At 48.0% G+C, this 72,089-nt stretch overlaps 1 protein-coding gene across 1 annotated transcript; it reads right to left on the bottom strand.

Annotated features, from left to right (window-relative positions):
- Positions 1-25,934: 25,934 nt before the first annotated feature.
- On the bottom strand, positions 25,935-56,575 carry LOC119385381 (glycogenin-2-like). Its single transcript, XM_037652830.1, has 3 exons — positions 56,269-56,575; positions 32,709-32,853; positions 25,935-26,024 (listed from the first exon to the last, which is right to left on the bottom strand). The coding sequence occupies exons 1-3, from the start codon at positions 56,523-56,525 to the stop codon at positions 25,935-25,937; spliced, it is 492 nt and encodes a 163-aa protein (XP_037508758.1). The 5' UTR covers positions 56,526-56,575.
- Between the last annotated feature and the right edge of the window lie 15,514 nt (positions 56,576-72,089).

The following is a 72,089-nucleotide window of genomic DNA, read 5'->3' as shown; positions in this document are numbered from 1 at the left end:
CAATAGTAGAAAGCTAGCTTGGTGAAGTTAGTTTTTAAGTGTGGCTCGGTAGGTGGGCTCTAGCAAGTTTGTAATTAATATATCACTCGCGTTAAATGATCAAGTGAAAATGCTAGCACTAATTTGTTATAACGTGCAAAGGTGCAGATTTACTTTAGCTCCGGTCGCCATCGTGTACACCTGCTAGATACACGTAGCCTCCCACGAAAACTTGCTTGTAAAGCATGTTTATGTTTCCGGGTGATTTAAAAAAAAATCCCATAAGCATAGTCCGGCATTTATTTCATACTTCATCGTCAATAGGTTCCAACGAATGGTCGACATAGATAAATAATGATAGGTGATCGGGGATTATTTATTTACTTTGCATTTTAAAGTCAAGTATACATTTCAGAAAGCTTGTGCTGCACAGTGCTTCTTGAAGCGGAAAGAAGCCTTCACTTTTGTACTTCGTTTCTGCTCTTCGGAAGGACTTCAGATTTTAGAGTTAGTTTTACGGAGAGTTTGCTCTATTTAACACTCAAGCAATTGAAATATATGATGTTTGAAAGTTAAATCGCGAGGGGGGAGGTTGCTGACCGGGCTAGTTGGTGAAGATCCATTATAGCTTACAGCACAGTCTGACACGTGGACATGGACAAGGGAGGACACTTGCAAGTTGTGTCCCCCCAGCCTGAACACAAGGGGGGTCCTGACCCCTCCTCCCCCCTCCCCCCAATGATTTACGCCACTGACTGCAATTACCTTTCCGGTGTGCACTCACGCTTAGCAGAGCATTTTCTAGGCTCTTGAGGGCTTGGCCTGTCATTTGATGCAAAAAATCGACAACTGAAAATTTTCGTGTCAGTACCCCTTTAATGCGAAAGAAACGCGTTCCAGTTAGAATTCGAACATTGGAACGTGTCGTTACATTAACGTTACATTTGGTCTTTTTCAAAATTTATATATAGTATCGGACAAATCCTGAGCTGAGATAAAGTGAGCAACTTAAAGCTGACATCAGACTACGCATATTACACGAATTAGAATATTGCCGCAGCAGGTTATATGGAGATAAAAATTATCTAAAGAAACGATCCTAGACGAATTTTTTTGGAAGAGCGCCGGATATACTTCAGACATGACTAACTTCAACATTGGTGCTTGCCGACTACAAGCTCAACACATGTGGAAATTTTCACGTTGGTCTTCAAATGAACAGTCACGATACTGCGCTGCAGATGTTCAAGTACAGATTCCCTCACGCGCACCAATATCATTGAATTTCGTGCACAAGTAACCGCATTAAATTGAACAATAAATAGGAGTTTAATGAATACTGATTCAATATTGCAGTATCAGTGTGAAATATGTCCAGTATAAAAAATTCACAGACGATTACGATACTGCGAGCGCAGCTTCGTGTTGCGGCAACGTGAACTCTTTCAAGATTTGGCGATCCGCAGTTGTAGCAATGTAACCTCCATTACATATTGCCACAGAAACTGCCAGCGCTCGAGTGCTACGTACACCACCCTGCATTGCAGGCTCCACTACACGCATCACGTGCAACGCTGAAGAAGCTAGCGGGACTTCTTGCAGTAGATAAGTTCACATGAAGTAGTTCACCACCCAGTACAGAATTTTCTTGTTTTTATGACGAGTAATCGAAGATGTTTTATGGTTTACAAACAAACAAACGCCGTTATACGTCTGTTACTATGCGTATGGATCGCTGAGCGTCTATTTCTTTTCTTTTGTGTAGCGTTAGCTACACTGGCCTAGCCGAGCCAGTTTCACATGGCTCCTCAAGAACCGTGCTGCGCATGCGCGAGGATCAGTGATGTCACACAGCTGGCGCATCAGAGCCGGCACCTCCCACGCACTCCGCCGCTGCCGCGCGCGACTCGCTGCCGCCGGTCTGCGCTTTCCAGAGGAGTGACGTCGTAGCCGAGTAGACGTACTGGCGCCGGCGCGCGCGCAGCTATTCGCCTTCGCTGTGCAGTCGCCGTCTGACACTGCGCTGGAGCCGCTTGATAGCGCCTCTGACTGGCGTTTGCCAGCGTGGTTTAGCCATGGAGAAGGACAGCGCAAATGCTGCTCAACGTAGCAGAAGAGCGGAGAAGCTTAACTCATCGGATCCCGAAGTACAGTTGAAACCCGCAATAACGAAATCGGCGGGGAAAGCACAAAAATTTCATTCTTGCGGGAATTTCGTTGGCGCGAGAATGCGGCAGAAAAGGCATGGAATTTACAAAAAACACATTTTTATTACCAAACGTGAGTAAGTTTGCTTTGGCGGGCTATACATTGCAGCAATTTCATACCTCTCGATCGGGAATCTCGTTTGCCACGGCAGAACGTTCGCCCCATGCACTGGTCAGTGACGGCGGCACTGCGCTGTCACCAGTACCGTCATCAAGTGCGCCTACAGGCGAACCTTCTTACGGCTCCGCTGGATCAGCGCGGATCAGCACAGAATCGTGGACAGCGAGCTGCACGCAACGTCGAATTCTTCGGCGATGTCCATTTTTTTTTCTTGCCCTTTTCCACCTCACTGAAGATTGCAGCCTTATCTTTCAGCATGATGAACTTCCGATTTTCGTAGGAGGCGGCATCTTCGCAGGCAGCGAAATCGGACGAAGCAATCGCAACACACAGTTCACATAGCACTAAGCGACCAAGCAAACGCTGCACAAATGGCTCCACACACGCGACCGTGTGCGCGCAAAGCCGACAAAGCCAAGCACAGAGCCAAGCCAACGAACAAAACTCCATGAGGAATGCGGATTTGGCTACGTAGTCCGCGATTACGAGCAGGAGTTTCGGCAAGCCATCATCATCATCATTGTCGCCAGCTTTATGTTGTTTTTTAGGGGCGAAGCTCCTTATAGCGGCACCCGTTCGTCCCGTAGTAGTGTGTAACCAGTCTTAAAAACGGAGGGGACGTGCACACATGAAGGCTCCCTAAAGACAATGCGCTGCGACAGTACGTGATATGTATCGCCCTCTCCTCTCCTACGCTTCCCCCTCTTTCTCCTCTCCTACGGTGCCCCCCCCCCTATCTTGCCTCGCGGCGCAGCGGCGCCGACGCAGGCAGCGTCGCGAGGCAGCGTCGCGGCAGCGTCTTGATTGAAAAAACCGACCGCTCGCGCTGCACAACCGTTCACTGACCACCCCGTATATATAGGCACTGGATTTTGACCTCCAAGGTAGTGCGTGTGTGCGATTTCTCCTGTGCGTGATTAAACAATGAAAATTCACAGCGTACATGTAAAATTAAAGTGAGCTGCAAGTCGTCATAACTCTCATCGAACCTTTAGTATAAACGCGCCCGATCTCACGTCGGTGATGATGTACTGGGCAGAATTCACGGAAGATTCACGGTTTACCGATGAACCTCCGCAGCTTCGCCCACTCATCATCATTCACTCCGTGGATATGCTGTGATTTTTTTTAAACAATGATGGCGGCTGCTTCTCAAGTGCGCTGTAGCGATAGTTGTGCACAATTTAAGTGTAGCATGAATGCATTTCAGCAGTTTTCGAATGTAGTTAATGTTGCGAGAGTAGATTATTCGCGCACTCGAGTTTCAAAAATTTCGTTAATGAGGGACTGCGGTATGAATATCTTTGGTAGTCGCGAGTTACGAAATGCATTGACTCCTATGGGCGTTCGCCCGTGCTCCGAAAAATATTTCGTTGCGGTGAGAATTTCGTTCCCTCGGGATTTCGTTATCGCGAGTTTCGACTGTAGTTGCCTGGCAAAATAAATATACATGTGTCACATAATATGTATGCCATGTGTGTGTCATTGGAGCAGCAGTAAACATGATAAGCAAGCTAATCCTAGACAATCAGGAAAGCTAAGAACAATCAGCTGAACCTTTGCTAACGCTACGTTATCCTGGCATAGCCGAGCTAAGCCACTGCAACATTTTTTTTTGGGGTATTTCATTTGCAACCTTTAGCGGCGCGTCACTCTGAGCGTTGCTCGGAGTCTCCTGCTCGTCGTCTTCATTTCCCAAGCCTCGCAGGTCAACCCACTTTCTCGTGCTCGTGCGCGAGGCATGCGTTGCACTTTCACAAGAAGCGCGAGCAGGAACGCGGCATAGGCACGCGTCACTGACCAGAGGGCGCGATGGAGCTCTTATCGAACGCCTAAGTGTTGAGGGCACCAGCCGCCAGGGATACCAAGAAAATGAACGCTCGCTGGACACATCAACGCGCTCAAGTGTCTCCCTTTTGGGCGCCTCTTTCAACGAACGCTTCCTACGTGCGTTCGTAATCACCTCCTTCAATGCAGCACAAACGCGTTTAGAACGCGCTCTTTGCAGGCTCTACCAAGGCAGCACAAACGCTACAAACGCGTTTCAAACGCACTGCATTGAGGCGGTGGCAAGTCACGTTCAAGTCAAGGACCGTTCCTCAACATGGAGGATGCGGAGTATAGACACTCGATTTTGCTGCGTCTACTCGCTAGGCTATGTTTTCTGGCGCTACCATCGTATCTCGGAAACTGCATTGCCGGGTGCCTATTGCAGACGCTAACACAGCGGCTCGTTGCGCTCCCCGTTCGCTCTTCTTCGTGCTCGTTCGCTCTATCGGTTACACCGCTGACGGCAACGGCAACGCCGCTCAATGCTGGAACGGGCGTCTAAGGGCTGCGCTCTAAAAAGCGGGGCATAACTTGCACTAATGGCGCAAGGCGAAAGACACAGCAGAGCTGGTCGGCACCTAGCTGGTCCTGGCGTTTCGAGGTTATGCCGCGGTTTTGAATCGTAGATCTGCATGGGGCTGTTCCACGTCTCTTTCAGAACTTCTTTAAGAACGTGCCACCCACTGCAACTTAAAGAAGTTTAAAAGGTTCTTAAAGAAGTTAAAGAGGACAAATGCTACCCAGGATAAAAGGAAAACGGAAAAGATTGTGGTCATGCCGTGCGTGCATTCTGTGTCGCACAATTGGAAGAAGATTGGTCGCAAGCACGGGGTTGACGTCGTGCTCACAGCCCCCTGCAAACTAGCCAAGCTGTGCTCCATGGTTAAAAACCATGGGAAGGGAAAAGTGAACCAGAAAGGTTGCACAAAAAAACGTGCCATGCACTTTGTTCCCTGTACCGATGAGGTCGTGTACAGAGTTCCGTTGAGCTGCGACATCGGCCAGACGGGCCGATGTCTAAATGACAGACTCGGAGAACATGAATCGTCATTGAAGGTTCTCGCAGGTGGCACGCACCCGTCTCTGCACTGCAGAGATTGCGGGTGCAATCCGCAGTTTACGAGCACTAATGTTCATAGCAAATCAAAACGCAGGCTGGCCACCGAGATCACGGAAGCTGTACAGCCAAACTCAACCACGTGCATGAGTGTTCCCTCGGTAGCGCTGAATGATAAAGAAATAGGCTTTCTAAATAGTTATAGGGCGGCAGTTCGGATAAGTAACTTTCCTGTTGGCCTTGTATTTCTTGTGGTAAGGTGGATGCACATGCGCGATTCCGTGCTCTCGTGCGAAAAAAATGTCCAATAAACTGCAACTTTAAGTTCAGCGTCTGTCCTGTCAAGTTCTTTCCTTCTATTCCTGCTGTTTTCCACTCATACAATTTACAATATTGTTACGGGTACGGTTGAATTATGTTTATGTACAGGGCGAGGTTGATGGTCAGGTAATGATAGCGTCGGTAGGCTCGACCAGTTCATGTCCTCCTCTTCTTCTTCTCGCTCGGCTCATACCCGTTTCATTCCCCGGTTCCCAGACGAAGCCCGCTGGGCGAGTCCGAATCACTTAGAATGTGTAGAGTGAAACCGCTTAAGGCGGGCAACATGTACCAGTTGGGTCCGGCTTGACCGACGGCCAGCTGACGTCAAGCGCGCCACGACGTACCTCAAATCGCTCAAGCGATCAACGATGACGAATGGGCCCGTGTACTGGGGTAAAAACTTTTCGCATAAGTCACGTTTACGTTGCGGGGTCCACAACCACACGAAGTCTCCTTTACGGTACGAGACAGCCTGATGGTGGCTGTCATAGCGTTCTTTGGATCGCTGCTGCGATGCCACAGTACGAAGGCGAGCAATCCGCCGGGCTTCTTAGGCAAGACACAGCGTTCTGGCGACAGAGTAGTCGCTATGAAAGTCAAACGGTAGTATCGTGTCGATGCAGCTTAGCGGTGGACGTGCGTAAAGGAGGTAAAATGGACTGTAAACGGTCGTCTCATGCTTTGCAGTATTGTAAGCATAAGTGATGAAGGGGAGAACATCATCCCAGTTTTTGTGGTCGGAAGAGACGTACATGGCTAACATGTTAGTCAGAGTTCTGTTCCTACGCTCTACAAGCCCATTCGTCTGAGGGTGATAAGGCGATGAATGGCGGAACTGCGAATTGCACAGACGAACCAGCTCTTCTACGGCGTCCGCGACGAACTGACGACCACGATCACTAATGATCACACGGGGAGGACCACGTCGAAGAATAATAAATCGAAGCAAAAACATTGCAACGCACGCAGCTGTCGAAGATGGTATGGCCGCCGTTTCTGCGTAGCGGGTCAGATGGTCGACACATACTATCACCCATCGATTGTCGTTAGATGATCGTGGAAATGGGCCTAAAAGATCAATACCCACTTGTTCAAATGGTAGACGAGGCGTTGACAGTGGTTGGAGAAGACCTGGCGAAGTAGGGATGGTCGATTAAAATTTTTAATCGATTAATCGTTAATCGTTAATCGCTTTAGCCTTTCATCGATTAATTGCTTTCGGTGGAATCTTTTAATCGATTAATCGATTAATCGACATTTTTAATGGGTGCTTTAAAACCGATATCTCTTTGTTTGAGAGGCATCGTTCGTGTCTAATATGGGCCCAAATCTTTTCATTAGACGCGCTGACGATGCAAAATTCCCACTTTCGAAAGTGTCGACGACGGGCCCCTTGTGTGCAGTGTGCGATAATTTACACTTTCGCACACTGGACACAAGGGCCCGTCGTCGTTGGTTGATGTCGCGGAATCAAGCATCTGTGGCTATCATCCCTGGACTATTCGGCAGCAGGTCGCATTTTCTCGAAGCCTGCCTACTCGAGGTCATCGAAACCGGAGGCGCGTTCGGGGACCACACTGGTTGGAAAGTCGCTGTTGAAACATGCAGTGTGACGGAGGGTGAGGAAATCCCGAGAAAGGTAAAAGAGAGACGAAGAGAAATTAAAAAGACGCTCGCTCTAGTAAGCAAGTCATCTTTTCTCGGTTTGTCGGTTAGATATTGTGGAAGCCCTACATAATACTATAATTGCGGACTGACGCGATCTTTTTCTTGAGGTACCTATGCAGAGATTACACAGAAATATACTGGCCTCAAACAGACCATCCGTACAGGCAACTGCGGGAAATAGAAGGAAAGAAGATGACATTTAGGGGCTCGCTTTTCTTTGTTAGGCACAATATTAATTAGAACTAAGAGACAATATTGCCAAGAAAAAGTATAGGGGGTGTTATTTGTAATAATTGGGATATAAATCTGAAGAAAGTGAAGTGGAGGGAAAGATAACGTGTCGCCGGAAGGGACCGAATCTGCGACTTTCGAATTACTTCTAGGGGCTCGTTTTTCTTTGTTAGACACAGTATTAATTAGAACTAACAGACAATAATGCGAAAGGAAGTATAGGGGAGGTTAGGGGTGTATGACAAAGAAAAACGAGCCCCTAAAAGTCACCTTCTTTCCTTCATTCATAGCGAGGGTCTCGTTCTGGCAGACTCGGTGCCTTCAGGTAGTATGCGAGGGATTATTGGTCAGCTGCCAGCTCGTAAAAAAAGGTCACTTGCTACGTGACGCCAAAAGGCAGAAAAAGAGTGTTCCACATTCGCCGCCATGGCTGTGATCGGCGCTGACTAACACTCCTAGGTTTAAATGCACATGTGTACCCTATGAAGTGGATGGGGTATGACCGCCGCCGTAGCTCAGTGGTAGAGCATCGGACGCGTTATTCGAAGGTCGCAAGTTCGGTCCCTGCCGGCGGCAAGTTATCTTTTCGTCCACTTTACTTCCTTCACATTGATATCCCAATTATTACAAATAACATCCTCTATACTTTCCTTGGCATTATTGTCTGTTAGTTCTAATAAATATTGCGGGAAATAGAGTGACATGAGTTTCTGCCTCCCGGCTAGAAAAAACAGCAGCTGCGCCAGTATACTCCGCAGGTTTCGCCTGATCTTTGCCGTAACACGGTGCCACTCACACCTTTTCAATTGTGCGTACATCCTGAACTGTGAGCGCTATCTAGTGTACCAGACATTAAAACATAAATTGCGCGACTGTCCTTTTTTGTCACATCAGAAGACGGGGGCCTCTAGCTGAAAGCTGTATTTCTCCCTAAATATGCGACCATAAAGTATTACTAAGTGCTACAAGGTCACTTCTTCAATAGTAATGCACTGGATGCTAGACGTTCGGTAAACCAACGCGTAAAGTTGCGGATTACATAAATGGTCTATAAGGGCCTTTTCACAATTCGCGAGTGCGCATTCCTGCACTACATTTTCTCTCAACTAATGGCAGCAACTTTCGTGCTTCAAGAGAAGACGAGGTCGTAGTTGCACGTGCTGGCGTTTGTCTATTATGCGTGTTCATGTCAAGAGAGCCGAGTCGACACTTTCCGCATCCCAGCGCAAGCAAACCACGCTTGAACACTCTGTTTGAAGAAGTGACTAGCTGCCATTAATTGGGCTAACTGCATCGTAGGAAAGTTAGCTCAACAATTATGAACATGGTATATATACCCTATAAGACGGACAGTTGGGCTAGTTGGTATACAGCAGATAAAAGATGGTTACTAGCGTCGTTGTCCTCTTTACGCTAGCAAACGTATCTTATTATGTATATACGGATTACCTAATCATCTCCCCATCATCGTACTTCATCACTCTTTTTGCCCCGTTGCGTTTCCCCCGGTGCAGAGTAACAGGCAGGCGCGTACTAGCTCAGGCCACCCTCTCTGCCTTATAACACATTTTCTCTCTCTGTTTCATTGGTAAACAATATTTTATTTGCTAAAGAGTGTAACAGAACGGCACTAAGAACCAGTGAGTAAATAAGCAGCGCACATTACAATGCCGCACTCACACAAGAAACGAGTAAAATCTGAGGGTTGAATAAAATACAAAGAAAGTTGCGATTGACACTACAGGTGACGAAAACTACTCGTTTACCAAATGTAAGCAGACATGCGTTTATGCGGCAACACGATGAAACAGCGCGGAAAAAAAAAAACACGAACAAAATAAGCTACAAGACGATGCGCTGGCACGTATGAAATTTACAGAAAAGAATAAACTTCTCTTTTGAAAGTTGGCGAATCCACATGCTGCTTACTTTCTCAACAGTCCCCTTTTGTTTTGTTTCATGGGGCTGCTGCTCCGAGCGACATGCTTTTTTCTACTGAGCGAAGAAATGTCAGTTGCCCGAGATGCTCGGGCGACAACCGACACCTCCTTTGGGTCGCCACACATCCAGCATGCGAAAAAAGGCGCTCGGATGCTACTGACGTTGCAGGAATTGGCAAATACTCCATTGCAACGTCAAACACATGATCTAGGCCAGTTCGCATGCTGTGCCAAGTCTCAAGTGGGTTCGGATTGGTGCGGCGATAGACTACAGGGTTACTATAGCATGTCTTGAACTGAGAAGGCATTTAGTTCATCGGATCGTACTACAATGCAACGCAATTTCGTAGAAGTGCGCGATCGACGGCATCCCAAATAGAACCAGAAAAAGTAGTTGTATTCGGCTTTGCAACTTCCTGCGTCTAAGGATAGCGTTCAGGGTCTGCGTCTCAGGATAGCGCGCCTCGCAGTCATGCGCTCCGGCCGGGGCGAGGTTGGGGGCGGGAGTGGGGGATGCCGTAATCGATTAATCGAATAGTTTTAATCGATTAATTCGATTAATCGAAAGGCAGAAATCGATTATGATTAATCGATTAATTGTCGACATTTAATCGATTAATCGATTAATCGTTCATCGATTTTACCATCCCTATGGCGGAGAAGTCGAAGGGCGCTTGTAGCGTTGACACTGTTCGCAACTTGTGACATAGTGCTTGACGGTGTCTCGCATTCTGGGCCAATAAAAGCGCTCCTGTATCCGGTTCAAAGTTCTGATGAACCCGAAGTGACCAGCGGTCGCATCGTCGTGCATGGCTCTCAGTATTTCCAATCGCAGACTCTGTGGCACGACTAGAAGGAAGCGTGCGCCTTTAGCCGAATAATTCGTCTTGTAAAGCAAGCCGTCACGGACACAAAAGCGACCGGTGGCTCCAGGACGCGTTGCAGCGGCGAATAGTGGTTCCAAACCAATATCATTTTTTGTTCCGTCTTGAAAGTCGTCGAGTCTTGGAATGTGGCAGAAATGGGGGCAAAGCAGTCATCAAAAATGTCTTTGTCACACTCGGTCGTCGTCAGAGGAAGGCGGGAGAGAGAGTCTGCATCGGCGTGGTGACGTCCAGACTTGTACGAGATGACGAAGTCGTACTCCTGTAGTCGAAGAGCCCAGCGTGCAAGTCGTCCACTTGGGTCACGGAGATTCGCCAGCCAGCATAAAGCGTGGTGGTCGGTGACGATTGTGAACGGGCGTCCGTAGATATAAGGTCGAAATTTGTGTACCGTGAAAACAGCTGCCAAGCATTCTTGTTCTGTCACGGTATAGTTGCGCTCAGCCTTACTGAAAGAGCGGCTAGCATAAGCCACGACGTGTTCAGACCCTTGACGACGCTGCACTAGTACGGCACCGATGCCGATGCCACTAGCATCGGCGTGCACTTCTGTCGGCGAAGACACATCGAAGTGACGCAATATAGGCCCCGACGTTAGCAGAAACTTTAGCTGGCGGAACGCCTCGTCCCAAGCCGAAGTCCACTTGAAAGGCACGTCTTTTTGGAGAAGACATGTTAGGGGATGCACCACGTCTGCGAACCTTGGAACGAATCGACGAAAATACGAGCATAAGCCCAAGAAGCTCCTCAGCTCCCGCACGGACTAGGTGGTTCGAAAGAGCTGACGGCCTCGATCTTTCGTGGGTCTGGCCTCACACCGTTTTTGTCCACGAGATGCCCAAGTACTAACGTCTCCGTTTCACCGAAACGACATTTCTTTGAGTTTAGGATCAAGCCGGCCTTTTCTACGCAATCCAAAACGAGACTGAGGCGTCTGTTATGCTCGTTCAGTGTGCTGCCAAAAATCACCACATCATCAAGGTAGCACAAACAAATTTCCCATTTAAGTCCACAAGGTATAGCGTCCATAAATCGTTAGAACGTTGCTGGCGCATTACAAAGGCCGAACGGCATAACATTAAATTCATAAAGGCCGTCGGGCGTCACGAAGGCCGTTTTCTCCTTGTCGTTTGGGTGCATGGGTATCTGCCAATACCATGTTCGCAAATCCAGCGACGAAAAGTAGGCAGCGGAATGTAGGCAGTCGATGACATCATCAATTCTAAGAAGCGGATACACATCCTTTTTGGTGACCGAGTTTAGTTTTCTGTAATCAACACAGAACCGCCACGATCCATCCTTCTTCTTTACTAAGATCACTGGTGCTGCCCACGGACTAGATGACTCTTTCACGACGCCCTTTCGTAACATGTCAGTCACCTGTTCTGCTATAACTGTCCTTTCTGTCGAAGACACGCGGTACGGCTTTTGACGAATCGGGTGTGCAGATCCGGTGTCAATTCTGTGGTGAGCACGAGAACGTGGTAGTGAAGCCTCCGTGTCCCCTTGTGTGAAATCGAAGACAGAAAGATGTGTCAGAAGGACTCGTGCAAGAGCGTGGCGTTCATGTGAGGGCAGCGACTTGCTGATCATCCTAAGACCTGTTCTTCGGAACTGCTTCGTTGGGGGTCGCTTCTTTGAGACTGCTCCTCCTCGCTTAAAACTGTGATATAGCTGTAAGTAATTTAGTCACATTTAGCGAGCTTCACATCGCGCGGGAGAATAGCAGGCACCGAAGAACAATTGAAAGACCGCAAATTTGAGGCGCCATTCACAAGTGTCACGAGAGAACGCGGCACAAGTACATCTTTATTCACGCAACCCGTCGCAAGTGGTTGGGTTTGAGCGTCGAACGATGAAAGGTCGGACGCAGGAACATTAACAGGAACACGTGATAGAGACCACGGCGCTATAAGCGAATCGTTCGATACGACAAAATAGTTTTCCTCTGGTAAGGATGTATCGGCAAGAGTAGAGAGAAGCGCGCCATTCAATGTAATTTCGCCTGTGCCACAGTTAACGGAAGCACCACAGTCCTGAAGAAAGTCGATCCCGAGAATCACATCATGAGTGCACCGTGGTAGAACAAGAAATTCCGTCACGAGATCTTCTTCGCCGAATAAAACACTTGCAACACAAATACCAAGGGGAACAAGACACTCTCCGCTGACACCACGAAATGTCACACCACCATTCCACGGGAACATAACTTTCCGACCAAGCCTTTCTTTGAAAGTCACGCTCATGACGGAAACCACAGCACCAGTATCGACTAACGCAGTGACGGGTACACTATCAATTAACACACACACTTTGTTCTTGACCATCACAATAGGAAGAGGAGTAGTTCGCAGAGACGGAGACTGGCCGGCGACCTTACCTCCATCGGCCGTGCCGGCTAGTTTCCCGACGATGGTGGTGACGTAGAACGTCGCCGTGGTGACGGTGAACGGCGTTGGCGTCTGGTCGGTGGCGTCAGGCTACGGTCGGAAGCTGGCGAGTCACTCTTTCTGTTGTAATGACAGAAGGTATTCCTGGGTGGCGAGACTGTGGTGTTTACTTCCCTAAGTTCTGTCGGCCAATGATCGTCATAAATTCCTTGTTCAAGGTGAGGCCAAGTCGGTGGTGGGCCGTATCTTGCCTGGCGTCGCCGGCGACAAAAACGAGAGATGTGACCTACGGCACCACAGCTGTAGCAGACAGGCGATGGGCGACCGACGTTGTAGGCTTCGGGATAAGCTCTCGGACGCTGCGTGTAGAAAACACGGTCTTCTGAGTGCCGATTCGTGGTAGTATCCCTACGAGTGCGTTGGTCGTGCGTCATGTCATTGGGCAAGGAACTTCGGTGCTGTCGCACCTGGTCGACTCGAAAGTCTGCGCCGCCTGACATGGCCGACAATGCGGATACAGCCGATGCAGGTTCGTGGTGTTGGTTAGAAGCGCAACCAGGCTGTTCGACATCCGCGGATTTGGTGTGTCGTTCCAGTTCTTCGCGGACAATTTGCCTCACAATTGCTGCAAAGTCAAATTGAAAACTGTAGCTGTCCTCAATGCTTGCTACAGTCGCCACATTTGCTAACCTGCCGAACTTGGACGTGATGCGGCGTAGCTTCAATGTCTCAAATGTGCGGCAATGCTTCATGACATCAGCTACCGAGGCGAGACTCTCTTTGGCAATCAAGTAGTTGTATACATCCTCGGCAATACCTTTGAGAAGGTGCCCAACTTTGTCCTCTTCGGACATTCGAGGATTCAACGTCTTACACAACTTCAGGATCGCCTCTATGTACGTGGTACAGGTCTCACCTGGCACTTGAGCACGCTGAAGCAATGCCTGCTCCGCCCGCTTCCTCTTCGTGGTAGAATCTCCGAAGCACTCTGTGATTTCAGTAGCGAAGCGCTCCCAGGTTGTTAATGATTCTTCGTGCTTCTCAAACCACACCAGCGCAGTGTCTGTCAAGAAGAGAACGACATGCTCCAGCTGAGCCGTGGGGTTCCAGCCGTTGCACTTGCTTACACGCTTATGGTGGGTAAGCCATTCCTCCACGTCCTCACCGGGTTTTCCAGAGAAAGGGCGTGGCTCCATCTGACGCATCCAGCCGGCGCTTGTCCGCGCCGGAGGAGTCGGAGATGACTGTTGGTCACCGTTGTCGGACATCGGTAGTGTTCCCGGTAGTGTCGGAGGTAGTCGAGCGAGGCGTCGGCTTCGGCGTAGACCTAGCGGCAGCGGCTCCGTCGTCTCGATCGAAGTACCCCGCACCTCCACCACAAAACTGTTACGGGTACGGTTGAATTATGTTTATTTACAGGGCGAGGTTGATGGTCAGGTAATGATGGCGTCGGTAGGCTCGACCAGTTCACGTCCTCCTCCTCTTCTTCTCGCTCTGCTCATACCCGTTTCAGTATGTTGCACCAACTGGCCCAGCATACCACTTATTGAGCATTTTCATTCTTCGTGCAGAGGTGAACGCACTTGTCTAGAACACTCGAACGGCGCGCTGCGGACTGCACTCACATTTGCATGCATGACCGCTTTGGGTGAATGCTCGAGCGTGGGCTATCTCGAACTGCTCGTGCTGGAGCGAGCTGTTACAGCATTTTAGACAAGTGTGTACTCTGTACTACAGCCACATTGCTCATTTTCCTCGCCGTCTTATATTTTTCTTTCACGCAGCCTGTCTGATTGCTGACGCAACGTGTAACAAAGAAAGAACCCTAAGCAACGAGAATATATCCACGACCTTGTTTCCTGAAGCTGAAGCAGAACGGGCAACAGTTTGATAACGAATACACTTGGTAGCAGGAATTGGAGAGCTGTACTATGAAGCCCCCTCTCTATGAGATGTTTTCACCGAACTACTGTTGTGTAATAAAGGTTCTTCGTGTTGAGCACTACTTCGCCTTATTTGGATGACCATATGTATTCAGCCGGTTAACCAGCTGGAAACCAGTTTATTTCAACTGGCTGGCCAGTTGAGCACCAGTTAGCCTCAACTGGATGGCCATAAGTGACCAACTGGTTAACCATTTGGGAACCGTTAGCTTCAATTGGATGACCACATCTATTCAATTGGTTAACCAATCGAACACCACCTACCTTCAACTGGCTGACCAGTTCTCTTCAACCGGTTACCCATTTGGGCACCAGCTAGCTTCAATTGGATGACCACATCTATTTAATCGGTTAACCAATTAAACACCACCTAGTTTCAATTGGGCGACCATTTGCTGATTAACTGGATACCAGTTCACGTTAGCCGGTTACCCATTTTTGGTACCAATTAGCTTCAATTGAATGACCATGCGGGTTCAAGAGGTTGACCAATTGGACCTCATCTATATCAATTGGTCAACCAATTACCACTAGCTCTACCCAAATGGCTTACCAATTAGATATGAACTGGTTTACTATTTGAATGTAATTGGTACGTCCCAACGGATGCCGAAAATCCAACTGGTGAAAACCAGTTGTGTGCCAATCGGTATTTTTCCAATTGGACCACTTCAATTGTTTAACTGGGGAGTGTAGTTGTTTGGCATACTGTTACACTTCAATAAAACAAATTGCTGTTTATACGAAGTAGCCTTGCCTTGCCAGGTTCCGCGCCATCAATCTTTTGTAATAGTTTTTGCTAGAATAGGCTTGTAGTTGTCAGCAGCCTATCGACATCATTATCTTCATTTCAAAATATACGGCGGCAGAGGCGGCGCAACGGCAGGTAACGGTTCGCGGTGCATTCGGGTGGGTCTCTCGTTGTTTCGTTTCGCTGTAAGTGTTTCCAGTCACTGCCGGTCGACACACTCGCTTTCGTTCTTTGTTTTGATTCGTTAAAATGCCTTCGCGAAGTGTCACACGGAGGCGACGAGCTGCAATATTCAGTTTGTCAACATGTCATACTCTGTCGACGAGAAAAAAAATGCAGTGGCTTAGCTCGGCTATGCCAGGATATACGTAGCGTTAGCAAAGGTTCAGCTGATTATTCTTAGCTTTCCAGATTGTCTAGGATTATTAGCCTTCATCTGTTCATTCTTCGTACGCTGAACCGCTGATTGCCCGGCAACTACTTCGGGATCCGATGAGATAAGCTTCTCGGCTCTTCTATGCCGTCGAGCAGAATTTGCGCTCTCCTTCTCCATGGCGTTACCCACCTGCAATCGCCAGTCAGAGGCGCTATCAAGCGGCTCCAGCGCAGTGTCAGACGGCGACTGCACAGCGAAGGCGAATAGCCGCGCGCGCCGGCGCCACTGTGTCTACGACGTCACTCCTCTCGAATGCGGCGCAGACCAGCAGGGGCGAGCCGCGCGCGGCGGTGGCGGAGGTCTGCGCGCGCGCCGGCGCCACCGTGTCTGCCGCGCCTACGACGCCACTCCTCCCGAACGCGCAGAACAGCAGCGGCGAGCCGCGCGCGGCGGTGTCGGAGAGCGCGTGAGACGCCAGCTCCGGTGACCAAGCTGTGTGACATCACTGATCCTCGCGCATGCGCAGCGCGGCTCATGACCCTCCACGCGAAATCAGCTCCGGCTAGGCAAGTGTAGCTAACGCTACAAAAGTGCGTTCCTCGCAGCGTGGCTTCCTCGCAGCGTGGGAGTGAGTTGCCGAGTTTATCGTTTGGTAACACAAACCAGGCCGCTGCAATAAAAAAGGCAACTCCATCACTAACGCCTCGCGTGTATCTTTGTAACTAGCCCGTATATCGGTGCAAGAAAACATACGAGTTATAGTTTGCCGCAGTCGCATTTGAGAAGCAAGGTTTAGAGGCCTCATTTCTCCTGTTGTAAGCTTAGGCTATTTTTACTACACATTTGGCGCAACAGAAGCTTCACATAAGTATAACTGTATTTTCACTTTAGTCTGATAAAGAAACCATCACTATAATCAGAACTATTCTTGTTTTTTTTTCTGCCATAGCCTGCTGGCCTGACAAGGAAACAGCTGTGTGCAATGGGCAAGACACCTAGCTGTTACATGACACGCCTTGTAAAGAAGCTAGCCCGAGTGATACAACATGCATTATAAGGTACGTTTACGTATATGTATAGGAAACTGCTGTTTACTTGTTACCTATGTTTATATGTTTACTTTTGCGCAATTTCACATTCATTGATTACGCTTATCAATATTTGGTGATGTCATTACTTCTTTTTCCAGGACTGTCATACAGCGACAGGAGGCCTAGCCCCGAATGTCCACTCTGCAAGTGCGGTGAAACATGTGAACGTCTGCTGCAACAGGTCATCTTGAACCTCACGCTTGCAGTGCTGCATTAGTGAATAGCTTACCAGGCATCTCGTTGAGGGGTGCTTTAGCATTAGCTGTCTACTGTATAATGCAATCTACATTGTAATAGCGTTGAAATTGAACACTAGCTCCGTGCATTAGTTACATTACCTGCCACTGCTAAGCTCAACGACGCAGGGTATAATTCCCAGCCATGGTGGTCACATTTCAATGGAGGCGAAATGCAAGGACACTCGTGTGCTTAGATTTGCGTCTGAAGTTCAGGGAAAGACGAAAGCTTAAAGCTTAAAGAGACGAAAAAATTGTGAACACGAGGTGTCGCCGGAGCAAATGTTTTGAGACGCAGTATTGTCTTCTTCAAGGCTACAACGGCGTTTGTTTTATCTCCAGGCAGTCAGAGTCAATTTAAAATTGCCCACTACTGCACGACTCATAATCATATCATGGCTTCCATGTGAATCATTAGAAATTATAAATTTAAAGGCAAACATATTCCACAGAAATTTGTCTGGCTGGGTAACATTATAAGAATAAAAAGACTCCCCAGCCAGGTTTAGTCATTATTTTTGTAATTAAAAAACTAAGAGACTGAACGGGTCTTGAAACGTAGGGCCAGTCTTTTTTTATTATAAATTATATTACAAAACCAACATCACGGTAGTGAGGGGAATTAACAGTCTTTCTGACATTTAGTTGCGCGTTGTGAGACAGTTTACAAACTACGCTCAAAACTGTTCTGCCTCAATTAACTGTGTTTATGTCAGAAGTTTACAAAAAGATACGCCAAAGCTTTACACGGCTGTGCTCAATTACATTAGCCTTTGTACATATCTGCAATGGGCTGCTTCAAATTATTTGCAGCTAATAAACAAATTGTAAATGTGATGAGCACTACTTGCAGCACAGCTTCACCAAGCACATTTACGTTGTCGTGATGAGGGATCAAAAGGAACCACCGCGCTAGCAGACAGGGACAACGAAGAGAAAACGGGACAAGCGCTAACTTTCAACTGAATGTTTATTCTCAGAAGTAACGGTATATATAGATCCGTGTGCACGAAAGAAAGCCCAATCACCGCAAATTGAAAGCTACCGCGTCCAGAAAGGCGAATTCATTTGCAGTCAGTGCCATCGAAGGACAGCTGACACAGCTGTTGCCGGCCTTCGCTATCAGGGCGGGTTCCACAATATCTGTCGTATTTTTATCGGCATTCGTATACACAACAGTGCACTGTTTAAACGAGGCTTCGCATCCACAATGATTACAATGTACAGACACGTGACCATCCCCATATCGAACCACCATATCGAGCCACAGTGATGAGGGAGATTGTGTTCATTGAATATGGTAGTGTTTCTTTTTTCATATTGCAGAAAAACGTCCGAAATTTGTTTGAGCACACCTACTGCTGCTGTTTGATTAAATTAACTTGTCACAGTTATAGCGACTACCACTATGATGTCACAATCTGTGAACTACTGTCATGAAAGAAACCTAGGAAATCGAAGAGGTAACTTAGAACATACATGAAGTTGACTTATCCACAGCCACACTACAAGATTTTACGTATTTCAAGCCGGAACTCCTAAAGTAGCAGGGAGAATACATACTTCAGCTTCCAAGCACAAATATACTGAAAAAGTATGCAATACATATATGACCTTTATTTATCTAGCATTGGCTCAGGTTAACATCATGCTCCACCAGTTGATTTCGTGAGTGTTTGCTTGCAATAGAGTGCTCAAGTTCTATCGACATGTCTATGTGATAGAGAGATTGTGCTCATGGCTGAGCAGTTCTTAAGCGTTCTGTGCGAGCACCAACACAGATGTACAATGCATGCCTAAAGCTCATTTTTTTAGAATAGTGCTCCTTGAATCTGTAAGCACTAGTCTCTGTTTCTTTCTTTCTGTTCTTTAGAATTCATGTTCGCTGCATACTGAGGAGTCCGATTACTACTAGCGCCAAGAAATTCTAGCTGTAGAAACTGTATAACTGAACTACAACGAGGAAGAAAACAAGCCTGAAATATTTTCTTCCAATTATTACCAGAATACATAATTCTTATGTTATGGCCTCACGGCCAAGAATTTCACGGAGAAATTCGTGCCCACCCTATAGACACAACGCGACATTGCTTATTTGTAACACATTTAAGGTGACATCGCAGAGTGAGAAAGATGCAGAACTGTACGCATCCGCGAGTGTTCACGTGACAAATATATCAATACTACATTGCTCTCTTGAAAGTAAAGAACGGGATGCGCAAAATAAAACAGGGACATAAAGAGAAGACCGACTACAAAGAGCTGCATATTCCTAATCAGCACACACTTATACATAAACTCAGTAAGTGTAATTAAAATCGATCAAAGCCTAAATGATGTCGAAGCCCCCGCATTATCTAGGAGTATACATTTTCTTAGCTTATATTCGGAAATTGCTGTCCAAACTAGGGACCAGTAATTAAGATGAAAAAGCGAATGGTAAATTGAGAATTTCGCGGAAGCAAATCAAACTAACGACTTCAGTCCATTTTATACAGGAGCGCATCTTAATAATGTGGATTAATTTAAAGCTTTCGGCAACGCCGTTCCTCATTTTTTTTTCACGAAGTTTCTATTACTTGCCCAATATAGTTTTATATTGGTTTGTATCATTAGATAGCCCTTCCCCGTCTATTCTACAAGCTGCGTACTAATATCAATATAGCTGTATTATTCGCTTCGTGTGTCATAATCGCAGGAAAGTACTGGGAAGGAAACGCGTCGGAAGCATAACAGGCCACTATTTCGCTGCGTAAACGCCAGCGTATTCAAATATGAATATGAAGAACAACCAGGTCATTAACAGAAATGTTGAAAGTAAGCTTTCGAAGTATAATGCCTTGGGGACTGCCACACTAAATGGGCTGCAAAGACGATGTGCCGTCCACAGCGACCACTTGACTATGATTAAAGTATTACCGAAGCAGTTCTAGGCTAAAATGTAGAGACGCCATATTTTCCGCATTAAAATTTCAAATGCCGTGAATCGAGGCACAAGATATGTAAAGATTATGAGAGAAAAAACTTTATTGGCATTTGGCCGGCAGTTTGGTCTTGGTGGCCTCAGATGGCGGCGCTGAGTCCCTGAACTCGGGCGGCATCTTCAGCCTGCCGGACGGCCCAGAGCTGGTCGTTGAGCTCAGAGCTTCTGAGCGCCGCCTCCCAGCGGCGGCGTCGCCGACGGAGAAGGTCCCCCGCGGCCGGGACGGCGGCGGGAACGAGTGAGCTCGAGGCTTCTTGTTGCCTGGTATTGGCAGCCGCCATAGGCGCATCGCGAACGGCGGCCGTTTCTCGACCGTTGTTGCCGGCGCATTCCCAGAGCATGTGGCGCAGCGTTGCTCTGTTCCCGCATGTTTTACATAGATCGGTGGTGTATAAGTGTGGGTAGCAGTGGCGTAAGACGACCGGGCTGGGGTAAGAGTGTGTTTGTAGTAAGCGATAGCTTACAGCATCGTGCCTGTTTAATTTGTCATGCGGTGGCGGGAACTTACGCCTTTCCAGTCTGAAGTGTTGGGTAATATCTCGGAACGTGATGAGACGATCACCCCACGACCATTGTGGTTAAAGATTATGACAAACCTTTATTTTCTACATTACTCTGAATTGATTCGTATTGCACTAGTAAGACCAGTTCTATCGTCCGCTCCTTGCGGCAACCCAAATGAGTTATTACTGACAGAATGCTTGCCAAACAAAACTTGATGGTGTATATCGTTTTGCGCCTAAGTTCCTGAAATTTCGGACCATTTGTGCTTGGTTGTGGCATGCTATGCGTGCTTCTAATAACACCGCGTCTCTTCGGTTCTCTCAGCCGCACGAATGAATGGAGGGGCAAGTTGAGGTTGCAGACTGCAAACTGTGAATGTGTCAGAGGGCGGCAGCAGCCCACCCCCGAACGCGCTAGACACAAATAAAACCTGAGATGACATTCTTCTTGAAGATAAGCCACCAGAACAAAGTAATGCTGCACAAAAATAATTAAAACTGCAGATTTACGCCCAATGTAAACTGATAACAACCAGCAAATACACTGAAGCGAACGCACACGCCACATTGACACGTTATATCTTGTGAACGAAGCAAATAAGGACACATAACATTAAATCCGTGTTTTGACTGACTAAGCGGTCTTTGATAAAAAGTTTTCGCTAAAATTGGGACCGGTTTTCTTTAATGTTATGTTTGAAAATTAACTTTTTTGAAAAATTTACTTCTTAACTACACTTTTTCTTTTACACTGCTCTTAGGAAAAAAATCTTTCGTATAAATGTTGCAAAGGCTTTGTTCTATATACGACACTTTTTTGGAATTTATGTATGAAATAGGAAACGTGCCCAGGCGCATCAAAGTAAGCAAACCTATTTAATTTTGGGCCGCGTTTGCGATTTTTTCACATTTTTTCTTTTGTGTACAGCACAAGGAAAGTATGAACGTAGTTCACAGTAATGCGTATTAAAGCCAGCAGCAATATTTTCGACATATCTTTCATACATGGTGCCCCAGCTATCTCACACCGAAGTTTAAAAATATGCCGACGCACTCTATGACGACGCGACCAACTGCATGTCGCTGACTATTGCATGGAGTAAGTCGCACTATTTTTCGTGTGCTGCTTAATTAAGTATTAACTTTTGAACTGCGCGAACGAAGCTGGGTAGAAAAAATTATTGAGGAAGTTGTAGATCGGTTTGCAAAACGTCCGATTATACAGTTTCTAACTTTCCATCTATTAGGCATTAATGTTTTTCTGTTTACTACAGATGCCCACGAAATTCGAAAAACAAAAAATGCCACGTGACATGCCCATTGCGCGCCGTTATTGAGGTACCCCGCGTACAAATGCTCGCGGCGGTTCATGGAAACAGAGGCAGTGGTTGCGTTGCCGCTCGAAAAACGTTCGTCGTCCTCGCGCAGGAACCAATCTACAACTTTTTAATTGCAATTTTATTCCTGCTTCGTTGCTTTAAAAGTTATTTAAACATGCCTAATTAGCCAATTAGGCGGAACATGAGAAGTAGTCTGACTTACTGCACGCAAAATTCAGCAACATGCATTTAGTCGTGTCGTCATAGAGTGCGAGTGCATATTTTTAAACTCTGGCTAGAGGTAGCTAGATCACCCTGTAATTCGCATTAAATTCGGCCAAGAAATCTGGGAAAAATTAAGGTCAGCAAAAACGGGATGCCCGTGCCGCCACATTCAAAAATATTTTTGACGCGCTGGGACCTTTTTTTGGAAAATGGTTTTCGGTTCCGAGCGCTTTGAATATGCCCACATATATACATATATATAAAGAACGAGACAAGCATGAGTGGACGTGGATGTTCCGACTCTCGCGGAATCACCCAGTATTGGTTTCCTTAAGCAAGACAAGACAGCTAGTGCTCTTGGGATAATATATTAAGAACATTGGAGCAGCGCTCACCGTCCTCGGGGAAGCCGTTCCAGCGGTGCCTGGACTCGGAGAGGCCTAGAATTTATTAGAACAAATCAATTAATTATAACCACCACCGAGCTTCGAGGTCATGCTGTAAATGTCGACTAGGTCGACTGTCCTCTATTTGAATGCGCGGTAAAATCTGATCAAACTCACACAGAATGCCGCCCTCGAAAAAGTTAAACTTGTTGTCGATGTCAGAAATAATAGCTGGTATAGGAAAAAGGTATACGCTTCTAAATGCTGTTTATTTGTCGACGTTTCGATCGGAGACCGATCTTCATCAGGATCCTGATGAAGATCGGTCTCCGATCGAAACGTCGACAAATAAACAGTTTTTTAGAAGCGTATACCTTTTTCCTAATTATTTCACGGCAACCGCAGACATACTCTTCATAATCTACGTATATATATATATATATATATATATATATATATATATATATATATATATATATATATATATATATATATATATATATAATATATATATATATATATATATATATATATATATATATATATATATATATATATAGGAAAGAGGTACGCCTCTAAAAATCTTAATTTGTCGACGTTTCGATCGGAGATCGATCTTCCTCAACAAGATATTTATCGGGCTTTGATGCGTTTTTTATATCGACGACGATATAAAAAGCGAATCGAAGCCCGATAAATTTCGTCTTGAGGAAGATGGGCCTCCGATCGAAACGTCGACAAACAAACAGTTTTCTAGAGGCGTATACCTTTTTCCTATTTATTTTCCGGCAACCGAAGACAGACTCTTCATGATCTACGCATACATATATATATATATATATACATATATATATATATATATATATATATATATATATATATATATATATATATATATATATATATATATATATATATAGGGGTTATAGGAAGTATCACGCAGGCCCTGATACTGTAGGAAGGTACTTGAGACGCGACGTACGCAGCACAGTTTAATTCGACGTTTCGGCCGTGGGACCGGCCTTCGTCGTTCCTAGACATCAGACAGGTCTGGCCTTTTCTGATGAAGGCCGGACTCGCGGCCGAAATGTCAATACATCGCTTCGTACGCGCGTCGGCTTCACCGCACATATTTGGCCGGACCCAGAATCACTCCTTTTTTTGCATATATACAATCGCGCAGACCCTGGTAGAATAAGGAAGAAAAAAGAGTACGAGGTTTGTTGGTTTGACACGGTATATTCGCTAACGTTTCTTCTGGTGGACCAGACTTTCGAGCCAGATACACGCAGCAGGGGCGTAGCCAGAAATTTTTTTCTGGGGGGGGGGGGCTTCAACCATACTTTATGTATGTTCGTGCGTGCTTTTGTATGTGTGCGTATATATATATATACGCAAGCAAAACTGAAAAATTTGGGGGAGGGGGGTTTGAACCCCCAACCCCCTCCCCCCATTGGCTACGCCCCTGACACGCAGTGATCGACCACCAACTTCATATCACCTGACTGTGGGAGCGTGTTTGTGTGCATTCTGCCGGTGTGTACCAGACACCTTGGGTCTCTTGGGTAGCCTGACGCGAAGGCCAAAGGACTGTGCTGGGAATATCTAGGCAGTCGCAAAGCAAAAGGTAGCCAAGGAAAAAATTGGCCGTGCATCTGCGTGCTTCGCTGCAAGTGTCGTCGAAAGACGATAGTCTTCTGCCGGCCGTACTACATGAGTCCTGGTCTCATCCGCGGCCACCCGTGATGCTGTTCTCGTACCATTTTTTTTTATCAAGTGGCCATTTATGTTTCGCCTTGCCTCAGACAGCGCCTCCTCTGTTGAATCGGCCGCATCTGGCCGGCATTGATAAAATAGAGGAGGCGCTGCGTGAGATATTGTTACGTGAATGAAGACTCGGTAGACTGTAGTCCGTAGATTATCTACACGATATATTTACAGGAGTGGTTGCAGCGCTGACCGGTTCAGCCAAGAGCCCGAGGAGAGAGAGATCTTCCTTCTCTTCGTCCGGCGCACACGCGCATGGTGCAAGGGGCCGGCAGTATGCATGTAGCATAATCCCCGGCGGCAGAAGCGCCGTCTCGGCGCATCAGATGTCAACGTCACTGGGAGAGTGGTAGGGCTTCAAGCGTGCGACATGTACGATATCGCTGGCCGGTGTGGAAGAGGAAGGCGACGAGGCGACAGGAGCGATTTCATAAGTCACCGGGGTTACCGCACGAACGACTCTGTATGGACCTGTGTATCGAGACATCAGTTTTTCCGACATCCCAACGTGACGGGTGGGCGACCACAGCAGGACCAAGGAACCTGGCGAGAAGTGCACGTCTCGGTGTCTGCGATCGTACAACCGCCGTTGGTTTCCTTGAGAAGTCAAAAGGCGAGTGCGGGCGGTTTCACGTGCATGGGCAGCCCTGGTGATAGCGTCAAGGGCATATTCACTGGTCGGTACTGCGGGAAACGGGATGGTGGTGTCCAGGGGCAACGTTGGTTGTCGGCCGAACACAGAAAAAATGGAGAGTAACCGGCAGTGTCGTGGCGCGAAGAATTGTACGCAAATGTCACGTATGGCAAAGCAAGGTCCCAGTCGGAGTGGTCGGAGGAAACATACTTCGCAAGCATGTCTGTAAGTGTTCGATTGAGACGCTCCGTGAGGCCATTTGTCTGCGGATGGTAGGACGTAGTAAGCTTGTGCCTCGTTTCACATGACCGCAGAATGTCGGCTATGACCTTCGACAGAAATGTGCGGCCACGGTCCGTAAGCAGCTGGCGTGGAGCTCCATGTTGCAAAATCACGTCGTGTAGGAGGAAGTCGGCGACATCAGTGGCGCAGCTTGTTGGAAGAGCTCGTGTGATGGCGTAGCGCGTGGCGTAGTCTGTGGCCACAGCTATCCACCTGTTGCCAGAGGAAGACACGGGAAACGGGACACGGGACACGGGACGCGATCTGGCAGTGGCGTCGGGAAACATGAGCTTGTGCAAAACTCAGGGCCACTGCCAGGTGGCAGCGCCATATCGTCAGCAGAGGGCTTCTTCGTGCATAGCCTCGCATTTTCAGCGCAGCCTAAGAAACACTGGGGTCCTTAGAATTACGTATCTATGTATTTCCTAGTAAAGGAACACACCACCTAATACTTACGTATTGATGTTGCGCCTCAGATATGCGTAATATTTGCTTTTTGATCGACAATGTTCACGAGTATGAACACAGCTACCAGTTCAAGATGGCTGGGCGTTCAGCAAGTGCTTAAAGTTTGGCCGAGTGGCTGAATCTTGTGACAGACAGACAGACAGACAGACAGACAGACAGACAGACAGACAGACAGACAGACAGACAGACAGACAGACAGACCAAAATTTCTGCGTTGAAATAACCCAATAAAGACGATCGTTTTTAAAATTGAATTCATAACGAGGACGAAGCACGAACAAAGCATGAGGACAAAGAAGCCCCCGACGCTAGATGCGCCGGCCTTTTATAAGCACTCAGACGCTAGGAGGTGAAGGGTGGAGGTCCAGGGTTCGGAGGCATCCAGTGTCTCTGAGAGGGAGGGGGAGAGTACTGCACAAGGGGTCGCGCGTTCTGCACATTAATGAAGCTCGGTAATTGGGCACACTCCCAGAGAGTCGTACTCGGAGTCCAGCCTGTGGGAGCATTTACGGTGGTGGGTCGCAGCGCGTTCATATATAGATATGTACACAGGCAGTGATCGACCACCGACTTCATATCATCCGACAGTGGGAGTGCAGTTGTACGCATTCTACTGGTATGTACCAGACGGCAACTGCTTGCCTACCGCAGAAGCGGCGGTGGTCGACTGTTACACCTTCAAGAGACTGCGAATGAGTGCTGTTTTTGTTACGTGGTTAGTCCTACGACTAAAAAGTACATCGACTTGAGCGACGTATAGCTTGCTGTACTACGCAACTCCCGATACTTTCTGTCTACAATGGCCACCCATGCGATTGTGCCAAGTCATTTGTTCAGTTTCGTTTGCTTAATTGAATTATGAAAACTACATCGCAAATTACCAGTTTTAAGGAATAATCGCAATTAAATTTGAGGACTACAATAGGAAAACATCCAATTAATTGTTCTATACCTGTGAATATTCCCACAACCGTATATAAATATTTTTTACATCTTGTTTGTGATGTGCTTAAACTGGAGCTTCATCGCTAAGGTCTAATCTCGAGACGACGAAAATGTTATCTATTAGTTATCTATTTTCAGAGGAACAATGTTCAGATTTCTGAGGAAGTGTCGAAAGTGTTATGCTGCCTTAGTACGTCGAATTAAAAAGAAAACCGTCATCAGAAACGCCCAAAGGCTTCGTCTACAAGCGTCACAAAGTGCATAGGAAAATCTGTTTTTTGTCGTTTTTTAGTTATATGGCGAATTATGTCGACACAAACGAGTGCTGATCAAGCGCGCCGTGGCCTTCAAAAGAGCGTCAAATCACGGTGTCAACAGAGCCCACGTCGCGACACCAGACGCCAGCAGCGGTCGCCCCTTTAAAGCGCACCCCCTCGCTCCTCCGGAGAAGACGCCCGCCGGCAGCTAGCACGCTCGAATGAAGCGCTCAAACAATGACTGGAAAAATTGATAATCGAGACATGATGCCATGCCGAGCGACGCCGCCGCGAGACGAAGGTGGGAAAATGAACTCGCTCTTTTCCAAGCCTCCATTCACTGAGAGCGGATGAGTCATGTCGAAGATTCGTGAACCCAGGTGCAACCCAATATGAGCGCGCAGCGAAAGTAGTTTGGAGGTCAGTGGAGGAAAAAGTTATGGTGTAAAGTGAGGGTGTGGTTCGGTTGGCCAGAAAAGTGTTGTTTTATGATGCAGAGCATTCAGTCGGTTTTGTAAGAAGTGCTGAGAGATGACGCCGTGTGAGAAATGAAGAAGAGCTTTGAAGACAGTGCAGAAGAGTTTTGAAGACATTGTCGCTGAGAGGAGACGTGAGATCACCAATGACCGAAGGCGAACGACTCGTCAGCGCTGCAGTCTACGTGGAGGGACCCGTCAGGACGGTGAATGTGAAAGGACTTTGGACTAAGTTTTGTTCACCATTCTAGAAGCGCAATTGATTCATGTTTCCCCATTGTCTTTATGTGAATTATATTGAACTAGCCAAATGTACATGTATGTGAGATCTTTGTACTGCCTTAAATGAGAATATATTCTGTTTGTGTAATCAACTCTTGGCTCTGATTCGGTCTTTAGACTACAACCGGCGTTCACAGGCGCGCTAAAAGGACCTACCGTTAAACTGTCCGTGCTTTCGTGGTGCGCGTCGGGGGGCCGATACATCAGCCCTTGAAATCTGCGTGGCGATGGCCTCCCATTAACAGAGTTTTGACAATATATCAGAAGTCAGGTTTTCGTTAACATCACATTAAAGGGACTGTCTACCGCTCGGAAAAATTTTTCTGATTGTGGTGAAAATGAGAAGATCGTTCGTCACATCGGCGGCAACGAGCATGCTTATGCCCCATAAAAAAGGAATTATATTTTTCATTTGATGTTGAAAATCCTGAAAGAATAACTACTAGCGTCGCCCAACAGCGATGTGGTCAATCTACTGATAGGACAAGAAATCCTCGCAGGTAGACACATTTTGCTTAAAAACATACATGTATAACTTGAAATTGTATTTCACGCACTTGAGGCAGCTTTCGGTTGCGTCAGAGAGTAATTTCTTGCTTTTTTTTCTCTCAAGCATCTAAAAAGGCGCCCGGTGGCACTGCTTGCGGCGCCGTCTTCGATTTCGTTGGATTCAACTCATGCGCTATGCCATGCGGCCCTCCGCGCTGGTCGTACTGTGCCGCTGTATTGTTCTTAGGGTGTCTCACATGTGCTGCGCTTTGAAGGCGCGCATTTATCGTCTTTCTGATGAATCAACTTGGCTTGGATTGCGGCAGCAGTGCTAAAATAAACGCATAGACGGCGATTACAGCAAAACAAGTGTTCTGTAATCGCATAATAAGGCTTCATTTAACCGCTAGCACGCTGAAAACGACTATTACATTCATTACAATAGTGTTCAGCAAAAATAAAGTAATCCTACAGAAATCACATGTGCTTTCGGTTTAATTTTTACCGGCACTACAATCGTCATCGCGTCCACCAACCAGTGTTGTGGGCATGTTTCACGCCAATGGAAGAAAACCGAACGCAGATCGAAAAATTCTCTTAAAAATTTCTACTCACTTTCCAGAGAAACCGCTGCAAGGTTGGACACTTAAGACGGTAAGCTTTCTATTGCGGTACAAAACAGAAAAGCGATGAAGGGCGGTAGACAGTCCCTTTAAGCGTTCGCTATGACGACACCACCTGGGAGCATAAGTTCTTTTTTCCCGCTGTGGTTTCCGCGATGTTCACAAAATGTTTCCTAAGAATCAAAGTTTCAACCTGAGCCCCACATTTGACATGAGTGGACTCAATACCAATATTTAGGGGCTTGTAATTACTTGAGCAGGCACACATTTACCAAAAAAAAAAGACATGGCTGATCCCTCCATCATAGGAATCGCTTTAACACGAAAGTGAAACGTGTCGACACAGAAGTAGTTGATTGTTTATAGTGCATTGTTATATGAGAGTTTTTACAATGTCTATCGCTGCTTGGCATATCGAAGGAGTGCATATCGAGTGTCAGTGTTTACCATGTGCTTGCTGATGCCATCATTGCGCGGGATTCACCATATGCGGTGTCCAAGTATATCTTGACAACTTCAACTACCGCAAGGGTTAAATCATGATCATAGGCGTTAGTCGTTGGTACTGACATGTGCCACTTGGCGTGAACGTGGGTGCGTCCACATCAAGCGGTGCTATATCTCCCAAACAACAATAGACATTGCACAAGTTCCCATATGTGAAAGCTCTAAAAACAATCAACTACCTCTGTGACGACACGTTTCACTTTCGTGTTATGCGGATTCCTATGACGGAGGGATCAGCCATCTTTTTTTCAATATGGATGGATGCTATTAGCGAAGCTTGGGCTAAAGCCGCCACCTCGTGGTGCGTTAAAGCGTTGACGAAATTACACTACTCCTATTGGAAACGCGCCGTATTGGACGGTAGTAGCAACGGCGCGTTGCCGGAGCTAATTGCGGAGGTAACGAAGTTTTTTTTTCGAGCCAGGTGGCACACATTTCACCACCACGCTATAAAGGGGACGCTTATAGCATCCATCCATCCATCCATCCATCCATCCATCCATCCATCCATCCATCCATCCATCCATCCATCCATCCATCCATCCGTCCGTCCGTCCGTCCGTCCGTCCGTCCATCCATCCATCCATCCATCCATCCATCCATCCATCCATCCATCCATCCATCCATCCATCCATCCATCCATCCATCCAAAAGAACTGTGACAGGAAGTGCGAAAGATAAAAGGCGGGTTTATGTGGGCTCCCTTGTGTGTGTTTGTCGGTAGCTCAGTGGGCTAAAAGCCCGCCAGCCATCGTCGCGATCTAGAGGTCGTGGATTCAACTCCTTTCAACGGGACTTTTTCTGTAGTTTTTTTCTTCTTTGACATCTGATGGCGTTCATTTTGCTGACGTAATACGTCATGAAAGTCTTGGTGGGCCCCGACGTAAAACACTTCCGTGTTAAAAAAAAGATATGTTCGTTCCTCACTACTGCCCGTACTAGCATAGTATTGCCTCCATTAAATTTCGTTACCCCTGCGGTAGGGCAGCTCTTTGCCTGCGCCCGAAAAATAACCATGTGATGGTTAATAAGTATCGATTACAATACTTGGACTACAGGGTGTTTGAAGAAATGTGTCCAACCTTCTCAAAAAATCAGGAAAATGCGATTTTTGATTGCTGCCTTCAGAATTGGTTTTTCTGTAGTGGCAGGGATTTTAAGATGGTTAAAGAAATTATTTGGGACTGTAATTAAAAAAAGTTAAATGAATTAACATTTTAATTAGTGGAGTTAGGTGGTTGTGTCAAATGGCAGAATTGAAGTTCTTCATGCCAGAAACCCAACCCAACTTTGAGATTTCGAAAAAGTGGCATCTAGTAATAATTACGAAGTAATGAAATTCAACCAAATTCAATGGCGAAACCTAAGCAGAAACATGGAAGAACGCAACTGCCATATTCTTCTGAGACGTCCAAAATGAGTGAATGACTTTCTGTAGCGCTAGGCATCTTAAGATGGTCAGAGACATGACTTGAGACAGTAATTAAGAAAGTTAAATTAATTAACTTTTTAATTAGTGGAGTGAGGTGGCTGTGTCAAATTGGGGAATTGAAGTTTCGTGCCAGAAACCCATCCCAACATTGAGATTTCGAAAAAGCGGCCTCTAGTAATAATTACGAAGTAATGAAATTAAACCGAATTCGATGGCTGTCGCTGTTGAAAGCCGTTGCATTTCGTTGAATTTCATTACGCCACAACATTTACTAGAGGACGCTTTTTCGAAATCTCAAAGCTCGGATGGGTTCCTCGCATGAAGAACTTCAATGCTCCCATTTGACATAATCACCTAACTCCACTAATTAAAAAGTTAATTAATGTAACTTTCTTAATTACTGCCCTAAATGATGTCCTTAACTACCTTAAGATTTCTGCCGCTACAGAAAAACCAATTTTGAAGGCAGCAATCAAATATCGGATTTCCCTGATTTTTTGAGAAGGTTGCACACATTTCTTGAAACACCCTGTATATGTCACAAGCAAAAACACCAAGTCCGGTCTCAGTCGGGGAAAGGAAGAGAAGATATGCCGACCGAGGGAAAGCTCCAGCGTGAGGGCTTAAAATGTGAGAGAGCGCAGCGTGCGGCCAGCAGTGCGGCACTGAGGACGACGCAGCGGTGGCTCATTTCCTCACGTCAGACACGCTTGCCAAAATTGCTGTCGCTGCCAATGTGAGGAGTTTAGTGGAAGTGTTTTCAAATTGAAATTTAGAGTTAACATATGCTCCGAGAGCCCTGACTTCTTGTTTGACTAACCAGCTAATTGCACCCTATACTTTGAGGTGCAATTATACACTGAGATTATTACGACAACCACGCCGTGGACCCTTTAATTAACGAAGCGTAGCCCGTAAACAAATGATCAGTCACATTTATATATTCAGGCTACTCAAGACATTGTAGTGCTGTGAGCTTCCTCACCATGCAGTGCAAACATGCAACTACTTTCAAGGCGAATAATTATTTCTAGACAGAAAAATGGTCTTGCTCTCTCTCTTATTTCAAAATACTACAACCTCAATGTCTGCGTGAACATCGAGATATGCCAATTAGAAAGCTGCTCGTCAAAGCTTAGGTAGTGTAAATGGTTGGAATAAATCGCCATATAATGATGTATTGTCGCATTATGGTTTTTATTAAGCCCCATCCAATTTGTTCAGATTCAATTGTCGTCGTTGAAATTCTCACCACTGCTAATAAAACGGACGATTTCGTGTCATTCTAATAAACAAGAACTGTTCATGTGCCCATCTATGTATGGGTCATGATGGCCAGCAGTATGGTCGAGAAAAGTTAAATTTAACGTTGCCGACATCTTTTGTTTTCCTTAGAAAACATTTGTTCAATAGCTATTGACTTGTCAGCGCCGAGGACTCCATAATTGGCTGCCCTAATTTAAAATGAATTCAGCATTCTGGATTGGCCATTCAGAACTAAAGCCGTCATATTGAAAGTACTAGTTGTAATGTCTGAAATATAAGTACAGTCTGTTCAGGCACTTATCGCGAAAATTGTAATGTTCCCCGCTGTTGTGATGCATAACCAATACGGACCGTTATTCCGCCTGGAATGTTTTGCATACGCGATTGCCTTCGCATATTCGCGCGGCCCGGTGTCTCAGCTATTATTCTCGGAACTTGATCCTACAAATCATTCTGTGCAAATACGACCGTACATGATAGCCGGGAATATTGTTGAACCACCAGCAATATTGTTTTTCGTGACATCGAATTAGATAGAAGTAGCCACCCAACGTTGTAGTCGCTGTAGAAAATTGTAGAGAACCGTAGGAGACGTCGAAATGAGATTGTCCCAGCAAGATAATAGAGATACTGTGTTCATTTTCTACTGGCGATGAGTGAGAATGCCAGTGAAGTATTTTAACTATTGACTGCCCACTATTACGCACCACACTGCGGCGGCATCGTAAAGCCTCGGTGGTAGTACCATGAAACGTTCGCAACTATTTTGAGAGTCACGTGCGAGGAGCTCGTACAGAGAAACCACTCGTTCACTGAAATACGCGGCGTAAAAAGCTCACTGTGGCGTCGGGCGCCGCGGCCTGTTCCTCCTTGCCGAAGGGAGCGCAGATCTCCTCGCGACACACGAGTCCCGGCTTGCGGCCTTGATCGCCACACGGGTGCCTTGCCAACTTGGGTCGCACGTGGCGGCCGAACACATCCCACCTGCAGTATACAGCGACGTTATCACGTGCACGCAGCGTCGACATTAAGGGAACAAGCATATTTAACGTTCTTTCAGCGGCGTCCATAGCAGACCGGTGTGTTACACCGAGTCTGCACATGCCGTAAAGTGGCAACATTAAAGTGGCAAATTTTCATTAAAACATGCCCATCTTGTCTTAGATGCGCGGCAAATAATATTTGATCTAAATTAAGAGTTATCTGCTGTCTGTACAATAAATGACGTATACATGGAAGCCCTCCGGAGCGGTATCACTCGTAATAACACGTTTCACTGATGCCAGAGAAACCAAAACGAACAGTTACAGTATGTATGCGTTCACTGTTAGATGCATGTGTATAGAATGCAGTGAACCGTGTGTACGAAAGCGTGGAAAGTTTTCACGCGATAGCGATGAAGAGCTCGTTTCGCAAAAATTCTGCTGTCGGCATCGGCATCGACATCCGCGTCGGTGTCGTTGGTTGTGGGCGAAAAGTCAGCTCAACACTTATGGCGCACAGAAGGGACAGGAACACAGAGGTACGACGCGGACACAGCGCTACCTCCTGTATTCCTGTCATTTCTGCGCGCTATAGGTGTTGAGATGGAATGCAAACGTGCCCAAGCTTATATTCTTTCAAGTCAGCGTTGTCCGTGGCCGAAAAATTGAGAAAGATGCAAATAAAACAAATAATAAAAAAATCACAGCATATCCACGAAGTGAATGATGATGAAGGAGCGTGCTCCAGGGTTAAATCCGGTGAATCCTCTGTACATCTGCTCAATCGTCATCATATTGTTACGAGTGATTGTGTTTATTTACAGATGAGGTGAAATGGCGTTGGGAAAGAGCAGCGTACTTCTGAGACAGGCCTAGTCCGGTTCACCCAACCACACAGTCTAAGCGCCGGCTCCACTACTCTTCTTCTTCCGCGCCCCGTACGCTCGCGCATCTTCGTTGCATTTCCCCCGGCGGCAGACGAAGCTCGCCGAGCGAGTTAAATATGCCTATGATGGTACTGTTTGAAGCGGGCTACGTGAACAATTTGCGTAACGCGCGAACGCCGGTTATTGGCTGTGACTCGGGCGACCACGTAATTCACGTCACTGAGACGAGTGACTATCACGAATGGGCCGGAATAGTTTGCTAGAAAGTTCCGGTACAATCCTTTTCTACGAACAGGAGTCCACAGCCAAACGTAGTCGCCAGGAGAAAACTCTACGGGGATATGCTTGGCATCGTAGCGACTCTTACTGTGTTCTTGAGAAGACAATGTTCGAAGGCGCGCTAGTTGACGTGCTTCTTCAGCACGACACAACGTCTGAGCGATGGACAGATCTTCCTCATGCGAGAAAGGTAAGAGGGTGTCCAGAAAACTCCGTGGGTTTCGTGCGTAAAGCAGAAAAAAAGGCGAATGTCCAGTAACTTCATGCTTGGCGGTGTTATATGCGTAAGTAACAAACGGCAAGACGGCGTCCCAGTTCCTGTGGTCAGCATCAACGTACATCGATAGCATATTCGTAAGAGTTCGATTCGTTCTCTCAGTGAGACCGTTAGTTTGCGGATGGTAAGGGGTGGAGTGGCGATAAGAGGAGCCACAGAGGCGCAAAATTTTTTCAACCACATCGGCGATAAATTGCCGTCCACGGTCACTGATGACAACCCGTGGAGCACCGTGACGCAGTATGACCCGTTTTAACAGAAAAGAGGAAACAGCGGCTGCTGTGGCCGATGTCAGTGCGTCCGTTTCCGTATAACGAGTTAAATAATCTACGCACGCTATAACATATCGGTGGCCGGATGGGGTCTTAGGAAGGGGTACGAGCAAGTCGATGCCGACTTTTTCAAAACGGGATGTTGGTGGTGAGATGAGCTGCAAATAACCTGCCGGAGCAGTGGTGGATTGCTTGTGGCGCTGACATATAGCACATCTGGCGACGTACTGTTTTGTGGTCTTCCACATTTTCGGCCAGTAGAACCTCTCACGTAGTCGATGTAGCGTACGTGTGAAACTGAGATGACCGGATGTTATGTCATCGTGCATAGAACGAAGGACGACCTGTCGCAGGCTTTCCGGCACCACTAGAAGCAACGGGAGGCCGTCGGCTGAATAGTTTCTCTTGTACAGCAAGCCATTTGAAATTGTAAAGTGCTTGTCGGCGGAGTTATGTGCAGCTTCGAGCAAGGGTTTCAGGGTAGGGTCGTGTTGTTGCTCACCTTTGAAGCTGCTGGTATCTGGGAACTCGGACGAGACAGAAACTAAATAGTCATCAATGTCATCGTCGTCAGCATTGGTGTGTACTGAAGGAAGGCGGGATAAGCAGTCGGCATCCGTGTGACATCGTCCGCTCTTATAGGTCACAGAAAAGCTGTACTCTAGGAGGCGCAACGCCCAACGAGCCAGCCGGCCAGACGGGTCGCGAAGTCCCACAAGCCAGCATAGTGAGTGATGATCGGTCACTAGTGTGAACTCGCGGCCATGTAGATACGGTCGGAACTTCTGAATGGCGAAGACGACTGCTAAGCACTCGAGCTCGGTGACGGTGTAGTTCTTCTCTGCTCTGGTCAGTGTCCGACTGGCATATGCTACGACGTGCTGACGGCTGTTGCAGAGTTGGACCAGCACAGCACCAACACCTAGGCCACTAGCATCAGTATGAAGTTCAGTGAAAGCGTCAGGATCAAAATGCTTCAGGATGGGTCCTGAAGTCAATAAGAACTTCAGCTGTTGAAATGCAGCCTCACATTTATCATCCCACAAGTACGGTGTGTCTTTATGAAGAAGGGACGTCAGTGGGGAGGCAAGTTGTGCGAAGTTCTTAATAAATCGGCGGAAATATGAGCACAGACCCAGCAAATTTCGTAGGTCCTTCACTGTTCGTGGTTGCTCAAAGTTGCGAACCACTGCGGTCTTCTGTGGGTCTGGTCGTACGCCTTCTTTATCCACGAGAAAGCCTAATACGAGGGCTTGACGTTCTCCAAAATGGCACTTCTTTGAGTTTAAAACAAGGCCAGCTTCGCGTAAGCATTCACGCACAAGTGACAAGCGGTGGTTATGCTCTTGAAAAGTCTTTCCGTGGATAATCACGTCATCTAAATAGCACATACAAATTTTCCATTTTTGTCCACGGAGTACTGTATCCATAAATCTCTCGAATGTCGCTGGAGCATTGCACAAACCAAAGGGCATAACGTTAAACTCAAAAAGACCATCTGGTGTTACGAAGGCCGTCTTCTCTTTATCTGAGGGATGCATAGGAATTTGCCAATACCCAGAACGCAAGTCAACAGAAGAAAAATAGGAGGCAGAATGCAGGCAGTCCACGGCGTCATCTATACGTGGCAAAGGGTAGACGTCTTTTTTTGTAATGGCATTTAGGCGACGATAGTCTACGCAGAATCTCCATGAATTATCCTTCTTCCTGACTAGAATGACAAGAGCTGCCCACGGACTACACGATTCTTGTATGACGCCCTTCTTTAGCATGTCTTCAACTTGCTCAGCGATGACTTTCCTTTCGGAAGGCGATACGCGATAGGGCTTCTGGCGTATTGGTGGTGCTTGGCCTGTATAGATGCGGTGTTGCGTACGTGAAGACGGTGGCGTAACGGTAGACGTCTCGTCTTGGGCAAAGTCAAAGACTGAGGCGTAGCCTGCGAGCACCTCCTGCAGCAGAGACCGTTCAGTTGAAAAAAGCGACTTGTTGATCATACGGTCAATGCCGGCAGAATAGTCGGGGTACGAATTGGCGTGGGGTTTCTTTACGGCCGCCGACAGTTCAAGTGACCGTATGGTAAGAGTACTTTGCTCTTAAAAGCTTGCAAATTTAAGTCCTGCAGGCAGAGATATGGGCTGCGCGGAAACGTTCACAGTCCACAAATCGGCACAACCATCGACGGCGAGCACGAGGCAACGAGGCACAATAACGTTTTTCTTAAGTGCGTTACTGAAGTTCGGCTTGGCTAAACCGTAGTAAGAACCCGCACAAGAACGTGAAGAGTTTACGCGCACAAACATTGCGGTATGCGGGACCAAACAGACGTCTTGAGACACGGAAAACACGTCCGAGCTGTCATCAACGGTATCTTCTGTCAATGGAGAGGGCAACACGGTACGAAAAATAATCCCACCACTACCACAATCCAGAGTGGCACCACATTCACGCAAAAAATCTATACCTAGAATGACGTCGTGGGTCGCACGTGCAAGCACCGTTAGTTCAGCTCTAAACGTTTGATTTCCTACAGAAAGTAAAACAGAACAAACACCAACCGGGCTCAACGTTTCTCCCCCTACGCCGCGGAACGTAGTACTCCGATTCCAAGCAAACATTACTTTCGTCCCAAGGCGATTTTTAAGACATCCTCATTATAGAAACTGCAGCACCGGTATCAACTAATGCAACAGTACTCACATTGTCTACAAAAACACTCACTTTGTTCTCAACCATTACAACACAAGGGGGTCTCGCGGAAGATGATTTTGCGGCCTCGCCCCCATCGGTCGCACCAGTTAGTTTCCCAGTGGTGGTGGCGTCCCCGAGCGGCGACGCGGGGACGGGGATCGCTGTTGGCGTGCGGGTGGTGGGGTAACGCTGCGGTCGGAGCAAGGCGAGTCAGCACGTGCTGCGTGTTGCCGTTGGAAAGAGCTCTGAAAGGGTCGAGACTCGCCAGCAGGCACATAGGGCGTGTACACGTTGAATCGCGGAGCTCGCTGCTGGCGACGGTAGCAGTACCTAGCGATGTGTCCAGGTAGCCCGCAGTTGTAGCAAGTACGGGTGTCGCGTCTAGTCGTCTCCGGCGAGGTAGACCTCGTTGGTTGATAAAAGCCGGGAGATGGCGGCTGAGGAGTAAATCGCCGTGATGCAGCTTGCCTGCGTTCCTGGTTTTCGAGTGGCCGTTCACTCCTTCGTTCGAACCGATCGGTGTAATTCGGGCGAGGCTCAAAGTAGCACTGACGCATCCGAGGTACCGGTGGTTCATGGGGGCGTTGGTCGAATGCACACTGATGGCAGACACCGGCGGTGTCCACAGCTTGCAGTTGAGCAAGTTCTTCCTTAACCACTCGTCTTATAATCGAAGAGATGTCGTCCTGCGATGGAAGGTTGACACTTGCAATCGTGGGCACATTGTCAAGACGTCCAAATTTCGGTAGGATTCTCCTCCTCTTTAGCGCTTCAAACGCTCGGCAGTGTTTCCTTAGGTCGGAAGGTGTGTGTAGGTCTTCCTTAGTGATAAGAAAATTGTACACGTCTTCCGCGATTCCCTTGAGGAGATGACCTACCTTATCTTCGTCAGACATGGTCACACTCACGATTCCGCAAAGCTTCAAGACGGCCTCGTGTAGGTGGTGCATGTTTCGCCAGGTAACTGAGCTCTGCGTGAAAGCGTTTGCTCCGCCTGCTTGACCTTACCAGTCGAGTCACCAAAACACCTCTTCAGCTCGTCCACAAAAATGTCCCATGTGGTCAATGCACTCTCGTGGTTGTAGAACCAAAGAGACGCGGTGCCAACGAGAAAAAACACCACGTTCTCGAGCTGCTTAGCATTGCTCCAGCGGTTGCTGCGACTCACTCTTTGGTAGTGCTTGAGCCAATCCTCAACATCGTCATCCGGCTGCCCCGAAAAGGTCCTTGGTTGACGTTCCGACGTGCTGCAGCCAGCTTGTCCTGGCGGGTGAGCGTGTTGCTCATCAGCGGCGAGGTTGTTATGGCCTGCTCCTGCGTCCTCCATGTCTGGTAGCTGCGGTGGCAAGCCTGCCAAGCGTCTGCTCCGTCGCAAAATTGGTAGAGCTGGGTCGTCTAGATCGATGTACCCGGCACCTTCCTCCAAACTGTTACGAGTGATTGTGTTTATTTACATATGAGGTGAAATGGCGTTGGGAAAGAGCAGCGTACTTCTGAGAAAGGCCTAGTCCGGTTCACCCAACCGCCGGCTGCACTACTCTTCTTCTTCCGCGCCCCGTACGCTCGCGCATCTTCGTTGCAATATAAAGAAGTGACACGAGAGTTGTGTGATTTCATATACACAATGTTTATTATTTACATATCGATGCACTATATACACAAATTTACATATTGATACAGTATATACATTTTGTTCAAGAGCTTATTTACGGATCGCGTAATCTCAGGGGAACGTTTTTCCTTTGTATAGTGGCTTTGTATAATGGCGGCGACAGCAGCGAGCCCTCGCTGCGGCTGCCGCCTCTGTGCTGGTAGTGGCTTGTGCTTGCTGTCGGCGCTGGTGTCTCTCTTCGGCCTCGCGAGCTCTCACCTCAGGATCTTGGCGGCGAGCCGGCGCTGCTGCGGCATCGCTAGCCCTCCGCGTTGCTGCCTTGGCGTCTTCGGTGTTCATGATGAGTAGCGGTAGCGAAGTGCACTGAGTGATGTGCGGCGAAAGAGAAAGGAAGCGCGCCAAGCGCGAGCGCTATCTAAGCGAGCGCTATCACAGCGCTAGTCCTGTTTCATCTGCCTCGTCCTTGTGTTTTCGCGCTGTTTTTTACTATGCATTATCTAAGGCGCAACCCTCTAGCGGTCTCCTATCAAATTAGAGCACGCGCCGAGAGCAGAGCCGCCTGAGCGGCGGCGCGCCATCTAGTGAGCGCTCTTGAATCAACGGAGTAGAGCACTGCACGGGCCCGGGCCGTCCGAAGCGTCTTCCGGCGGGCCCGGGCAGGGCTCGGGCTTGAAAGTGCGGGCCTTGGCCGGGCCCGGGCTTCAGGCTGTGGGCCGGGCCGGACTCGGGCCCGCTCAATAAAAGGCCTAAGTCGGGCCTTCGAGCACACGCGAACGTTATGCAATGCATGGTCCAAGGCATTCTGTGCCAAGCTAAAGTGATACGGGCAAAGAACTGGCTCTCAGTTAAAGGGACCGACAACTGGTCACCACGTGTGATTAGATCCTGGCAAAAATAACACGACACTAAAATATAGTGACAAATTTCAGCATCCTTCCCGCCTTGTCAGTAGGATTTATATGTTTAAATTGTGTTTAAAAGTACCAAGAACCGGTACGTGGCGCAGCCTAGCGAAAGAGCTTTGAAGCTGGTATGGAGTCGATCACTTTTTGCTGTACGTAGTCTGATGCTGTGATGCGTGCCATAATTAGCCCTGAAAATTACAGTATGCATATTATTATCTATCCCCGCTCTATCTTGTGCTGCTTATGAGATAAAAGGAGTTGCACGGTGAGAAGCGGCGCTGCCTTCGCGGTAACCAGTGGAACATGTCGAGCCCCGGCGCATGCGCGCGGAGTGCACGCATGCGCGGCAAACCGCCACGCTCGAACACGAACCGCTCTCGCTCTCACTGTTTGTAGCATGAGTTGTCACTTGTGTTTACGACTTCATATTCCCCGCAGATTGTAAAATTCTTATTACGAATGTTTCACAGCGTTTTCCACGTTACCGTTCTGTGAGTAGACACCTTCACCGGTAAGCTTTGCGTTGCGCTGAAGAAAATGGGCACCATGAAAATTGTTGTCGGTCCCTTTAAGCTTAGCAAAGAAAATAGAAAAACAGTATCATATATATATATATATATATAATATATATATATATATATATATATATATATATATATATATATATATATATATATATATATATGTATAGATATATATACACATTGTTACGGAGATGGGTCTCGGAGATGGGTCACAACGACGTGGCTAGGTTCAGTTAGCGCAGCGGGGGCTGGATGAACGGGCCTGCCTGTCGACATGATCGATTTGCCCAAGGAGACGCCAGCTGCGAAGTTCCGTGGTATGCTTCGGATATACCCCGCACCTCCACCAAAGATGTTACGGAGAGACGACAGAAGAAGGCTGTATTTACAGTTTTAACACAATCACAGTTATCGGGGAGACAACCAAGATGGCGAAAGCAGCAACGAACCCGTCCTCCTCTTCTTCGTCCTCTAGGTAAGAGGCATATAACATTATATATATATATATATATATATATATATATATTATATATATATATATATATATATATATATATATATATATATATATATATATATATATATATATATATATTGGTCTCGCAATGCACCGAGAACATACAGTTCGCTAGCTCGAGCCTTTGCTGCACACTCGATGATGCTGCCTTTGCGCCGGAGTACTTCCTCTTCGTTACAATTGCCCCGCTGAAAAAAAAGAGCCATCCTGGCGACTAGTCGTCTGCAGGGACCGTAGAACCATGATACGGCTTGAGTCTGTGAACGTGTACAACCTCGCGGTTACGACGTCGCAGGTCAGACGGCGGCGTGAGAGGCTCAATAAGGTAGTTCACTGGAGAAGTCTATTCTAAAACGCGGTATGGCCCATCGTACTTAGGAAGAAGTTTGGAAGAGAGCCCTGGTGTGCGATGCGGCACTGACAGCCACACAAGGGCACCCGGAAGAAAAACGGGAGTCGAGTTCTGGGCATCGTGGATTGCTTTTTGGCGGTTCTGGTCATCGGAGGTAAAGCGGCGGGCCAGCTGGCGACACTCTTCTGCTTGTCTGGCGCCGTCCAAGAACGGCGGGCACTCGGACGTGTCCGGTATATAGGGAAGAATGGTGTCACTGGTGTGTGAAGGGTGACGACCGTAAAGGAGGTAAAAAGGGGAGAAACCAGTCGTAGCTTGCGTCGCGGTATTGTAGGCGTAGGTTACAAATGGAAGAACTAGGTCCCAATTAGAGTGATCAGGTGTGACGTACATAGCGAGCATGTCACCAAGAGTTCTATTAAAGCGCTCTGTAGTACTGTAGCGACGATAGACGCATCTCCACTGACTTCCATTGCAGCACTTTGCCCGTCTTCATCGTCAGTACCCACGTCAGGTGCGAGTTCTTCCCCTTTCCGAGCAGTAATCGGCTCCGATCTAACCTCTGCACAATCCACAGCGTTATTGGCGCTTTTAGCTAAGCATAAGGCCTGCTTCGATAGCTGTGCCACGACACTGAGTCAGACTACCGTGGCCGTACACCGCATTGAAACGGATGGTTCTGGTGTTATACGCCGTCGGCCTTATCGTGTCTCACAATCGGAAAGAAAAGTCATTGAAGAACAAGTTAATGATATGCTATCACGCAAGATAATACGGCCATCTTCCAGTTCCTGGGCTTCTCCGGTCGTCTTAGTGAAGAAAAAAGATGGCTCCGTTCGTTTCTGCGTTGATTATCGAGCGCTAAATAAGATCACGCGCAAGGATGTATATCCTATGCCTCGAATAGATGACGCCTTGGACACACTACAAGGAGCGCAGTATTTTTCCAGCCTTGACCTACGATCGGGGTATTGGCAAATCCCTATGAATGAGGCTGACAAAGAGAAAACCGCCTTTGCTACGCCGGATGGGCTCTACGAATTTAACGTAATGCCATTTGGCCTGTGCAACGCTCCGGCAACATTTGAGCGCATGATAGATACTGTTCTTCGTGGCCTAAAATGGAAGACCTGCCTCTGTTATTTAGATGATATTGTTGTGTTTTCATCTACCTTTGCCCAACACCTTCAACGATTAGACGAGGTACTTCAGTGCCTTTCAAACGCTGGCCTTCAGATAAATACCAAAAAGTGCATGTTTGCCAGCAAAAGTATAAAAGTCCTCGGTCACGTCGTTTCCAAAGACGGAGTCCGGCCAGATCCCGACAAGATAGCCGCTGTATTGCAGTTTCCTCGGCCTTCCACCCAAAAGACGTTGCGCAGTTTTCTTGGCCTGGCGTCATACTTTCGCCGCTTTATACGCAACTTCGCGACTATAGCGGCTCCCCTAAATAAGCTATTAGTCGCTGGTGCTCCTTTCGCTTGGTCCGAAGACTGCGAGATCGCATTTGAAGTCCTTAAAGAACGCCTGAATTCCGGACCAGTGCTTCGCCACTTTGACGAGAGCGCGCCTACTATCCTCCACACTGACGCAAGTGCGCAAGGTATTGGAGCAGTACTTTTGCAGCGTGATGCCGCCTCTAAAGAGCAGGTTGTGGCATACGCCAGCCGGACTCTGTCGACAGCGGAGAGGAACTACACGATCACGGAGCAGGAATGCCTGGCTATTGTCTGGTCGATACAGAAATTCCGCCCGTACCTCTACGGTCGGCACTTCACTATCGTCACAGACCATCACGCACTGTGTTGGTTGTCCTCGATGAAGAATATGTCAGGACGTCTAGGGCGCTGGGTCCTGCGCTTGCAAGAGTATGACTTTACCATCACATATAAGTCTGGCAAATGTCATCATGATGCCGACGCGCTGTCCCGATGCCCACTTTCACTCTCTCTTCACAATACGTCCTCCGCATCGCCTCCTGAGAGCTCATAGATTCTGCAGTTGTGTTGCAAATGGGCAGAAGCGCGCGGCCATGGGACAACCGGAGGAGACAGGAGGCGACGAGAATTCCACGAGAGGTGCAGCGAGGAGCAGGGGCAACTAGGGCGTCACCATCGGCTACTTGGCTAGATGCAACAGCTACCACGTGTTCATGACCAGGGCGCAAAACACAGTCTTCAGCGACAGCCAAGTTGAAGATCAATGAAGGCGGGGCTGACACAGATGCATCCGATGTATCCGTGATGTGAACGACGTGTTCTTTACATGATATGACAGCGGAGGCAGAATGTAGGAAGTCCCAACCCAGGATAAGTTCATGAACGCACGTGCGTAGCACAATCATCTCGATGTGGTGACGTATGCCGTCGATGAAAACGCGAGCCGTACATTGTCCATCAGGTTGTATGAGTACGTTATTTGCGCCACGCAACACAGGTCCCACATAAGGTGTTCTGACTTTACGGAGCCGCGAGCACAAGTCACTACGTATAACAGAAGTAGCGGCACCGGTATCAACAAGCGCTTGCACAGGAACACCTTCAATAGTCACTGACAACAGGTTAGCCGGGGAAACGGGAGGCATTTTTGATGATCGACGGGACGCAGTTTTCCCTCCAAAAACTGCAATCCTTAGTTTTCCGAATGTGGTTCAAGAGTGCGGGAGAGGGGGCGAAGCGGCGATGCCGAGCGGCGGTAGGGTGATGGAGAGCGTCGTCTGGAGGAGCGGTAGTCCTGATGTTGACGCGGGGACGCTGGAGGAGACGGAGACCGGTACTGCGTGAATGGGTAGGAGTCTGGACCATAATGATCGGGTCTTCGAAACCGGTCCCGCTCGAACTCAGCATAGCCTCGTCGTTCATCCTGCTGGCGGCGACGGCAGTAACGAGATATGTGGCCTCGGATACCGCAGTAAAAACAAACAGGACGAGACGGACGCCACTGAGGAGACGAGGGTGGAGCAGGTACCCCGCACCTCCACCACTCTGAAAGACGCAGGAAGACTTCACCAGGCAGGGCCAGCAGCAGCGTTTATTCCGCGATGTCTGCCTCGGCTCAGAACAGCAACCAACCAACCCAATGGCGATCATGATGGTTATGTACAAGTGAGAACGATGAAGTACGATAAATGTGCTTACAGTACCATTTGTTTGTGGATGATAAGCGGTGCATTTGCGATGTACAACAGCAAACTCAGCGAGCAGTTTTTCAACGACCTCGGATAAGAAGGCACGGCCACGGTCGCTGAGGAGTTCTCGAGGACCTCCATGACGCAGCACAAAACGGCGCAGTATGAAAGTGGCGACATCCTGTGCTGTAGCACCTTGAATAGCAGCAGTCTCGGCATAGCGTGTTAAGTGGTCGACTGCAACTATTATCCACCTGTTGCCGGTAGGAGTCAATGGAAGCGGCTCATAAAAATCTATACCGACCCGATCGAAAGGTCGGGAAGGGCAAGGCAGAGGCTGTAGTTCACCGGAGGAGACGTGCGGTGGAGATTTTCGACGCTGACATTCGCGGCAAGAGCGGACGAAGTTGCGGACGAAGGTATACATGCCACGCCAGTAGTAACGGTGTCGCAGTCTTTCGTACGTCTTGAAGATTCCTGCGTGGCCACACTGTGGGTCAGCGTGAAAAGAGAAACAGATCTCCGACCTCAAGGCCCGCGGGACGACGAGCAACCACTGGCGACCTTTTAGTGCATAGTTGCGTCGATAGAGGAGCTTGTCGCGAATCGCAAAGTGCGGAACTTGGCGCCGGAGCGTTCGCGATGTTGGGACTTTAGAGGTGTCGGGGAGAAGGTCGAGAAGAGACGCAGTCCACGGGTCGTTGCGTTGCTCCACAGCAATGTTGTCAAAGTCAAGATATGACAAATGCTCTCACAGGCGGATTCATCAGTGGCGGTCAGGGAGAGAGGGTAACGGGAAAGCGCGTCAGCGTCAGCATGTTTCCGTCCTGAACGATAAAGCACGCGTATGTCATAGTCTTGGATTTTCAACGCCCAGCGAGCAAGGCGGCCAGATGGGTCTTTTAACGTCGAAAGCCAGCACAGCGCATGGTGGTCGGTCACGACGTCAAAAGAACGGCCATATAAATATGGGCGAAACTTGCCAAGCGCCCATACGATGGCCACACACTCCTTTTCTGTGACGCTGTAGTTGGTCCGTGCCTTGGTAAGTGTGCGACTCGCGTATGCCGCAACGTATTCTGTGTGGCCAGGTTGACGCTGTGCGAGCACAGCACCCAGGCCTACACCGCTGGCATCGGTATGGAGCTCAGTTGGAGCTTGAGGGTCAAAATGGCGAAGAATGGGTGGCGTCGTGAGAAGCCGTCGCAAGGTGGTGAAAGCTTCGTCGCAGGCAGGGGACCACGATGATAGATCTTTACTGTCGCCGAGGAGTTGTGTGAGAGGTGATATAACGGACGCAAAGTTTCGAACGAATCGCCGGAAATACGAGCATAAGCCAATGAAACTGCGCAGCTCTTTGATTGTAGTAGGTTTAGGAAACGCAGTGACAGCGCGCAATTTCTCGGGATCCGGGAGAATGCCGTCCTTGGATACAACGTGGCCTAGAATGATGAGTTGACGCATGGCAAATCGACATTTTTTAAGGTTTAATTGCAAACCGGCGTTGGTCAAGCAAGTAAGGACGTTCTGAAGGCGGCACAAGTGTGTTGCGAAGTCAGGGGCGAAGACTACGATGTCATCGAGGTAGCACAGGCAGATCTTCCATTTGAGACCACGCAGAACAGTGTCCATCATTCTTTCGAACGTAGCAGGCGTGTTACAAAGTCCGAAAGGCATGACGGTGAATTCATACAATCCGTCTGGCGTAACAAAAGCGGTTTTTGGGCGATCGCCCTCCGCCATCGGCACCTGCCAGTAGCCTAACCACAAATCTAACGAGGAAAAGAATTCGGCACCCTGTAAACAGTCCAGAGCATCGTCAACGCGCGGCAGTGGATAGACATCCTTCAGCGTGATCTTGTTCAATCGCCGGAAATCGACGCAAAAAATTGGCCGCGTATCTGCGTGCTTCGCTGCAAATGTCGTCTAAAGACGATAGAAGAGGCGCTGCGTGAGATATGAACGCCATTTGGCAATACGTCGGGAAACGTGAATGCTGTGTTGCGGGCTGGTAGTCCCGGCGCAGCAGCACGCGAAGACCGGCGGTGACCAACGCGGCCGGCGGGGACGCCAGCCAGCCCGAACACACGGTTTGGCGCGAAGCGCCGAAGCAGAAGAAACGTCCGCACTCAACGAGTACTCTCCACACCCTCTTTTAGATTCACGTCGCCTGGGTAAAGCAGGAATGCCAGAGCGGCGCCACATGGCATTCGTACAGTGCAATACTGAACCGAAACCGAAACACAACAATGAGCTCGTGCAGAGGGCACGGAGGAAGCCAAGTTTCGGCGCAGTCGCATTTTCAGCGCAGCTTAAGAAACTAGGGTCTCTAGAATTACGTATCTATGTATTTTCTATTAAAGGAACACACCACCTAATACTTACCTAGTGATGTTGCGCCTCAGATATGCGTAATGTTTGCTTTTTGATCAACAATGTACACAAGTATGAACCTAGTCAGCCGTTCACGATGGCTGGCCCTTGGGCAAGTGGTTCAACTTTGGCCGAGTGGCTGAATCGAGGGATGTGCCGACAGACAGAAAGGCAGACCAAAATTTCTGAGTTTAAGTTCCCCAAGAAAGACTATCGTCTTTAAAACGGATAGAACCGTCTTTCTTTGTGACGAGTACTACCGGAGACGCCCATGGGCTCTCTGAAGGTCGAATGACGCCTCGGCGGAGCATGTCATCGACATGGTCGGCAATGACGCGGCGTTCCGTAGCGGATACGCGATATGGACGTTGCCGCAGCGGTGAGTGAGAACCAGTGTCGATGTGGTGTTCGACTGCTACGGCACGACGTAGAGATGTTTGTGCAATGTCGAAAGAAGGACGGTAGTGCTGAAGGATGGCGAGAAGCTGTGATCGCTGCGAAGGTGTCAAACCTTCGGCGATGAATGGTCGAAATATATCTGTAGATGCTGGGTCAGGCGCGGAGAGGGCACCCAGTTCACAGACGGCCGTAGAAGACACCTCATCGGGGACGGAAATGATTCGTGAGGAGTTGACCGTCTCAAGGCATTCGTGACAAAACAAGGACAGCGGTGATGAGTGATGATTATAAATGGGCATCGTGGTGAAACCTTCGACAAGGTCAAGAGCAGCAAAAGGCAACGGAAGGTCTCGTCGGGTAACGAAGATGTGGGATAGCGTGAAGACCGTCCCGTCGGATATGGCGCTGCACGAGACTGGTGTCGTCACGGACGACATTTAAGCGGAAGATTGAGGGTCGACGGAGGCTGGGTCATCGAATAAGCATAATTCAACCTCTGCCCGAGCACAGTCGATTACGGCGTTGTGGCGCGACAGAAAGTCCCATCCTAAGATAATGGCATGAGAGCACGATGGAAGAACGATGAACTCTATCGTGCACAGAACGCCCTGAATGGTCACACGGGCTGTGCAGACTGCGGTCGGTTGAATGGGCTGAGCGCTGGCTGTACGAAGCGACAGTCCGGAGAGAGGCGTCGTGACTTTACGAAGTGCGCGGCAAAATCCAGCGTCGATGACAGGAACAGCAGCACCGGTATCTATAAGAGCGACTGTAGCGACATCTTCGACACATACATCAATAACATTGGCAGGACAAGAATGGGGACTTGGGCAAACCGAAACTTGCGCAGTTCTTGCCTCGGGAACTGCGTCGTCTAGTTTCCCTCGTCGGTAGGTGCGGGCCGTCGACGCATAGGAGAAAGCGAGCGGCGGCGAGGAGAGGGCGAGCGAAGATGTTCCATTCTGGGGCGGCGATCAGCCGGAGGGAGCGTAATGCGCGTTTGAGTCAAATGGGAAGTAGGGCTCTGGGGGGTTGTCATCAGTGGCTTGAACCCGGCGGCGGCAGTACCTTGCGACGTGTCCGCATCTACATGCGAAGCATATCGGACGATTGTCGAGCGTGCGCCACGGGTTGGTGGCGGCTGTACTGGCCCAGTGATCAGGAGGTGGGTGGTTGAGAATGCTGGAATGGTGGTGCAGGTGCTTTGAGAGTGGGCATGGCAGCAACCGCAGCGTATGTGTGTGGAGCAGCCACAAGGTTTTGCTCGCGGGCAGCTGGCAGCGCCTCAGCGACCTCTCCTTGAATAACGCCACGGAGGGACGATGGTAGTGTTGTGGTAGGTTCCTGAGTGAAGGGCACCAGAGAGAGCTGTCGCGCGACTTCTTCGCGGACAAGGGCTTTGATTTCGGCTATCAGCGACGCGTTGTCGTGGCCGTTGGTCAGACTCGACAGTGATGCCAAATCGTGTGCGGGAGGACGTCTTGTCAGAGCTCGCTGCTTCCGCAATTCATCATAGCTCTGGCACAAGCTAATAACGTCGTTGACTGTGATCGGGTTCTTCGCCAGCAGCATCTGAAAAGCGTCATCATCAATCCCTTTCATTATGTGCTTGATTTTTTCAGATTCCGTCATGGCAGCGTTCACGCGTCTGCACAGGTCGACAACGTCTTCGATATAGCTGGTGAACGTTTCACCTGTCTCTTGTGCGCGTGTGCGCAAACGCTGCTCGGCTCGGACTTTTCGGACGGCGGGTCGGTCGAATACTGCCGTGATTGACGTTTTGAACAACGGCTATGTCCTGACGTCTCCCTCGTGGTTCTTGAACCAAAGACTGGCCACGCCCGCGAGATAGAACGACACGCGTGTTAACTTGTCCGCGTCCGTCCATTTGTTTAGAGCGCCCACCCGTTCGTAAGTCGATAGCCAATCTTCAACGTCGTTGTCGTCTGTTCCGCTGAAGATTGGAGGCTCTCGCTGCGGAACAGTGCCAGGACAGGTGGCAGGTGGCGATGGAAGCGTCTGCTGGTTGGCGTCCGGCATAGCAGAAGGTAACCGCCGAGAACGGAGATCCAGGATGGTAGGAGGACGGTAGAGGGAACGTTACCCCGCACCTCCACCAAATATAAAGGCGATATATTGAGTGTGTAGCTGGTCGCTGGTCGCACAATGCACAGAGAACAATTCGCTAGCTCGAGCCTCTGCTGCACACTCGATGATGCTGCCTTTGCGCCGGAGTACTTCCTCTTCGTTACTATATATATATATATATATATATATATATATATATATATATATATATATATATATATATATATATATATATATTGCCACGTGCAGGTGATAAGACCGACGACAACACAAATGGGCATATGCTGTGCGCCGAAGATAGAAAGGGTAAAAGAAGAGCTCACTGCGCGCGGTATTAAAATACCGACCTGCTGTTCTCTTGATCTGTGTATTACGACCTCTCTCTTGACGTCGCGACAATATATATATATATATATATATATATATATATATATATATATATATATGGATGGCCTGATAGGACAAAATCATACGACCGAAGGTGAATACATGTGCACCAGCGTAAAAAAACTCAGTTTCACCGCAGAGGCGAAGCAATGAATGCGATAGCAACAAATTGAAGTGAGGCTGGCAGCTAACTGTTTTGTATCCGATCTGGCGTAGCTACAAAACGCTGGTGCAAGAGAATACGGCCGCTCCAGGGAGCGATGCTCTCCGCGTAGTCACTTCGCGTTGAGAGCGCAGCACGTAGAAGGGTATACGAGCCGCCCGCTGTGATGGCTTTCGAGATAGCGCGCGCGCCAGCGATCGCGACCGCTCCCTTAGATTCAAAGTTCAAAGCTCCTTGCGCGACACTCCCCCCCCCCCCTCCCGTCGCGTCTTTTTTCATGCTCGTTAATGATGGGCGTGGCGTTTCCTGTCTGCTTCGACGGCAGGCCTCCCGAGAGGGGTGATGTTATCGCATGCACCCTTCGAGCGACGAAAACGGGACGGCTCGTTTGATCTCTGCTTCGGCCGCGTTCGTCGTCCCCGCTCGCGCGCTTTTAGCCGCGGTAGAACATGCGATGCGCGGGGGGATTTTATCGATTTGTACTTTATACCGGAAGGACATGACGGCGACGGCAGACGGCGAAAATCCGTTGAGACTGTCCATATAATTGCTATCGCAATAATAGCAGCACTAACAATGGGAACCGCAGCGGTGGCTACGTGGTTGAGCGTCCGCTTCCAACGCGGGGGGTACCGGGTTCGATTTCTAGTGCCGACCGGGAATCCACCGGTTTTTCCAAGGGGGTAGAGGAGTACACCTACCTGGCGCTCGGTTGTTAATGGGTACTCATCTGGAAAGGTGGCCCCATAAGGTTCTGTAAGGGCCCCTGGGTGCACCTTAACCCACCACAGCCTTGGTGAAAGAGTTGAGCATCCGCCGCTGCTGTGGGAGGCAGAGAATTGCTGCCGCTGGGTATCTACCGGTAAAATAGGTACAAGCGCACTTGCGGCCTGGTGCTCGGCAGAACGAAGTTCATAGTCGCTTGGGAGGGCACCCACCCTGTGGGAAACTGGCGGCACGGGAACGCCAGACCTAAAAATAAGGTCATCCTCTTTTTTTCCCATGGGAACAACCGCGGTTGTTCCCATGGGAGGAATAAAGATTTCGGTCTTTTAGTTGAGGTTGCCACATACGGTACAATCTCTAAGTAAACAAAGATATTTGATGCTCGCGTCCTTCGTTGCGCCTATAGAGTTGTAGACACAAATATATGTAGCTATCCTTCTGGTCGAATTGCTGATGTTAAGGCGTGTGTAAGCTTTAAATCACCTTCAAAGCGTCATATTAAGTTTTGCTTAGGCAGTGAGGGAATTAAAGGGACATAACTTGTCCCAGACATCGTAAGTTTGTAACTGTCTTGCTCAAGGCGCACACCTGAACCATCTCAAGGAGCAAGCGCGTGTAATTCGCGCCATCCGGAAAATGAAGGACCTGCCGCCTTGCAGCGACCACTGCAAGATTTTGCTAACTCCTCACACGTGAGCAGAAATAAGACGCGCGCGAAGGAAGAAGCGCCTAAGAATAAGAGACGGCCTCCGTTGCTAGGCGACACCCGGCTAGGCGGAGAATGCCCAGAGCGTGGCCCACCCATAAGGAACCTCCTGCAAGGAACTGCTGTGTGTGTAACGTAAGACCCATGTCGCCATCTACAGAAAAAGAGAAAGGCTTTGAATGTTGTGTCGTAGCTAGGTTAGAGCGCACTGATGCTTTTAATGTGTTGGTTACCTGGCGTTATGTAGTTGGTAATTTGTCTCCTCTACACGCGGCACCATGAATGCAGCTGTACTGAGAGATATGCTCGCTGTCGGGAAGCTAAAGCTTGTCTCCAAGCAAGTTAGGAAAAGCCAGGTCGGAAGTTGTTGACGTGCACACCCTATCACCAGTAGGACATGTGCAGTGCAATAGCTGCAAAGCTTTCTTCGCATATGATGGCGGGAAGACAGAAACGTCGCATCTGAACCGCCAGAAGTGCAAGGCAGCAGATGACACCACTGCCATTTCCTCGTTCTTCACAGAGAACAAACCCCAGGTTTCATCTACCGTTATGGGTAATCTGACGACTGCTTGCGTCAAGTGGTGCGCAAAATGTATGCGGCCCAGACATTTGAATGTTGTTTGCGACGACGGATTCTTAAAGGTTGCCGACGAACTGATTGCTATCGGTACCAAGTACGGGAGCATATCCGCATCCCACGACGGTGTCTCGCAGGGTATCCGAAGTTGCAAACGAACTCCGAGAAGCGGTGGTGCCTGAGATCCAGTCAGCGATGAAGGAAGGTCGCTGCTCGATGACCCTTGATATGTGGACCGACTACTACAAGAAAGTAGCCTATATCACTGCAACGGCGCATTACTTAAGTGTGAAATGGGAACTGAGGAGCCTTGTTCTGTTCACTAGCGACTTTTCTCCTAGAGAAAAACGGGAGAGAACATCCGTAAAGAGGTTGTACGAAGGAGCGCTAAGTTGGGTATTGATGAAGGCATGTTGAGCAATGTGGTGTTCGTGACAGGCCAAGGTGCCAACATAATTAGCACGCTGCGTCCGTATGCGAGGATGAACTGCTGTGCGCACGTCTTGAACACCGTTCTTCGGAACGCGTTTGATGACAGCTAGGTACCTCGCTCAGGAACTTCCCGACCTTTTGGAACAGCTGCAAAAAGTGAATGCTGTCGGGACTTTTTTAAAACAAAGCGGACTGACGAGCCAGCTACCACAAGGTGTGTGCCAGGAGATATGCACCCGGTGAAATTCGAAGCTCGCCTTCATCAAGTCGGTGCTAACTCAGTACGATGCGATAGAGAACCTCCTGTATTCAAGGGGAAATCTACTCTTGGAAGACTTCAATAAGGCCTTGTTGACGGAGGTCATCAAATTCTTGGAGCCCTTCAAGGAGGCCAGCGAAAAGCTTGAGCAGGACAAAGTAGTAACGCTGCCCCTTGTATTGATGTACTACACAAAACTGAAGAAGAACCTTACTGCTGCTTCGACAGACTCACCAGAAGTGTGCAAGCTCAAGTCGAGGACGTTAAAATACGGGTCAGCAGCTGAGCACCATAACCACTGTTCCACCGCGGCGGACCAGTCCGTCCCTCTCATTTGTGTCGAGAGTTGTGAAAGCTTCGTGATGCCTAATGACGTTACGAAAGACGAAATGGAAACAGGGGGCGCGCTGCTTGCCGAACTCCAGTCAATCAGCGGCAGCCGAAATGGACAGTCCACTAGGATGACACATCGAGAATAACTCCTCAGCTGCAACTCCCCGGCCATAAAGAATGAAACAGGAGCATGCTGGGAATTTTGACCGGAGCATGAAGTACAAGGGGGGAGCGGCGTCGGAGGAGGTTGGCTTGTGGACGCTAGGCGCGCTCCCTCCTAATTTTTTTTTCTCCAACGTTCAAACGCAAGGTTGAAGCGCATTCTGTTCCTCTCATTTGCGTCGGGAGCCGAGAAAGCTTCGTGATGTCAATATGAGAAAAGAACTGGAAACAGAGGGCGCGCTGCTCGCCGAGCTCCCGCCAATCAGCGGCGGCTGGACAGTCATTACATGGACACATGCATCGAGAAGAGCTCCAAAGGTGATGCATTTTATATCCAGATTCTCCGTTCATATTACAAGAAAAGACAGACGGCGGCGCGCCGCAATTATAGCGCGGCGGCGGCATCCCTCTCGGGATTTCGGCGGCGGCGCGAACGGCGTGAGCAAAAACACGCAGCTGCAGCGGCGGCGGCGGCGCACAGCTCTACTTGAGACCCAGTTCCAAATCCGAGTGCGCCTGATCCGGTAGAACGATTCCATCTTCCACGTACTCGCTGCGCTTACATGTCGGGGTGCTCTTCAAGACTAGGACTACCGCGCCGAGGCTACCTGTACACTGCGTAGTGACTTTCCTACAGAAACAATCCTTGTGTGCGCTGCCTGCTGACAAGGAGGGTGGGTTTTCGGTGTTTTCAATTGCCGATTTCAAATCTAAGGCAGCTACTGCCATCTCAAACGTCTTTCTTGCTCTGAATGATATGTCGCTTGCGAAGTTAAAACTTCTAGCAAAAAAGCTTTGCACTAGGTTTTCACTTGCGAAATTAGCAGAGTCAATTGAGGGTAGCAAATTTGGCCATTTAGAGGCGTTTCTCAGTGCGAAAACGCACAAACCTGACTGCCCCTTAAGGGTCATTGTTTCAGAGAAGCGAACCTGGCAAGAACATATCGCTCGACTCTTACAGGATAAGTTGAAATGCCTTGTGATTGAAGATCGCTTCTTGATTAGAAATTCAGAAGAGGTTGTTGAGTGCCTTAGCAGACACGATAAAGCCATGTTCACTGCTATCTCAGTAGACCTGAAACATTTGTACTATTCCTTGCCACAAGATCTAATTTTGAAGTGGGTTGAAGATAGCATTCACCAGGTTGATGCCGTTAATTTTCGGAACACCACTGGGCTATGTGTTCGCAATTTTTTTAGAGTTACTCGCTTCTTACCTGCCCGCGACTTACATAAGTTGGGAGCACTGCCCTTAAATTCAGAAGCAAGGTGTGTGCATTGGTTCCTGCCTTGCACCCATACTTAGCGATATAGTTTTAGCTTCACTGGACAAACAAATTTCCATGCACCTAAAGAGCACTAACGTATTCAATTTTTTTTAGATTTGCAGGCGATTACTTGGTATTATTTGACGTCAGCGCTTCACGGAATGCCGACGTAGCAGATGTATTGACATTCTTCCAGGAAGTTCTGCGCCCACTCGTAATCACGCATGAAACGGTAACAGACAACACTATCAGAGTTCTAGACCTTAAACTAACATCTACTGACCAGCACACTTGCTGGATATATGAACCGCGCGCAAACAAACCTTTGCTTCAGTATCACTCCACGCATTGAGAATTCGTCAAGAGAAACATAGCTAAGCTATGTTTCACTGATGCACTTAAAAATATCATGTTCTCATGTCATGACCGACAGCCTTAAGAGACAAGCCCTTCGTTTTGCAGACGCGGGCCTTCCCAAGTTTTTGTTAACCTCGATACTTTAAGGTTTGCTCAGAAATGAGCACCGGTCTGAGCAATGAGTAAGGAGTCGTGTACTCTGCGCTACTGTCATGCAGCAAGTATTACGTCGGACAAACGGGTAGGTGCCTTAATGTCCGTCTTAGAGAGCACCAGCAGAACATGTCAGCGGTCGGTCGCGTGCAGTCATCTAGCGATGCACTGCCGTGATTGTGGCTGCTCCCGCATTTTGGAGGATGCACTGTCATAGCCAGGCACGGCGACCAAATTGTTAGAGATATTTTAGAGGCCGCCGAAATTCAGAGGCTTGGTGAAAGATGTGTCAGCCGGCCCTCACTGCCCCTCTCCGAGAAGCAAGTACACTATTTACAGCGCACGCCTTTTCAGTAGCTGTTTTTTACCCCGTTTTTTAGCTTTGTCTCGTGTAACTGCTATGGCTTGTTTGGTTTTATCGCTGTTGTCAGTCGGCTTTAGGTTTAATTATAAATATTGTACTTTCGTTTTGTATATTGGGGGCGGGCTTGATCTTTTTTTGAGATTTTTTAACCTTTGCTTGAACGTCCTTTTCGGCAGCCTGTTGTCACGAGGCTTTTTCATCGGTTCATTTCTAGAAATATTTTCCGTTGCTTTGATGCGCGCCATAAAAAGGCCCTGCGTTCAAAGTGATAAATCGGTTGTGAGTTCAGCGCTTTGTGTCTGTGTCTACATTCATAGGTGTTCCGTCTTTTTGCGTAGGTAAAATTTGTCTTTTTTCACGTTTTTCCACGTTTGCTTGCCTTTGAATATATGTAATTTTATCTGCCATTTCCTTCCTTATGTTTTTTATGCAAGAACAATAGCGCCAGAGAAGACAAGGACAAAGAAAGACACGACACAGGCGCCGACTCTAAACCAAAAATTCATTCGAAGGCACATGCACACACACATAAAGCTACCGACCTAGTGACATGACACACCGTAGCATCCTCGTCGCAGAGTAATTAGGATCAATAAAAATACGTAATCATGACAAAGTGTTGCACGTGTATCATAAAGCCGAAAAAAAAGGAAAATCAAACACAAGCAAAAACATACATGACGGTCTAAACATTATACGCTTTAACGCGGCAAAGCTAAATCCATAATGAATTACCACCAACCAGCCCAAGTTTGTCTTCTAGTGTCGTTACGTTCTATTGTGGCCCCTTCTGTTTAGGCAGTATATAACGTTGTATATATTTTGAAATAAAATATAAAGGTAAGCAGCATTAGCAAATTGTTAGATTTGGCGTGACCCACGCCTATTGTCAGAATTAGGAATTACGGAAGTAGGAGTGATTGAAAAGTGACGACTTGGATTGGCTGGACGCATCAGAAAGAGAGAAAATAATTCACGGGCATGCAGAGGCCTGGCTTGCCGGACACTGCAGAGCTCGAGGACGGGGTATGAATTGAACAATAAAGACGAAAAAAGCATGCATGGATACACCATCGCCATGCTCCTGGATTTCTAGAAAGCTTAGCAACTTGCGAAGGGACCATAGCTGGCTTTGTTACAATTGCAATCGTCCGGCTTTTTTGGTGCCACTGACCCAAAACTAACTCTTCTAATAGTTGTTGTGTGCGTAACTGCCTACGTACCACATCTGCAGGTGTTCTGGCTTATGCTGGCAGCCTGGGGATGGGTGCACCTGCGACTTGGACCAGTCGTACACTTGAGTCCACGGTTTGTCGGAGCCCCAGAAGTGTACGATCTTAGCGCCGGATGAGCCGAACTTCAAGTACGCCCGGTCGAAGAAAGGACGCCCCGCCGAGCCCTGTATCAAGAAGAAACGGACCCGCCAGATGTCGGGTTCGTTCGCTTGCACTGTCCCTTCTGAAAAGCTCTGTGCACGCATGATCAGAAGGGGTGCAGGACTGCTTCGTATAGGTTGTGGTAATCAACACTTTAATCAATGATAACTGCACTGCTTACACCCTACTAAGCTTGAGTGGGGTGCACTAAGAGAAATAACACGACTCTCTTTAAGCAGAGTCATGTCATGTGCGCATATATATCTGCTCTTACGCAGATATATGTGCGCACAATAAAGCGATATAGTCGACAGTATGCCATTGCCCCGTGTTCTTTCCGGTTCGGTGTCTGTTTACGCTCTTCATTCCGCCGGATCGCGTGACCAGGTACGGCCTCTGCCTTGCAGATGCGCCTAATGCACGTGATGCAATAACTCGGCCGGCACGCGCTCTATTCGTCCTCTGCTTCATCGTAGGTAGGATTGACTATAAATAAAATGGGCACAATGTGCACTAAGTCACGCAAGGCTGGGTCACAGCAGAGGCGTTTCCGCTTCTCTTGTTAGCTATCTCTACAGAATGCTTGGGCAGTCATTGAGCGCGTGCTCGTACATGATGATGTTTTTCTATCTACGACACACGGCAAACCTCGACCATAACAGCTCGGTGGTGAAATTCCTATAGCGCGTACGTGCCACAGAAATTGGGCAAATTCCATTAAGTGTAAACTTCTCTCGTTAACTGTGTGACACGTGTGAAGAATGCTTGGGCGATGAGTGAGTGCGTGCCTGTCCATGATGATAATTTAATAGCGCATACGTGCCCCAGGAATTGGGCGAAGCGCACTACCCTTCAGCTTCTCGTGTTTACCATCTATAGAGAACACTTGGGTGGTGATTGAGCCCTTGCCGGTTCATGGTAATAATTTTCTGTCAGCAACACACGGCAAACCTCCACCATAGCTGCTCTTCTGTAAAAGACAGTTTGCTCTTGGCAACGTACATTCGAGAAACGAGGATAGTTATAGAACATTTTTCTGTATCGCCTTGTAATTTGGCGGATAATAAGGCTTGTGACCAACACACCCATTGAGGTTGACACGGTGGATGTGAAATGTAGGCGTTTCTTCAATGTGCGTGCCTCCTGAAGAAAACAAAAGAGAAACGCAGTACACATAGACTAAAGAGAAGGCAGAGAAAGAAAAAGAAAGAAACAGAGACAAAGAAATAGACAGAGAGAGAAACAGACAGGAACAGAGACATAGAGAGGACTTTGATAAGTAAGACCATGGTAATTAGAATCATACCAATTAACATTATGCTAAATAAGACCTTGCTAATCATGACCACGGTAATAAAGATCTTGTCAGTTGGAACATTTGTAATTAGCTCCTTGCTAATCAACATGTTAACCCATATATGCCCAGTGTCCTACATATAAGACGCTTCTTTGATGCACCCTAACATCGCTATTTCTTTAGCAGATGACTAGCGCCTCCTACAGCACATCAAGCAGGCCTTATTCTCAACGTGCGCAAGCCTAGACATTGCTAGCTTTTCATGCTGCCACGTGCCGACTGCTTTCACCGGGCAAACGCGTGCTTTGTGTGAAAGACGCCATGGAGAGGAAGAAGTGCACGTGAAATGCCGGCCGCTTTCTCCGGGCAAACTCGTGCTTTGCATGAAATACGTCATGGAGAGGAAGAAGTGCAATGTTGGTGTGCACGTGAAATGTTTCAAGGCCTACCACACCCGCACATACACCCCTAATGCTCAGTATCCTATACGTAGAGGACGGCTTGAAAAACAGTGTTGCGTTTACCTGGCAGTAAATAAACTTGTGCTTTCTTTTGAGAGTAGAAGTATACTTTTTCTAAAAAAAGATAATTGTTTTGCCACTTTTTCTGAGTTTGGGCATATATGGGTTAATTAGGATCATACTAATAATCTACGCCGTTGTTAGTCCAACGTTGCACAACTAGTGCAAGCTGCGCACACTTTTAAGAGCGAAGCTCTTTAAGCCGGCCGTAAAAACGTTCGTGTGTACAATGTGTACAAAAAACTATCATCATCATGAACAACCAAGCGCCTGTTTTTCTTCTCTTTACTGTGAAGCTGTTTAAGCTATCGGTAACTTGTGCTCCGTCGCGCAAGACTCCTCAAGTGGGTATGCGCCGCAGCAATTGGGCAAGCACCACTTCCGAGTACAGCAGGTGCGAACGTTAAACGAAAACTCAGCTCAGCGAAGTGGAGCACGTGAAACACGTGAGAAAGAAAGAAATCGCTCGAAAGAAAGAGAAAGAGAAAAAATGGCAAAGCATGCATTAGGTTGCGCAAGGCTTGAAAGAGCGAAGCTGGACAATTCTGAAGCCTAACAAAACAGCGAATAACCTAGAAACAACCTAACAACAACTAGCTGAAGGCCAGTAACGGCCTAGAAGCGATCTAAAGAGCAATATAGCAAGGAGCCTAGTAGCTACCTAGAAGCAACCTAGCATATCCTAGCTAAAGACTAGCAACAACGTAGACGACACCTACAAACAACTTAGCATCACCTAACTAAAGCCTAGCAACGACTCAGAAGCAACCTAGGAACAACATTAGGTAAAGCCTAGCAACGACCTAGAAGCAACCTAGAAACAACATTAGCTAAAGCCTAGCAACAACGTAGAATCAACCTAACATCACCTAGCTAAAGCCTAGCAACAACCTAAAAGCAACACAGACACGACCTGGCATCACCTAGCTAAGGCCTAGCAACAACCTAGAAGCAATCTAGAAATAACCTAGCATCACCTAGCTAAAGCCTAGCAACAACCTAAAAGCAACACAGGTACAACCTAGCATCACCTAGCTAAAGCCTAGCAACAACTTAGAAGCAACCTAGAAAGATCCTAGCATCACCTAGCTAAAGTCTAGCAACAACCTAGAAGCAATCTAGAAATAACCTAGCATCACCTAGCTAAAGCCTAGCAACAACTTAGGAGCAACCTAGAAAGATCCTAGCATCACCTAGCTAAAACCTAGCAACAACCTAGAAGCAATCTAGAAATAACCTAGCATCACCTAACTAAAGACTAGCAACAACCTACAAGCAACCAGATTAGACTTCAGAATCATCCAGCTTCACTGTTTCAAGCCTTGCGCGACTTGGTGCACGCTTCACCATTTTTACGTCATTTTTTTGCCGAAGTATTCGTGCCAACTAGCTCGCGTGCAGACCCTTTCAATTACTTGCGAACTCCTACTTCCTCGATGCAAACGGTGACAGGCAAGCGCTTAGCGCTTGTACTGTCCTGTTTTGCAATATTTCTGAGCCATGATTTTGAACCGATAAGCCATGACATGAGATAATGCTTGCCTGCAGATTGTAGATAAAAGGAAGCCGCAGCTCCAAATCCTTCGTCCAACGCTCGCCGAACACTTCGTTAAGGATGCCGCGGTCGACGCCATCGAAGCTGGCACTCTCTCGGGCCACCTTCAAGACCTGCAGAAAGGATGGCGCGCGGTGCAGGACTATACATTCAGTTGCGATAGCAACATGTCCATAAAATTGAAAGATACCGTTGGTGCATTAGTTGTTCTTCAGGAGTCACATAAGTCATCTGTCACCAAATTGGCTGACCGTCAGTCTCCTTCATTTACGTTATATAATCGTGTTTTTCCTATTTTAGTTCCTCAACTTCACCATGCATTGCGATTATGGGGGTCGGGGAGGTCCTGACCCCCCCCCCCTTCTTGTGTTCCAGCTAGGAGAGGGGGGCACCCCTTGCGAGTGTAACCCCCCCCCTGCCCCCTTCAGATGTATCTTTCAAACATCATATTGGCAGTATATAAAGCATCTCCGTAATACAACCTCGGAGTTCTGAAGCCCTTCTAATGAGAAGAAACGAAGTCCAAAATAAAGAAATTGGCCGCGTATCTGCGTGCCTCGCTGCAAATGTCGTCTAAAGACGATAGAAGAGGCGCTGCGTGAGATATGGACGCTATCTGGCAATACGTCGAGAAACATGAGTGCTGTGTTGCGGGCTGGTAGTCCCGGCGCAGCAGCAGGCGAAGACAGGCGGTGACCAACGCGGCCGGCGGGGACGCCAGCCAGCCTGAGCACGTGGTTTGGCGCGAAGCGCCGAAGCAGATGAAACGTCCACACTCAACGAGTACTCTCCACACACTATTTTATTTACACGTCGCCGGGGTAAAACAGGAATGCCAGAGCTACAGTGTACTAGAAGGGGGCAGTGGAACGAACGAAGCGGCCGCGCCGCATCTCGGGTGATGCTCCGACGGGCGATCGTAGCGGCGGCGCTGTAGTCACTTTGTACTGAAGCTGTGGAGAGCGTCTGCATTTGGCGCGCGCGCGTCGCAGCCTACGAAAGCGTGTAATTGCGCGTTTGGAGCGCGTTTAATGCATTACTGAGCTTCAATCGGTGTTTCAACGCCTGCGACACGCCATGGTGCATGAGTGAATATGCAGGCGTGCAAAAATTGCGTCGAGATATTCCCTGTTCTTGGAGCCTGCCGACCCCCCAAAGAATGTAACAATCGGATTTTGCGCACATGCATCTAGCTGCTCAGTGATTGCTGTGCGGTTTGCAAGCAACACTTCGAGCCGCGCTACACTATAAGTGACTACGAACACTGACTACGAAGAAATAACAAACCAGCAAAGCCTACAATTCTTCTGCCGGCAGTCTCTACGATATATCCAGAGCATTGATCCCTGTATGAGCTCCAATGCGTTCGACTGTTTCATGAGTAACCTGAGTACAAATGACTCTATCGCAACATTTATATTAGCGACGGCTGAGTTCTGCCAGTTTTGCGCTGTTTCTTTAATGCCGAAAGGCTATCTTGTTTCAACAGCGTGCTTCCGCGGTTACGATGCATCGGTTATGCGACCCCTGAGGGCTTAAAATACCGGAAAGGCGAGCCAGGAAGCCGAGCCGAAGGCGCGTGTTCACCTCCGAGGCACAAACTTCATGCATCAGGGCTTATCTCAAGCATTTTAAAATGCGCAGATGTAAATATAGCCCGTCGGTTATTCTGCCTAAATTCATTACAGCTCCTTTTCAATAGACATCTTATATTGCACTTTTCCTGATCTTCTATCGATGCCATTAGAAAAACTTCTTTTTGACAACGTTTGTATTATAATTTCATTTCTTTATCTGTAAAATGTCAAAAGTGAAGCCAGGAGGGGCGGTGGTGCTCTATGCTTCGCGAGATTATGTTTATATATATATATATATATATATATATATATATATATATATATATATATATATATATATATATATATATATATATATATATGATGTGTGTGTGTGTGCGTGCATGTATATTTACACGCACCAATACGGACAGTAAAGTATACCCTCCCCACCCGGTGCCTAGCAATAACAATATCCGTGCAACGCACCTGAGGACGACCGTTATTTGTACCGGTCGAGTTACCTTTGACTTCCAATACCTTTGAGCCCTCGTAATGTCAAAGAAGTAACATTTACGCAGCGCATTTGTAAAGATACGCACCGTACACGCAGCTTCGCCAACGCGCCGTAAATGTTCGGTGTGCTTTCGGCACAATATCAGCGCACAGCTTTCTGAGCACAGTTAAATTTCATTAGAGCAGCTGAGTTACTCTGAATAAAGTAGACGCTGAATCACCACCAGAAGAAAGCATTAAGACAGAAGAAATCTGAATAAGACACGCCCTTTTTGTTTCCTCTGTCTCTTTTCTTCTGGCGGTCGTTCGGCGTTTAGTTCATTGAGAGTAATTGTTCTAACTAGCCCAGCAATGAGTTCGGCTCAATTACACTGAGATCGTGAATATTCACGGTCGGTGTCAGCCTGTTTTCATTTTTATATTTTGCGTACTTTCCAGCAGTCACTTCGGCTACAATAACTGATTTGCAGTATCTCTCAAAGGCACATATGAAGCAAGCATCCATTAAAAGCTTTGAAGTTTCGTCTATCAAGGCTTACGACGACAATTCCTACGCTTAATCGCGTTGCCGATTGCTGGCTCGTTTCCTCTTTGTCAGCTTAGCAGGCTACAATTTCACCGGCTCTCTCGGTGGGTTATCGCCGGCGCAGTCAGCGCCAGTGTGGTTCCGTATATATATTAATAATGATATACACGCAACGAAAGCCACATCAGTGCCGATTAGCCGGGTGCCGCCGACGCGTCTAGCAGTTCTAGCGGCACGTTCTAGCGCGCGGCGCCGCGCGCCTTCAGTACCGAGCGACTGCAGCGCCGCCGCTGCGGTCGACGCGGAAGGCATCAGGCGGCGAGGCGCGTTCACGCCACTCAACAGTTCTAGTACACTCTACCAGAGCGGCGCCCCATGGCATTCGTACATAGAGTCACTGGAAAATTTTCAGAGTATCGCATCTGTTTTCCGCGCGCCGCCGCCGACGCGATTGGCTTACTCGCATCACGTGACCTCTCGCCGCCATATCCCTTCCGAGCGCTTTGGGTGCAGGCGTGTTGAACGCAGAGCGTGGCCGGACATTTAGCAGTACCATGGTCCCTGGAAGTACTTCGTCGCTTTTTTTTGAACGCTTGATCCAGCTACCCTGCGAATGTCGTTTATTTTTGTATTCCGTGTGGAAAAAATTAACGACAAAAGAGCGTCATTCTACGTGGCTGCATAGTTGGCCGGAATGAATTCACCCCCCTCTAAGAACACTCCTTAGTGCAATGAATTACACAATCTTTGCCGGAAAAGCTCTCATGCGACAGGATACTTCACCTTTTCGGTTCGCCATGTTGAGCAATATTGAAAACCACATACCTTTCTATTTGCTCGCCTGTTTATATCTCGATCTGTTGAACAGATTGTGCATGCTTTTCGAGTTATAAGCAGGTCACGCACGAGAGCGAAATCGAAGATTTATTGAAGTACTGGTATATATACCTTGAAGGCAATTGTGGCATGATCATTTGCCATTGCGCAAAACACAAGCGTAATACTGTTTAGTGGGTGAGAAATGGTCACAGCAAAAAAAAAAAAAAAATGCCGGCAGATTCCACGCATTGAGGGAATCGATTTCATGCGAGCCCTAGGTCTTTATTCATAATGTGCTGCTGTAGCATGCGCTTTAAAAATTTCCGGGATGTGCTATTTCTGATCAAAAGAACAGAAAGCACTGTGCCGAGTAAGTTTTATTAAGAGTGCATTATGAAAAAAGATTTCAAATTAAAATTAATGCAGAAACTGAATTCCAGCTGTTTACGCGCTGGCAACGTCAACAACAACAAGTGGTCTAGTGGTTATGGCGCTCGACTGCTGACCCGAGGGTCGCGGGATCTAATCCCGGCCGCGGCGGCTGCATTTTCGATGGAGGCGGAAATGTTTGAGGCCCGTGTACTTAGGTTTAGGTGCACGTTAAAGAACCCCAGGTGGTCGAAATTTCCGGAGCCCTCCACTACGGCGTCTCTCATAATCATATCTTGGTTTTGGGACGTTAAACCCCAGATATTAACAACAACAAAAAAAAAATAGTTTGTCGGAACACAGCAAAATATTTGCAAATGCACTGCAACGTTGTGAATATTAAGACAAAAAATAGGAAATGAGGCAATTAAGTAGTGATGCCAAACATTTTTCATGTACTATTTAATACGTATCTCTTACGAAATGACAACGTATTCGCAAAATAAGATGCACCTTACCTACCGCACGCCGATTCGCTCGTGCATTCGGCTGCTGGCGTTCCGAAGCGAGACATAAATACGTCAGGCACAACTTCCAATTACCGTACACACAAACACCACTTCTATTAGACATATCACCCAGTTGAATAGCAAGCGCGGTGCGCAAGCGAGGTATGCGTCGGCGATCAGTCGAAGGACGCACTGTGGAATGTTCTCGATGTTGTTCGATAATGTTCTTGATCGAGTGTGTTATGGGGTGAATCTGAACGACAGCAAAGCTAGCGCAAACAATCAAGATTCACCAAATGTCGAAGTAAACAGCATCTCGCACGAAGTCACTACGCTAATTCAACTATGTTTACAGCTCCGGACCTAGCGAACACACTCGGCCGTGACATGAAGAGAGACCGATGAAGACACGACGAGAGTTCGCGAGCACATGGCAACGTTCGCCGCACGTTTCATTAGTTACACCGCTTACCGCGCAGTCGATTCATAACTGTCGATGAGTCGAAATCACTGCTGATATCATCTTGAAGAAACACACACACATACTGCAGTTCCACCGAGCGTAACACGGTATCGAGGCGAAAATATGGGTCACATCTCAGCACACGCTAGCAACGCGCCGGACGGTCTGGAAGGGGAATGGCCGCTTCCGCCCAATGTTGCCCGCGTGCAGCCTACCTTTGCGGTACTCTGAAATTTTCCAGTGACTCTATTCGTACAGTGCAATAATGAACCGAAACCGAAACACAACAATGAGCTCGTGCAGAGGGCACGGAGGAAGGCAAGGTTCAGCGCAGTCGCATTTTCAGCGCAGCTTAAGAAACTAGGGTCTCTAGAATTACGTATCTATGTATTTTCTATTAAAGGAACACACCGCCTAATACTTACCTAGTGATGTTGCGCCTCAGATAAGCGTAATGTTTGCTTTTTGATCAACAATGTACACAAGTATGAACCTAGTCAGCCGTTCAAGATGGCTGGCCCTTGGGCAAGTGGTTCAACTTTGGCCGGGTGGGTGAATCGAGTGACGTGCCGACAAACAGAAAGACAGACAGAAAGACAGACCAAAATTTCTGCGTTGAAGTTCCCCAAGAAAGGCTATAGTCTTTAAAAATAACACCATCTCCCGCTAAAGGGGGCCATGAGGCGATGCGTAGGCGGAGCACTAGAACGATCGTGTTCCGTTGGCGTTCGTTGGGCATGCTACCAACCTCGCGTCGTGGAACGCGAAGAAGAACGCTACGCGCGTCGTGTCTTCCCTCTAGCCTGGCCGTTAATTCTCGCAGGGCGAGTGGGGAACGCGGTCTAGAGGCGCGAGAGAGAGGGGGGGAGCGTGGGAGAGGAGAGGAGGGGTAGGAGGATGCGCATGCGCAGTAAGAGTGGTCACGCCGCTCACCACCACCGGAACTCCGGCATAAGATGCTTCGCATCTAAAAAGCTACTCGCGGTTCAGAACCGCGTGCGCAGAGGTCTCGCGTGCACAGAAAAGCATGCTGCCCAATATCAGTTTGCATAACAGCGGTCGTTTACTTCATCCCCTTGTCATGTGACAAGTGCTTACATAGGCCAGACTGGTCGTCGCATTAACGTCAGATTAATGGAGCACCGTGCGCTGGTCAGGGGAGTAGCGGAAGTGGGTAGTTCAGCTGATCATTGTAAAAGATGCCAATCCACACGAAGTTTTCACAGCATACGCGTTCTCGGCTGGTATAAGGATGAAAAATGCCGTCTGAAGAGAAAGATGATAAAAAATGGGGTCGCTTTCATTAGAAAAGGAAATGAAAAGCGCTTGAGCGCAGATTATATTGTGTTTATTTAAAAGAAGCAGATTATCTTTTTGCAAACTTATCTGCTGTGGCATCATGCATGCGTCATATTTCTTGTTGTGGCGTCTGCCGGCGCATGTTAACTCTGTATAATTTGGTAGATCCCACACATTCTGAGAATCGGTTTCAGGTGAAGTAATCGGCGAGTAACTGTCTATATCGCATTTTTTTTTTTGGCTTTGAGTAAAGCGTTAGGAGATGGATAGACACGTTTTTGTGACTGGAGTTAGTGTGTACAGCGTGCGCTAATCAGGCACACCGACTGCCCTGACGAGTAAAGGATAACTTAAGGTCTGGCGCAACGTCAGCACTCATGTTAGAGCACAGAGGTCAGTTTTAATGAAACGAAGCGCCCGCTAGGGTGCGATTCACATTTCACGTGCGATGCTGTGAATATCCAGCGTAGCATTCGTTAGTGTATTGCTCCGGGATCAAGCAACGCTTCAATAAAGCTTTCCGAGTCATAGCCGTACATAAGTAATGTTCATTCGACTGTTATAAAAGCGGAGCCAACACTAACCAAAATTTACGTTACGCCGGAATGACGTCTGTACATATTAAATGAGTACATAAGTAATGTTTGTTACCTTGTTATGATTTGATAGCCAGCACTGCAACCACAATTGACGCTGCACTGACACGACTCTAGCATAGGATCGTCTTCCAAAGCAGTTTCAAGACTTGGCGTCGCTCTCTGGTAAAATACTTGGTTCCACGAAGATTACCAGGGTTAGATTCCTACTGGGATCCTGATTTTTATCATTCGCATTCGTCGGGTCAACGCGGCTGGTGCCGTATTTTCTTGACCTTCTCCCGTTTAAATTACCAATGTCTGTTCTCGCCGTTCCTGGGTGGATATAAACTGTGAACCATCTGTGGCAAATAGCCGCTTACCGCGGCCCGTGGTACACAGGTATGTGCCACACGTGACTGGAAGAAAAGGTTTCACGACGTACACCACGCATTATTATTGCGGTAGCAATTATATGAACACTCTCGGTGGATATGTACGGTAGCCGTCATGTCCCGGATATATATATATATATATATATATATATATATATATATATATATATATATATATATATATATATATATATATATATATATATATATATATATATATAAAGGCACACAGAAAAGTAAAGCAGAAGAAAAAATCCGAAGCATTTGACCGGAGATTCGAACAAGTGACCTCTCGCTCCGCAGCGCGCTGCGTTAGACAGCTCAACCACGGGCCATGCCTGCGCCGGCGTAATAGCGGCGAGCTATTTATATACACCATTTACCACTGGCGTTACGCAAATCTTGGAGGAGCTTGAGCGTGTTTTCTGTCAGCAACACTCCTACATTTTCTTTCAATTTGAGATGGAGAGCGAATAAACTTTATTTATCCCATCTTAAGGAAAAGAAGCTGCAAGAAGGCGAGGGATCCTATTCGCGGTAGGCCTTCTCTACCACCTCAGCCCACCTCAGGATAGCCTCCTGAAGTGCGAAGTTGTAGCTGCGCATGGCAGCCTCCCACAGCTCCTGACTACTCAATTGTTTACGAAGGCTCGGGGGAGACAGACAGACAGACAGACAGACAGACAGACAGACAGACAGACAGACAGACAGACAGACAGACAGACAGACAGACAGACAGACAGACAGACAACGAACTTTATTGGATCCTGAGGAGTTACTGACAGGACCAGAAATGATTTTTACATTGCCACATAATGTGGTTAAGGTTCGCTCGCCTGACAGAAAAAAAAAAGAAAACTTGCAGTCCGAATTAGGGTACATTCTGGGGTAAATTTTGTGGCGTAAGGCAGGGGAGAGAGAAGTGCGGGTTTGTAGTCTACGCCATAGGACCTTCGTGCTTCAGCGGCGCGCTGAAAGTATCGAGCTGCTTGTCGTTCTTCGTGTGACATTCCAATTTCTTGCTATCGCATTCGTTGCTTCGCCCTTGCGGCGAAACTGACTGTTCATGTCATGACCAGATTGAGGCGGTAATGCCCGCAGCTGTCGTGGTATGTAACCAGAACATTTATAATGGAGGGAGCTAGATTATTGGTTTCTGAAGCGTCCCCTAGTCTAGCCTGCGCTCGGATCGTGAAAGCTCGAGCGCTTGAGTGGGCCCCTTCATTACCAATGAGGTCTGCGTGAGCAGGTGTCCAGGTTAATGTAACAAGTTGGATGGCGGATTACGAGAGAGAATGGCTAGGGCTGTCCTACCCGCTTCGAAGTTGCATGTGGCAGTTTTTGAGTCACTTACAATATCAAGCGAATTAGCAATTGTTGCAGCGAGTGCAACCGCGGCCTCCTCCGCCTCCTCCGAAGACGAGGCTCAAATAGATGCTGCCGTTGCAACACTGCCAGCGGAGTTAACAGCAGATAAGGCGAATTTCTGTCCACACGGGCACTCTGCGGTATCGACATAGACCACATATTTGCAGCGAAAGAACTTTTTCTGAACAGTGCTCTTGAGACGCGCACGAAAAAGTGGCCCCTTTCTGTACCCACTCGTGATATGGAACGAAAAATAAAAAAAGACCGGGCACACATAGGGTGCCTTGATGCGCGTTTTGTCAGGGGGGCACATACATCGAGGCACACTAGGCACACCTAGAGTTACTGTATATGCTACCTTTAGGTAGCAGAATTGCGCATAGGTCCGGCTAGCAACCACAGCTATGCGGTGAAGTTGAACTCCGTTTTTGCAGGCGACATGCCAATCGTGTCACCGATAAACATGTCTGGAATGTTGGAGACCGGGGATAAACACTGGCTGTCGATGACTAGTGTTAATTCAGTTCGCTGCAGCGGCGACGTTGAAAAATACAAAAATTGGCCCGAGCGTCAGCTTCTCCGCAATGCTTGGTTCCTAGCGGCATTTGCAAGACAGATGCGCAACTCTCCTACCTAAAGGTAGCATATACAGTAACTATGGGCACACCTTGCGTCAGACGCCACCGTGAGGCAGCAGACGCCGGGGGGTCACTCCACGCGCCGCAGTTTAAAAGAAAAAACATGGTTGATCCCTCTGTCATAGGAATCGGTATAACACGAAAGCAAAACGTGTCTTCACAGACGTAGTTGAGCGTTTGTTGTGCATTGTTTCGCCCCGAGGGCGAAGGAATGAATGCTATAGCAACAAGTTGTAATGTCACGCGAAGAACGGCAAGCAGCTCGAAACTTCCAACGCGTTGCTCAAGCAGAAAGGACGCACAGAGCGAACATACACAGGATGAGCGCGAACTAACAACTGTCAGAGCCCGACAGTTAAAGCGCGCTGGTCAAATACAAAAGAGGACGCACGAAGCGAACGCACAAGTATACACAGGATGAGCGCGAACTGTCACACTTGTAACTTATTTGTTTGTGAGCAGCGCGCTCCTTTCGCAAAAGCGGCCGCTGCAGTGAGCGAAATGACCTTCGTGCTCTCTGTAACTTGAACGCAAACTTGCGGTGAGAGCGCAAGACGTACAAGATAAGCGCGCGCGCAGGAGCGACCACGCCCTGTAGAGACGCACGCCCATCTCAACGCGGGGGACGACGACATTTAAAGCGCGCTCTCCGAGCCCTTCGCGCCATCTCGCTTGTGATAACGAAAACACGCTGATGTACCCTGATCTCCGAGTACCGCCACTGGCAAATGGTTTATATAAATAGCACGCCGTTAGTATGAAGGAGAACGTGCCGTTTGTGGCGGAGTCGTTTCGCGCTGCGCGCTGGGGATCGAGAGGTCGCGAGATCGATTCCAGGAGACGGAACTTTTTCTTTCTGGTTTTTTCTTTGCCATATGTTAGTCTTTATATTTTGCAACGTCATATTCGTGACGGAAATGCGTCAGGGGAGCCGTGGTGGACCCCGGCATAAAACACTTTCGCGTTAAAAGAAATATCTAAGAGCGTCTGATTTTCCTTCGTCGACACTTGCAGCGCGTTGCTCAAACACACGTAACATCTGTGACAGTTGTTAGTTCAGGCTTGTCCTGTGTATACCTGGGCGTTCCTTTAGGGCGTCCTTCTTCGTGCTTGTGCGGCGCGCTGAAAGTATCGAGCTGCTTGTCGTTCTTCGTGTGACATTCCAATTTCTTGCTATCGCATTCGTTGCTTCGCCCTTGCGGTGAAACTGAATTTTCATGTCATGACCAGACGGTCATGTTCGTCATACACTCATACCCTCCTATGCCAATTCTGGTCAATACCAATATTGCTTTTTTAGCGCAAAAAACGACACCACAAGAAAGAAGACGGAACATAGCGCTGTGTTCCGTCTTCTTTCTTGTGGTGTCGTTTTTTGCGCTAAAAAAGCAATATGGATTCTCACCAACTAGCCCGCCAACGCATTTTGTTGGTCGATACCAAGTTAAGGGGACGACCATGAGAGCGCGCAAACCAGGCGGCTAGACAAGCAGATAGATGGATGGATACGTAGACAGAAATACTCAAAGTGTCATTGGTTCGCTAAAAAATGCTTCGCATTTAAAACACGTTGCTTCGGTGTAACAAAATTAGTTGAAGACCAGCGTTCTTACTGTCTCTTTTTTGTCTCCGTGTCTGCATGTCTTTTTTAAGGACGCAAGTGTTTTATGCCGGGGTCCACCAAGACTTTCATGACGTATTTCCGTCACGGTCAGCAAAAATGCACATGATCGAATGGCAAAGAAAAAAGTCACAGTTTCACCGCAAGGGCGAAGCAATGAACGCGATAGCAAGAAACTCTAATGCTATACGAAGTGAGGCTCGCCAATGGTTACTCTCAGTTTGAACAGCGCTCCTGTTGCAATGGCGGCCGAAGTAGCGAAGGAAACTAGCGTGCTTCAAGTGTCGAGCTGCGACACTTGATAGTTCGCGCTCATCTTCTGTTTGTTCGTTTAGCGGCGTCCCTTGAGCTCGAGTGACTTTAGTACGCTGCGTAACATGAGCGCGGACATCACGGTGAAAGCTTGAAACATCCCTCTTCCCCTCACCACGAGAAAACCGCGCGAGCAGACAGCGGAAGGGCAAGGTCCTTCCTGCGCAAATATAAGAAGCGAGCGAGCTCGCCGACGACTTTTAAATGCACCCGTCGCGCTCCTAGCGCCATCTCGCTGGTAATGAAGAAACGCTTACAAGCGCCTGCAGTCTCTGAGTCCGTCCAGCGGTAAAGGGTGTGTATATAACGCTCGCCGTTAGCGACGTCGAGGATCTGCGTTTCGTGGCGTAGTGGTTAGCGCCACTCGCTGCGGAGCAAAAGGTCCCTGGTTCGAATGCGCGCTTCGGAAGCATTTTTCTGAATTATTTTTCTTTAGGGCTTTTATATATATATATATATATATATATATATATATATATATATATATATATATATATATATATATACACATACTTATACATATACGGTGCATGACGACGGCGACGGCAAAATCCAGCCGAGACTGTCCATATAATTGCTATTGGAATAAAAAAAGACATGGCTGATCTCTCCGTCATAGGAGTCGGTCACGAAAGTCAAACGTGTCTTCACACTAGTAGTACTTATTGTGTGGTGATACGTGGGATCGATGAGGACACGGAGAACGACAAACACGCTTTATCAATCAGAGAAAATACTGTAGCGTCATCTCCGTCCTTGCGCTGGGCCAAGAACACTTGCGCTGCTTCGTTGTCGTCGCCACTGGCACATACGCTCAGCAGTATGAGAGCTTGCACAGTGTATGTTGGTGTTTGACAGCTACAGCACCGTTTGGCGTGAACGCACCCACGTTGACGCCTAGTGCCACATCTCCATCGCGAAGACTAACGCCCATGATAAAGATTTAACGGCTGTGGTAGCTGAAGTTTTTAACATGTACCTGGACACAGCTTATCATGAATCGCGCGCAAGGATGACATCATCACGAACATAATAAACACTGATACTCGATATGCACTTCTTCAAAGCGTCGTTATTAAAGTTAGGGAACGTCACGGTCTGGGCTCCCAAGTAGTAGGGTAACCTACGCCTGTGCTTACAACACTGCGCTTTAGCAACATGGGAGATAGCAACGCGGGAGGGAGAGGTTCGTAGCTCGGGCCGCGAACGAGCGCAGGCGTTCCACGTCTCGCTGGCCTCTGCCTCGCTCCACAAAGGCACGACATTCGACCATCGACATCGTTGCTTTTCTGCAGCGCTTACTGCAGCAGTTTTATTAATCGGTTCTAT

This window comes from Rhipicephalus sanguineus, chromosome 3 (genome assembly GCF_013339695.2).
Source record: "Rhipicephalus sanguineus isolate Rsan-2018 chromosome 3, BIME_Rsan_1.4, whole genome shotgun sequence".
Classification (NCBI taxonomy): domain Eukaryota; kingdom Metazoa; phylum Arthropoda; class Arachnida; order Ixodida; family Ixodidae; genus Rhipicephalus; species Rhipicephalus sanguineus.
The sequence above is the reverse complement of the archived record's forward strand: the minus strand, read 5'-3'. Positions and strand labels throughout refer to the sequence as shown.

What these genes read in the sequence shown, in the direction of transcription:
- LOC119385381 (XM_037652830.1), bottom strand. Translation starts at nt 56,525, where the DNA reads ATGCGTGCACAGAGCTTTTCAGAAGGGACAGTGCAAGCGAACGAACCC. An exon ending in CCAGAACACCTGCAGATGTG is followed by an intron (nt 32,854 to 56,268) that starts GTACGTAGGCAG and finishes TGTATACTGCAG; the next exon opens with GTGGGATGTGTTCGGCCGCC. An exon ending in CCGCGGCGCCCGACGCCACA is followed by an intron (nt 26,025 to 32,708) that starts GTGAGCTTTTTA and finishes ATTAATGTGCAG; the next exon opens with AACGCGCGACCCCTTGTGCA.